The sequence below is a fragment of the Gossypium hirsutum genome, chromosome A12, assembly GCF_007990345.1.
Source record: "Gossypium hirsutum isolate 1008001.06 chromosome A12, Gossypium_hirsutum_v2.1, whole genome shotgun sequence".
Lineage (NCBI taxonomy): Eukaryota > Viridiplantae > Streptophyta > Magnoliopsida > Malvales > Malvaceae > Gossypium > Gossypium hirsutum.
The window spans coordinates 2,230,578-2,290,482 of record NC_053435.1 but is presented as its reverse complement, the minus strand read 5'-3'; the positions used below and the strand labels follow the sequence as shown (position 1 = coordinate 2,290,482).

Here is a 59,905-nt window from a genome sequence, read left to right as displayed (position 1 = left end):
CCAGTTAAATTAAGATTCAACCGACATACTAACATTTATTTTAATTATTCTTTTTTAATATTTTTCACCTGCATAATGACGTGTAATTAGTTGTTAAAAGTTTAAAAATATATCCAGATATCTAGTGATATTGGTGAAGATAATATTTAAGGACCCCATTGAATTGAGAAAAATAGTATGTCACACCCCAAATTTGGCGAGTCTGAGAAGAAGGCGAGTAGATATGAATGTTACCTGTTTTGGCGCACCATGGTAGTATAGTCCACCAATTTACAGAATTCTGGCGAACTAAAGTTCGGCACATAACGTATCTACCCGTGGAAGTATCTAAGGATTTTATCTCGAGGTATTTTCAATTGAAGAAAGAGCACAAAGAACGAAGAGTACGCCTTATGAGAGTTACCGCGAGAGGTGTAGTACGCCTGGTTTGCTCGAACACTGTGCAAGGTGAGTTTTGTAATGTGTTTGGTTGGGGTTCGACTAAATGAATTGATTGGTCAAACAATTTTGTTTTAGAGACAATTTTTATATTTTCTTTTATATTTTTCCCAATTTTTGTTGCCCATTTTAGAGACAATTTCTGTATGCATCTAACACTTGTCAGGATCCACTAAGAAGAACTGAGTATATATTTATATATATGGTAAGAAGGGAACATTTAAATGACTTTTCTTCCTTTTGTTCTACATTCAGGTTCTTCTTTTTGAACTCAAATATTCTTTTCTTTTTATTAAACTAGAAACTAAAAGACATAAAAACAATAGGGAGTGAATAGGAGGCCCTACATGGGTTTGTATGTAATTGATATTTTGTAAATTGTCTGTAAATAGGATGTTAATGGTGATTCCATGTTCTTTAAGCAGTTGTTGCTGTAACAACCCGAAAGTCAGTGGTTTCGAAAAGTATGATTTTGAAACCACGTTTTCATAAATCAGACTTGTAAATATTTTTATTAAATATTTACAAAGTTATATTAGAAGCAAATTAAATTTTAAATAGATAATTTCGTTGAATTAGTACTTAATTTAAGTATAAGGGCTAAATCACGTAAGTGTCAAAAGTAGAATTATAATTAAATTATAACGTAGGACATAGTTAAAGGACTTATAAGGAAATTTAACCAATATGATGATGGGAGTGGACGGAAATAAGGGTTATATATATATGGTTAAAAATTTTATAATTAAAGATTAAAAATTAATAAATAAAATGAAACATAACTTAATTAATAAAATAAAGTAAGTGGAATAAAATGAAAGATTTTTTCATCTTTCTTGCATGCAAACCGAATTGAAGGATTAGAAAAGGGGGAGAACGGCCTTAAGGTTTATAAATTTCTAAGCTCAATTTAGTCTTTTTTTTATAGTTTTTATATTTTTGGAATCTCAGTTCTTAGAGTTAGCTGACCCATATATTATTTTTCGGTATTTTTAAAATTGAAGATGTTACCATTATTGAATATTTGAAGTTTGAGGTGTTAATTTCGTAGATTTTAAGTTTAGAGTTGATAAAGGACTAAATTGTAAAGTCAATTGATGATTTGATGTAATAGGTAATAAAATGTATAAATTTCAAATTTAGTGGTAAAAATGGGAAATATAGAGTTAAATTAGGCCTAGAGTGTAAACAATATATAAATTGGAGATTAAATTTGAAAGTTATGTTAGTCTCGATTTTAGGGACTAAATTGAATAAAATGAAAAAGTTTTATAAATTAGAAATTGATTGTGAAATTAGAAATATATTGATAAATTATTATGTTTGTTTTAATTCGTAGCTAAAGTTGACCCGGATTCCTCGAAAAAGAAAGGAAAAGACAAAGTAGTTGATGAATAGCTAAGAGTCCACAATTTGTGTTTCTATAATTCGAACTCTTTGTAATTGATGCATCTTGAATTATTTATGTATGGTAAAAGTATGAGGTGAGTCATTTGTGGAAATATAATGAATTGAATTGAGTTGGAATAATTAATACATTTGAGGATTAAAATGAATATGTATAAAAAGTGAGTAAATTTATATATATATGAAATAAAGTATGTTTGTGATGATCTATTATTACTTTACATTGATTAAATGTATTTTATGATGATAATAAGTGTGAACTGAGATGAATGATGATAATGAGACATAAAATGTAAACCCTATTAACTGTTCGAGCAAAGTCAAGTATAGTTGGCATGCCATAGGATAGAAAGAGTTTAGAGTTGCTTAGACCACAAGTCGATGAGGCATTGGGTGCCAATTTGCTTCGGTTTAACCGATGAGACACTAGGTGTCAAATTAATTTAGAGCTGGATGCAACTGTTTACTTTAGATTTATCCAATGAGCCATTGGGTTCCAAACTAGTGTGTTGGTTGCATTTGTGTATCCGTCAGAGTCCGAGTCGTGTTAATAGGGGAATAAATATTAAGAATGAAATGAAATATGTGAAATGGAATAGAATGAAATTATAGATTGATTATGCTCAATAGAAATATGAACTTGTAAAGTGAAATGGATTGTGCCATTACATTATTTAAATACCGAATGAATCATGTAATGTAATTGCCAAGTTTTGTTAATGAGAAAATATGTTGATATGAATAAAAATATATATATGGTAAAACATAATTGAAATTGTTGTGATTAGAGGGTATGTAAATTGATATGAATGAATATATGAACTTGTGTATTGAAATTACATATTGCATGTTATATTTATTAGATTTATGAATAATTGTGACCTATATTATTATTTGATTGTTTGGATTATAGAAATACCATTTAGTTATACTCAGTGTACGATTTTATTTTTCCCGCGCGCAAGTTAGGTATTTAGCGGTTCAATTGTCAACTCAGCATCCAGTAGCAATCCCGAACTCAAATGTTGGTGATGTTTCTATTTTGGTCTTGGCATGTACCTAGGAGATCTTTGGTTTATGGTATTTTGAATACTATGTGAAAATGTATAAGTGTGAAGGCAATGGCCAACTTGAGATTAGCATGATAATTGTTTCGTTATTTGCTTAATGTTTTCATGAATTGGATGGTATATGCTAGGCATTATGCTTGTTTGATGTTTGAGCTTGGTTTGTGTTTTATGATGCACTTAGATAGTCTCTTATAGTAAAGGACATATTTATGTCTATAATCTATTTGAAAGTTTAGGTAGCCTTTGTATCTAGGTTATTAAGTTAAAATGAAAATTAATTATGGAATGTTGAATGTGTTCATGATTAACTTGATTAATTAAGGTGCCATTTGAGCCATATTAGTTAGACATTTAAGTGTTTGAATAGATGATATTATTGTTTCTTGTTTGGTAGATGAATTTGGCATGAAATGATTTTTTTAAAGATAAGATTTTACCATTTTTAAATTTAGGTATCGATATTTTGGCATCTGGTATCGATACTTGGCCATATAAACCGTTTTAAAATAAACAAAATGCCAAAATGGTATCAATTTTTATTTGAGTATCAATACTTTTTTCATAAAATATCAATACCATAAAATAATTATTGATACCCTTGTTTTGCAAAGAAAACAAAACTGTATTTTGGTATTGATTTTCAGTAAGGTATCGATTCGGTATCAATACCAACTATTGATTTTCAATATTGACATTAAAACTTTAAAATTTTACAATTTAATTCTATTACATGCCTGTATTTCATAATTAAGTCCTTGTAGAGTTCAAATTTTAAATATGTTTGATTATATGTGATCTAACGATAAATAACTGAATTTTTGTTTAGTAAAGTATTTATAGATTGTTGAATTTTGTCCTAGCATCTTATTACTCGGGTCCGGAAATCGGGCCAGGTAAGAGGTGTTACAGTTGCAGCTGGTTCAGGAAGGATGATTGGTTTTGGAACTCTGAACTACAGTAAAGGTAAGTTTTATGTGAGTCTTTAACTTGACTCATGTATGTTAATTTACAATGGAAATTCATATGGTGATGTCATCTCGGATAACTGGTAAGAGCAAGTGTGCATGAAGTATCGTAAAGTTGCTGTATGTTTTCAAATGAGATATATGAGTGAATGTATGAATAAAATGATGTCTGCTATGTATGCATGTGAAATCAAGTATGAGAGAGTATGAATTAGTCTGGTATGTGAACGAATTTAGGTAACTATATTTTGTGTTAAATGAGTAACATACCCATTTGTGATACCTTTAGTAAGGCAGGTACATTGCTAATCGGACAGACAGATCACGATGATAATGAGAATACTCATGGTGTAGCCTTCGATAAGATGTAAACTGGACTAGCAGAACACGACATGAAGATGTGTAAGACCATGTGCTAGAGACCCATGGCATAGTATGACAATGAAAATACTCATGGTGTAGCCTCCGATGAGATGTAGACTGAATTGGCGGATCACGACATGAAGATATGAATAAGACCATGTGGGAGAAACCCCATGGCACCCTTAGAGATAGTTTACCGAGACAGTAAACACGAAATTCTTTGGAAAACCTTTGTGGTGTATTCTATGATGCCTTTATGGTATATTCTGTGAAGCATTTGTAGTGTATTCTATGATGCTTTTGTGGCATATTCTGTAAAGCTAATAACTCTTGAAAAGAGTTATATTTCATGCCCTTAGACTTAGTTAATTGCATGTACTTAAGTATTTTGAATTGCATTCTAGGATATTGCATTGACACTTTTAAAGCATTGCATTGAAGAGCTTGGATTGTGCTTGATTGTAATTACATGTTGCTTTTAACCGCTTGTAGAAGAGATTTGTTTGGTAGGTGCAAAGTGTAGAAAAAGAGAAAGTAAAGATTGAAGGTTTATCGTGGCAAAGTATGGACAGTTTGCCAAAGCAAATGCTGTGATAATGTCAATAATATGCTTAGTTAACACTTAACGCATACTGCTCTTGGCCCCATATGTACATATACCGGATATATCTACTTGACAAATAGAGGAAGGATCATGGGTTGATGGACTTACCATAGAAGGTGAAACCTATAAAAGCCAAGCAGGGAGCTCTAATTAAAAGGGTAGCCTAGAGTAGTCTGGGACAACAACCTTGGCAGCCACAAGACATTGCGCTGCCTGTGTTGAAAGTTGGATAGGCAAAAGCTATAATCTCAAATTTTCTCCTTTGTTTCTTATCATGCTTCATTTAAAGCTTAGTTGTTATTGATGATGTTGGTTATCGTATTAAACTCAAACTTGATTTGCCCAACCATGAGCTAAATATTTTAAGCTCGGGATTACTTTGATGAAACCTTTACTTTTATTAATGTTTAAAGTTTAAGTTTGGTCTGTTCTACTGTTTCATTCAATGGTATTTCACGTTATATGTAGACTGTACATTGACGAATGTGCAACAGGTTTATAAAGATAACTTAATTTCGATAAAGTTAGGTTAATTGGATAGAAGTTGGATAATATGAGTGAATGATTAATCACTTATTTGTAGCAAGTTCTAGACATAGAACCTTGCCTCATACGAAAGAAGCTAGAAAATATTAGTGGTAGCCGAATTCAAGCCTATAGATATATAGTGCCCTAAGGGAGGTAACCCAAGGTCTTGCTTTCAAGAGAAGTAGACTATTGTAGAAACCTATAGAGTAGTAGAATATTCACGAATTTGTTGTGGCAATAATAGTTAGTGAAGGTAGATTCATTAGTAATCCCAGCTGTCCTAATCAACATTGTAGCTCCTCAACCTTTTTTTTGTAGTGATTTTGTCGTGGCATTCTTGTTCTGTTACTTGTTTTGTTTTGCATATTTTATCCATTATCCTTCTCTCATTTTGCCACTGCATTCTTATTATTATTTTGCTTTAGCAGTAATCAAACTTAACTATAATAACTCGACCAAATTATACCTATTTAATCCCTATGAAGATGATTCCACTCATTACTTTATTACTTGTTCGATGTGTATACTTGCACAACTTGCACATTCGCTGTGAAAAAGCCTTTGTAGCATATTCTGTAATGCCTTTATGGCGTATTCTGTAACGCCCTTGTGGTGAAATCTAGTTAATCACCTATGTGGCATGATCTGGGTAAGCTTTGAGACTTTTCCGCTAGTTGATGTTATGACAAGAGATCTTGGTAATATATATGATATTCCTGTTTGGTTAGCCTTGTGACGAAAATTGAATATGCCCTAGGTGTAATTCCTGAAGGAGTTCTCAACACAGTTTCTAAAGAGTGAATTAGCTATAGTAGCCTGTCAGTACAGAAAATTTGGCGTATTCATATCTATGGGTGGTCTAAGTGTTCGCCAGACCTGAGTTTATCTGCGCTACATAAGCAAGATATCTAAATTCTAGGTTATCTGCCAAGTCTGAGTAGTGTTTATGCCAGTATAGAGGTTATCCGGAGTTTAAGCTATCTGCCAAATTGGGAGTTCTTATGATATGTAATATGGTTGTCTGGGATTCCCTAAAATAATTTAGAATGTATCATCCATTAGAATAAGTTGTGGTCTAGGATGGTTTATGATCTAATTGGTATTTTAATAGTTGGCAGATTCAGTATGAGAATCCGCCAAGAGCAGGATCCGTAGAAAGTTCGTCTTCAAAAATTAGTTAGTATATCTATTCGCCAAGAATAATATTTATGAGTACACCATCTTGGGTGAAGTGTTCAACATCCATCTGAGTGAGAATCTATCTAAGATAGGTTTTGTATGGATATATTATGAGGAATACAACTATGTTCCGAAAAGGAAATGAGATCCACATCAAGTGAGAAATCGAAAATCTGCCTAATGAGTGAATTGTGTGTTTTGGTGGTAATGTGTGAAAGTTGTGTATATGTATGCGCCAGTATTAGAAGGTAACCGCCAGAGACTAGAAAGAGATCCGAAATTTTTGAGTTGAGAAATTCTAAAAGAGACGCTCAAAGGTAACCTATGTTAAATTCACTAAGTTAATTTGAACTTACAAGCGACTGTTTGATGTGAAGGTTCTGATTAAAGAATTGGTAGGCTAGAAGGGACAAGCCAAGATTGTGACATGGTAGTAGTTCAAATTGCGATATTATGCACATAGAGAACACCGTAGGAGTTTGGCGCTTAGTATATTACATCATGAAGAATCTGTCTTTACAAACTTTGAAGTTATAACGTCTTATGCAGTTTTTGAAACTTTGATGTAATTATTAACCATCCTCTTTTATTTTAAGAACAAAATGCAAAGAAAGAAGAAGTATGTTTTAGAATGATTTTACTTTGATTATAAAATTTTACTAAGTGTTTATGTGTTGTAATGTCCGATATCTGGATCTGATAATTCAAGTTGATTATAAAGTGTTACATAGTACAAAATTTTATTTTAATCTTATAAATATCAATTAAGCAGAATTAATGCTTGGTGAGCCATGCAACTATTCAAGTGGATTTGTCCACTGTCTATGCAAAGTATCAAAAAGCTTTTGTGATTGCCCATAGTCCATGCTTTAGCAAAATTTATGCTAGTTAGACCTAGTCTCAAGGTAGACCGTAAGAGGAATAGAAGGGCTTAAGTCGTTCAAAAATTTAGAAAATTATTATAAACTCTTTGGAAATTTTAATTGGGCGTTTTGAAATTTTTAATTAAATTGTTTAAAATTTTCAAAAAGTCTCATTGATTTTTAATTTTTTTTAAAAAAATACCTCTAAACCTTTTAAAAATTTTCATTAAACCTCAAAGTTTTGAAAAAAATTTCAACTTGACTCATAACTTTTTTTTATACTCCTCATGTCTATTTTATGATTCATATTTAGTTCGTGGTTATCTCTCCCAATGATATTGACTCCAAAATTCGAAGAGTTTTAATTAGTATTTTAAAGATAAATTGTTCGGCTTCTCTTAAAAATTCACACAAAAATTTAGTTCCAAATTTCTAAACTAACACTTTACCTAAAACCCCCTCAAATATCAAATCTAACTTTCAATTTTCAGGTGGTCGACAAATCTAAATGCAAGTGGGCTGTAATTTAAGTTGAAGCTTTAATTTATACTCCAATTTCCCATAATAAGAGTATATATATATATAGGTGAGGGATGTTGTTGAATTCAGGTATGCAAGTTGGTCAGCAAGTGGCAGATTGATCATTGCATGGAAGTCCAAAAATGTAACAAAGTCATGTTTTTATTTTCTTCTACTCCTTTTCGACTCCCATAAGGTTTCCAAAAGAGGCAAACACATGACATGTGAGCCAAAATCTTCCAAATAAAGCCTCAAATCTTGCTCTTTCTTGCAATCCGCTTCGTTTGGTTGGGAGTTGCAACTATCAATCATCAAATCTCCCGCCTGATTTCCCAATGAGAGAAAATCAAACAATTTTATTTTTATATGTATTTATTTATTTCACAGTTCAGTTTGGTATATAAATAAACTACTACCTTTAACATTATTGCTTGTGATTCTCTTTTTCTCTTTTTTCCTTTTTTCAATTCCCACTCGTATTTGTTTTTTAATTGCAAAGATATGTATATATTAGTTTACATTTTTTAATGGAGAATGATGAAAACGGAACATATTCTGCTTACGCATATGCATGTGTACTTTTACTTTCTTGTTTTGTATATTTATTTTCATGGATATATAAATCTATATATTATCACTACATAATAAAGTTATTAGTATTTATTTCAAAATTTTTAATAGGCTTAATACTTTTTTTTAGTGAGGTTTAATACCAAATTTGATCTTAAGTAAAGTGTCAAATTGGTACCTTGAGGTTTGCTTTTTCAGTTTGATATATATACTTTACTCTATCTATTGTGTTACTCACTTCAATTTTCGTTTACAAAGAAATTTATGTGGCCAGAAATTATTCTGTGGACTCTTTTCATCACATCATTCATGGTTCTGTCCAATTAAAAAAGGACACATTATCATTGATTTGGAAGTTTAGTGAAAATGTACATATGATGTGGAAAAAAAAGATGATATATCCTCTTTTAATTGGACGAAACCATAAATAATGTAGTGGAAAGGGTCCATAAAATAATTTCTCTTATATGACTTAAAGTGGAAAAATTTCACACACACACACACATATATTACATTTTGATTTCCACCCAAACCAATTTTCCATAAGAAAAAATTAGTCCTTTTTCCAAACAAAATCAAAATTTGCAAAGTTTATATCAATTTGTTTTAATTTGATGTTTAATTACTATACCTTTTTACTTTTTTTAATATTATATCATTTAAAAAGTAATTATTTATATTAATACAAATTAATACAAAAAATCCAAACTGTGTACCTCAATATTTTGGTGCAGGGTTCACAGGAGTCAGTGACACGGGCGTGTGTCAGGCCATGTAAACCATCATTGGGGCCACACAGGCAGGTGCTAGGCCATGTGGACCACACAGGCCAGACACACAGGCCATGTGAATCCACACGGGCGTGTGGGCTATGTCACTGAGATTTTTCCTAGGGTCGTAGGTGTCGTTTGAAGCGAACGTAGACCTTTTGTAGGGTCCGCATGATCTGACTTGAACTGTATAAACTTTTATTTCGTGATCTGAGACTGGTTAGTTTATTATAAGTGCGTTCATTGAACGCGATAACTGATAATGTTATTAACCTATACTGTCTGACTTCAAACTATGTCTGTATAATTGTATATGCATGCTTGATATCTATCATTTGTAATTTGCAATTGCATTCGGGTGATTATTGTTTAAGGAGGAAGTGATTTGTACTAATTCAGTGGCTAAACCATAAACTATATTTGTATCCGACATATCTCGTAATCTGATTTGGCAGTAAGACTGCAATTAGTCTTTTTTTTTCTATCAAAGAATCATATGAACGATTAATTCCCGCATGATACACTTTTGATCGAAAGAGTTTTACCAATTCCAACAACTTTTCTTTTTGATTTGAAAATAGTTTGAATCGGATCCTTTCGATTTCTATATCACAAATAGACTTACGAAGTTGTTCCAACTTATTGATTTCCATTAACTAACCCTAGATCCTTGCCCCTGAAAAATGGATGTTTCTCTTCGAGCTCCATCCTGTACTATTTCGATTCTTCATTTTAATCTAGTTGTTGAGAAAATGGAAAAGGGTATTTCCTTGTTTTAGGATCTTTTATCTTTGCCTTGAATCATTGGGTTTAAACATTACTTCGGTGATATTAAATCATTTTGAAACGTGCCATACTGACACTATGTGGTCTGTTGGGCTAAATGGATATTAAATACCCTTTATGGTGTGTAGGGTTGGTTGGAGATGGTGTGTAGTGAATAAGGGGTAGGGAAATTGCATCTATTTTTTATTTGTTCTGCACCTAAAATTATAATGATCTGTTTTCTGTTTGATCTGTTAAAATTGTACGAAATGTCCATTGAATCTGGTTTTGAAACTGAATCCAAGAATTTGTTGATATATTCATAGTTATGTTTGAATTTATAATTTTTGCGTACATTGAATTATTAACTCATTTTGTTTATTGACTGAATTACAGGTAATCCACTAAATTAATCGGGTCGGCGTTTCGAAAGTTCGGTCGTTCTTCTTATTGGCTTTTATGTTTTCAGTAATTTTGTATAAATGAATTTCCTAAGACTTCTGTTATCTAGACTAAGTTTCTGGAGTTTTTATGAATGTTTTTATATGGTTTCGAACTACTATTTAATTGTGTTTGAAAGATTGGATTTTTGAAAATATTTAAAGTAGCTTTTAGACTTGGATTGTCTCCTAGGCCGGTATAGGGTGTTACATTTAGTGGTATCAGAGCCAGGTATACAACACTCGGACTGTATAGACTGGGCCTCGATTTCGATAAAATGTGCTTTGAATTAAATAATTTTTTAAATAACTCTGATAACTGGTTTATAAAGGACCGAGTCTCTAGCGTCGAACCTGTAAATATTCGTATTCAATTATTGTGATTAGTTGAGACACTGTAGTGATTGGAACTGTGGCTAAGCATTCTTATATGAACCAGCATGAGAAATGTGATAAAGAATCTGAACTGATCTACGTATTTTTGACATTGTAGATAATTTGTTGAAATGAGTTTACGTGGTAATCGTAGATGTGGGTTCCGTGGGCATCGTGGGCACAAGGGAAGGGCTCAGGTTAGGTCTTCCTCAATGGGCAGCTTGCTCAATATTGACATTAGTGAGTCGATAGGTACTCCTACTATTGAAACGAGATCTCATACTCCTACCAATTGGGACGACGCACTGTCCCAAGCAATGTTGCGTGCACTTGGAAGGGTCGCGGGGACCCATTCTGGATCTGGAGGCCAAGGGTCAGTTACGAAATGACTCCGGTTGAATAGTACTAAGTTGTTTAGGGGTATCACTGAGTCGAACCTACCGTGGTCGAGTAGTGGTTAGAGGCCATCGAGCGCACCATGACTGACATCGATTGCACTCTCGCTCAGAAATTGAGGGGTGTAGTATCTTTGCTTCGAAACAAAGCCTATTAATGGTGGCTGGCGGTTGATCAAGGTGCTCAGCCTGAACAGATCATCTGGGATTTCTTTAAGAACGCCTTTCAAAGAAAGTATGTGGAAGCTCGCAGGTGCGAGTTCATGAGTCTGGTTTAGGGTGAGAGGTTTGTGGTCGACTATGAGACCGAATTTCTGAGACTAAGTAGGTATACTCAAGCTTTAGTTGCTTTTGATTATGATAAGTGTATAAGGTTTGAAGAAATTGTGCGTTATGATTTACGATTCTGATAGCTTCTTAGAGGGAGGGAGTTTTTATAGCCTTGGTTGACAAGGCAAAGATAGCGAAAGAGGAGAAGCGCACTGAGCGCGAGAGGAGAGATCAAGAGAGGTCATGTCAAGGTGAAGAGGGATTTGAGTCCCTCTAGTTCTACTTAACGCTCTAAGAAACATGCTAGATTTGATAGGCTTTCGAGGACTGAGGCACCAGTTGTGCTGACTGAGATTCAACTCTATAGTGATTGTGAGAGGCACCATTCAGACGAGTGCTGGAGGAAATCAGAAGCTTGTCTCCATTGTGGGCCGATGGAGTATCGTGTTCGAGATTACCCTTGTCGATCAGATCAGGTGCTCGCTGTTGTATAGACTCCAACTCTGGGTTTCGTTTAGCCTTCGAGAGTAGCTCAACAGCCACCTCGGGGCCATGGTATGGTTAGAGGTGATAATGGTTCTGGCAGAGAAAGAGAGCACTAGATAGAGGTGCAGTTCAGACTGAGGCATGTTAGTCTGCGCTTGTGTATGCGACGAGGCACTGCGATGATAGAGATGATGCCAACGTTATAGTGAGTACGTTCTTTATTTATAATGTTTTTCTTATTTTGCCTTGATTGACATTGGGTCTGTACACTCATATGTATATAATACTATTTTTGTAAATTTGGGTATTTCTGTTGAATGTACTGCTAGAGAAGTTTCTGTAATTAGTCATTTGGGTCAGTCAGTTTGGGTTGACAAAGTATATAGACGAGTTTCGTTAGAAATTTGGGGTATGGTATTTTCAACTAATTTAATGGATTTTTTTGGTGAATTTGATCTGATTTTGGGAATGGATTGGCTCATGGAACATCGGGTCAGTCTAGACTATGCTTCTAAGAGGGTTACTCTGAGAACTGAAGAAAGCAGTGAGATTTTTATGATTGGTGAGTGTCTAAATTATCTCTCTAATGTAATCTCTGCCCTTACAGCTCAAAGATTAGTTTGGAAAGGTTGTGAGGCATACCTTACTCTTATGTCTAATTTTGCTATTGTAAAGCTTTCTGCTAAGGATATCTGTACTGTAAGAAACGTCTTGGATGTCTTTCTTGAGGAGTTTCCAAGTATATATTTGGACAGGAAAGTTGAGTTCTGTATTAATCTATTACCGGGTACTGAATGTCCATTGTGCCCTATCGCATGTCACCAAACAAGATTGTAGAGTTAAAAACTCAACTTTAGGAACTTCTCGATCGAGGGTTCATTAGACCGAGTGTGTGTAACAGCTCGATTTAGACCCTAATCAGAATGATGGTTTCAGGACCACGAATCCAAGTCAAAAAAATATTTAAAACTTATTTTTTGTGTTTATTTTGTGTGAATTTATATATGTGAAATTTTTGTGATTTAATTTTATCGTTTGAGTGTCCGATTAAATAAAAAGACTTAATCGCATAAGTTGAAAATTTGGTAGTTCAATTTGTAAAGGGATGATTTGTTAATGGCTTTTTAAATTGTAGTATTATTGTTGTAAATAATCCATTAGTACATTTTTTGGACGGTAAAAGACATATATTATATGATTTCATTATTATTTCATTAAGGTTATTCAAGTAATTTAGTTAATAAATATATAATAGTTAAAATAAAGCCATTATATTCATTATATTCCTTTGTTCATCCACCTAGTATGAAAACAAAAGAAAAGAAATAAAAGAAAGCTAGGTTCGGCCAACTTCCAAGTTTGATTCAAGGTTCTTTTTACTCTATTTTTGATAATTTTTACGTTTTTGAGATCGTTGCTTCGAGTACTGCAAAACCCATGCTTGAATTTTTTATTTTGATGAATATTTTGAGTTATGCCATTGATGAAAGCTTGTGATTTTTGTTGTTTGATAATGAAATATGAAAGATATGTTTTAGATTAACATGTTTTATATTGGAGTTTTTGATGATTTTGAGTAATTAGGACTAAATTGCAAAAATAAAAAATTGAGGGACTAAAATGTGAAATAAATGAAATATATGGACTTGTACGAACACTAGGAATATTCGGCCAAACATGGGTATCTTGAGATTTTGCATATTTTATGTTTTGTGCAATAGGGACTAAATTGTAAAAAGTGTAAATGTTAGGGGTAAAATGGTAATTTGTCAATTTATGTGTTTTTGGACTAAATTGAATGAAAATATGTTTGAATAAGCTTAATTTGGATATGTTTAGATCAAGAACCAAGGAAATTGGATATGGATCGGGGGAAAACGAAAGTTGTTGACTAGCTGATCCGTACCGATTTTTCGTTGTCCGAGGTAAGTTTATAAGCAAATAGACGTACTTAATTTTAATTAAATGCTAAATATATATATGCTGAAATGAAATATGTGAATTTAGTTCTGCTATAGCCGAATGTAAATAAGCTTGGCTACTATGTTTCTGAATTCGTTTCGACCGAGTTACGACGTCCGAAAGCCCCGTATGAACCTTAGGAATAGTTAGGATACATATGTCATGACATAGGATTCCGATATGTGATGTGCAAGTAAGACCCTGTCTGGGACAGTGGCATCGATATGTGATTACATGTAAGACCACGTGTGGGACGTTGGCATTGTACGATATGTGTAATTATCCAAGTGTCCTATCCAATTCCGAGTGGTTCATCGGGCAACGACAAATTGTGAACGAAAATGTAAAACAAGCTGAATGACCAGGTATGAATTAGCTTATTATCTACTTGAAATAAGGTAAGTAAGTTATTTGATATGTGTTACAAATTGTGTGTGATGTAAATGAAGATTGTATATGAACAAAAGATGTGTATTCGGCTTTGTGAACAAGAAATATAATGGTTGTTAAAATGATTCTTGAATATGTGTATTTATAATCTTGTATATTCGGCCATATAGTTAGAGTACATATATGAAGTTATATATTGGATTATGATCTTGTGTTTATGAGTGGAGATATACTTGGCTATATAATAACATTTTGGCTTTGAAAAATTTAATGATAATTTGTTAATTTAACTATATGAGTATTCGGCCAAGGTAATCCATATGTATCAAAAAAGATATTTTGTATATATATAGGTGTGTATTCGGCATATAACTTAATTTATGAATTTATGTATATATGAGTGCATGTGTACTAGATTTGGTAAAGATATTTTTGACTTGGAAGTTGAATGTTAGTCTGTTAAAATGTGTAAATGTTCATTTGGCCATAAGTAATCTATATGTGAATGTACATATAAAATACATGAAATAGTAAACTTAAGATTTAAAGTAACTATGATAGTATAACTTGGTTTAAAGTAAACGGTTCGAATATGTTATTCAGTCATTTATTTGCTTATGACTTACTAAGCTATGAAAGCTTACTATGTGTGTGTATGTTTGTTTTTGTTTTATAGATTTTGGATTCAAGTTATGAGCTCGGAAATCGTTAGAGAAGCCTATCACACTATCGACTGTCCTCAGTATCTTTGAAGTGAACTTTCGAATCTATGGCATGTATAGGCTAGATTTTTCTTTTGAAATGTTTGATTTTGGTTAATGTAACCATGAGCCATGCGAAAATAGCTTAATAATTTATTATGCTCAGATTTAATGCTTTGTTTTGATAATGGTTATGTTCGGTGGTGATTTTGTTGGTTCGGCCTTATATATTTTCATGTGAACCATGGTCGGATATAATAATCGTAAAATGAATTAAGGTATTTCATATATTAGTTAGGTAAAAATCAAGATATGTACATGATGAATATACGGTGTTCTTTCATGGTTAATATTAGTGATATGTATAATTAATGATTGGTTGTTATGGTTTAAGTTTATTTGGATATAATGTTATGTGTCAAGAATGGAAGGTATTTGTGATATGTGTTTCATAAATTGAATGTGGTTGATGACCTTGGATATGATTAGATTGAACTGGTCATGGTATACCTACAAATATGTTTTAGGCTTGGTATGATATTTTTGGTTGTTAAATGTGTTCAGTCATATGCTGAAATTTAGACGAGATAAATACTTTTCTTGCAATTAAGTTCTTGCTCATATTAATATGTTTTGGTGCATAATATGGTAATGTTATATGTAAGTACATGATCTTTAGGTATGTTTTTATAATAGTGTTTGATTATGTGTTTCGGTTATTGGGTAATAGATGGAGGAGTATTGTGTTATAACATGTAATGCTTTAGTAAATTGATACATGTCCTTTATATAAGGTGTATTTGGTGTATGCTTATTATGTAAAGAAAATATGTTTGGCTATGTGGCTTAATAGCTAATCGAAAATCTACAAATGTGTATAGGTAGATTTTGGTTAACCGAATGAATAAAATATTAATATGGTTTTTGTTTCGATTTCTAAGGGTATATTATTTGTAAATTGAGGCTTGTCATATGAGTAGTTTGATTGGCTGAGTTGATGATATATAATTATTTATTCAAGTTATGTAAATGTAGTAATAAGGCAAACGAATGTTATTATGGAATGTTTCATTATATGAAAGGAAATAATGTATGTCTGATTGTATAAAGTATGTGCATAACATTTGTTTGATAATTAAAATATTTTATATTTGAATTATTCAAATGTCATCGAAGTTAAAGTATACATATTTGATAAGTATGTGAAATGAAATGCATTTGAGTTAAGAGTTTAACGTTTAATTTTTTTATGCTTCCCTGTTGGCATTGTTTGATTATAAATTCTAAAATTCATATGAAATATTAAATCGAAGAGTGATAATTTGTTATAAGATTTATTTGGTAATTATTATTGGAAGTCTGATTTGAGATACATTTTGATCGGTAATGTCTCGTAACTCTAATCCGACGACGGATACAGGTTGGGGGTGTTACATTTGATTGGTATCAGAGCTATGGTTTAGTCGATTCTAGGACTATCATAGTGTATGTGAGTCTAGCTATACATGCCATATTTAACATGTAATAGTGTGATATCTCCTGACTCTAACGAAAATTATTTTGATGAGACAGATAAGTTTTCAACTGAGCTAATTTTGATAGTACGGAATGTGTACTCGAATGTTTGAATGGAAATGTGTTGATGATGAGTTGAAACTCATAAAAGTATGGATTGAAGAGTATGATATATTGATGTTGACGAATGTTATAATTATATGAGCATATAGATTATGATATGTGAGTTGTGATTGCTATTTGAAATGTTTTGATTGTGAATTAATGATTTGAGTTGGTATATGAATTAAGTGCTAAGAACAATGGTGATTAAAAGCAAATGTTTTGACAATGTTTTGACAATGTAAAATTATTAATGAATTGACTATTAGTGAAAGTATGTGTTATGTGTATTTATGTGTAAGTTAAATTTGAGGCTTTATTACCCTCATCCCCCTTATTAGTGAAATGTTACTGTGAAATTTAAAAGATCTGGGTTGAATAAGCTCAAGAGTGTGGAGTTACAGAAGTCCATGTTCGGAAGATTAATAATGTGGCCAGAAAGAGATTGAATCAGTAAATGAAAACAGTATTAAAAGATACATTGGATAGTTTTGCAGATTATTCAAATTATGTGACCTCACTGTTAAAGAAGTAGTTATCTCCGATCAAATGGCCTATTTAGGTATGTTAACTAAGGAAAATATTAGCTAAAAGCTTTTCTGAATTGATTTCTGTTAGTGAAGGGATAATGTGAAAATTTCTGATGGCAGAATTAGACAGTTGAAATAATGTTTGAATTGTATTGAGGGCTGAGTGTAGTGGTTATAGTTGGGCAGTTATTATGATTCCTTTTGGGCATTCTATGTGTATATTTATTCTCAGAAGTATAGGTGACTGTTTAATTTCAGAAGGGAATTCTTATCATAAGAGAACATTGGCTAAACATATTAATAGACAAAAGTATCGTTGGTTTGTCTGAGGTTGTATTCGACATTGTTATGTCTTTCTTTGGTATTTATTCCTTTGTATGGATATGAAAGACGATGGTGAAATCTGTATAATGCTAATACTCTATTTATGCTGGCTATTGTTCTGTTGAAAATATGTGAAGATTATATTGCTTCTGTTACTGTGGATTTCAGTATTTACGAGTAATATTGTTCTTTCTAGACATTTTGTAACGCCCCAATTTTCGGGAATTTTGTGAATGTTGGCATAGGTTTAATTATGTTAGTGGGCCTCTAGAAGGCCCAAACTTAAGATAGAACCCGGCAATTTTAGTTAATTTTTTTGTTCCATAAGAAAAAGGGGGTGAAATTATGAAATAGGACCTATGTGAAAATGTTTGAAAATGCTATAGGCTAAATTGAAGTGGTCAAATAAATAGGAGTGCAAAATAGGAGTGCAAAATAGGAGGATTTGCATGACAAACCTCCCATTTTACATGAAGTGGCCAGCCATCATGTTGTTGTAGACAAAATGTGCACTTGATATCCATAATTTATGGTACAAATTGATACAAACTGATAATAGGTTAGGTAAATGTTCCATGATAATGGGTTAGGTAAATGTTTCATGATAATGGGTTAGGTAAATGTTCCATGATAATGTGTTAGGTAGATGTTTTATGATGGGAATTTCATGTCTTTTGTATTAAAGAATTAAATAGATGAAATATGAAATTTTATTAAAAAAAAGGGGTGAAAGGAACAAAGTTTTGTCCATCTTTGTTCATCATAGCCTAAAGTTAGAGAAGATAATGGAGAGGAGAAAGCTCTTGAATGTTCGGTCACTTAGGGAAGAAAATTGAAGGTAAGTTCATGATAGTTTGCTTTTATTTTGAGGTTCATGAGTTCTTCTTGATTCTACCTTAACTCTTGAAGCATATTTTGGTTTTTAGTTGTGTTGTGAGCATTTAGTCATGAATTAAAATGAAGGAAATGGTTGTTGTTTCATGTTCTTTTGATGAAAAATGGAAGATAGGTGAAGTTGAGCCAAACAAATGAGCATGCATGTGCCTTAGATGTTAAAGGGAAAAATCGGCTAACATGTTGTGCTTTAAAATGATGAAATGGAGATTATACTTAAGTAAAATCATAGATATGTGATGATTGATTGGTGATATACATGTTTAAATAACATGCATGCAAGTTATGTGTGAAAGAGTGATTTGGTAATAAATCTGCTTGGGACAGCAACAGTAACGTGACTTTCGAAAATCACAATAAATTGTGAGAGATGAATTAGAAGCTAAATAAATTATGTAATTAAAGCTTATTGAGTCTAGTTTCAAATGAAATAAACAAGAACATATTTTGAATTCTGTACAATGAGAAATTTGATTCGTAACGAAGAGTGGTCAGATTAGTCAAACAGTGAAACATGCGAAACTTTGAGAAAAATCTGGTATTGATTGGCTAAACCAAAAATTCTTAAAATTTTATGGATAGAATATATATGAGTCTATTTTCAGGGAAAATTAACGGAACTTGATTTGGAGTTTTGTAGCTCCATTTGTAAATGATTTAGTGACTGTTGCTCAGGAAGACAACTTGCAGTGAAATTTTGATTATGTGGTAAACATTGACAAAAATTTGTTAATGAGTTGCTTATTGATTTCTTATAAGCTTACTATGATCTGTAGGTGTGGTTGGCCGAATATGGTATGGGGTTAATATGTAGTTCGTGTTTGAATAGTTAGATTAACGTGTTAGTAATCCAATTGTAGGCAGTTTGTGTGTGGATCTCGTCAGCATATCGTCGCAAACAGGTGTGTAACTGACACCCTGTCATAGACTAGATTGGCAAAAGCCGAAAAGCCAAAATACCGAAAAGCAGGTATTTTGAGATCTTGCGAGTGTGTGAATGCTCATGAGATTAATAGTTTGATGTATATGGTAAATTAAAGTGATAAGACTGTAGAGTGCGCGATTCTATGCATTTCGATATTTTTGGGCTTAATGGGCCAAAAATGGGATAATGGGCCAACGGGCCCAAATTGGTAAGAAAACGCGGTAAGTGTTTCTGATCGTACATAAATGGCTATGTTATGTATGAAAACCTTAAGAATAGTTAAATTACTTGAATACCCCTATGGATACAAAATTACCATTATACCCCTAGGGTTACTTTTGACTGAAAAGCATGACGATCTGATTCTGTATGATGTATGCCATGATTATATATCTGTTGCATGGGGACTTGAGTTATACTATGGAGGAAGCGTCCTGGTGGCTATGCCACAATTATCTGATCTGGTGGCTCTGCCACATATATCTGTTCTGGTGGCTCTGCCACAATATCTGTATCTGGTGACTTCGTCACAATATCTGGCAGCCTTGCTGCGATTTCTGTGGTGTGTAGCGGTTGGGTGGGTCGAGTAGTCTCCCCACATGGTGTAAGGCTGGTACGGGGGTGTTATGGATGAATCTGGGTTGGGTTTCTGCATAAACATGTAATATCTGTTCTGTTCTGTTATGGGCCTATTGGCTTTATTCTGAATTCTGTTCTGGGATAAGGCCAACTTATTCTATTTCTGTGGTTTGAGCTGATATAGGCTATGGTTGGGTTAATTTACACACTGAGTTTCCCCAAACTCACCCCTTTTATTTTCATCCACGCAGGTAATCCCCAACCATAGTGGGTTTGGAGCTGTGAGGGAATTCGGAGTGGCCACCCGTTCTGAAAGTTTGATTTTCTTCTGGTGAACTGGACATCCTTTTAATTACGTTTGAGGTTTTGGGCTTTTAAATGTAATAAGGCCGCTTATTTATTTTTGATGGTTTTTATATGTTTTATTAAGATAGGTAATATTTATATTTAACTGTTGAAATTGGATAGCTTTAGGGCGCGTTTTCAAAAACAGTAATTGATTTCAAAATAACACGAAAACAAGCAAAGCTTTCGCAATGAAGATATTTTCCAAAATTAATCACTTTTCCTAAAAAGGACTTAATCAAATCGGTTTCCTAGAAATATACATGACGTTAAGGTATGGCAATGGCGGTTTGCATGTCTAGGATTGGATCCGAAGGGAGTTTGGTACTTAAGCAGTCCGATGGACTCACCTCCTCTTTTCCGGTTTCCTACCTGGTGCACAGCTTCCATTCACTTTAACCTATAATGAAATCATCTTTTAAAACACTCAGTAAGTTTTCTTTCTGGATCGGAAATGTTTTGAATGCTTCGATGTAGCATGTCGGATCCGGCCATAACGTCTGGGCCGGGTAAGGGGTGTTACACATTTTCTGGAATATCATCGGGATTGATATCATTCTATATGGGTTGTAATTTTCTGATATTCAGTGTAACTTTAGATGTTGAAAATTTAGTTATTCTGGTTTTCTCATGATTCTATGTGATTACCTATAAGAGATGTCCATTTGAAGGAAATAGTTATAAAAGTTGTGTTTCTGCACTGGTTGTTGTTCAAATCATATTTGATTTTCTTCTAGGTTTAGATGCTTCGTTAACAGTCAGGATATTATCTATTGTCACGGGTAAGACGACAGTCCTATTATGACAATATGATTTCTATTTGATGATTGTAGTATATATATATAAAGATATGTCTAGATTATTCTTTCTAACGAGAAGAAAAGATTTCTTCGAAAAGATTGATTCTATGGTTTAATCTGATCTGAAATTATTTGATTGAAAATGTAACTGGGTTATATGAGTTTGAATTTATCCACTAGATCAGAAATAAACTTTAAATGTACATGTGCGATCTGAAGGATAGTATGGAAGTAGAACTTGTATTTTTGAGGATTTGATACAGAATTATGTCTATCGGAACAATTCTATCTAAGAAATGTTGTGGTAAATTAAAGTTAGTTCAATTGTTGAAGCTTTCTTTTGCACGAAGACATTATCCACTAAAAATATTAGTTCTGATTTAGCTTGAATAAAGAGTTTACGAACTTCAGTCATGTGTCAGTGAACGGGTTGAAGTATATTCTAATAATGGAGTACACAGAGATATCCTGTGATTCTTTATGGTTAGAATTGTTAAAAGACTATGAGCTTGTGATTGACTGCTATCCAGGAAAGGCTAATTTTGTTACTGATGTTTTAAGCCAAAAATCACTGTTTGCTTTGTGTGCAATGAATGCACATATGGCTATGTCTGATGATGGTTCAATAATAGTTGAATTAAAAGCAAACCGTTATTTATTCAGTAAAATTTGTGATACTCAAAAAGTTGATAATGATTTGTTAGCAGAGTAGGTCTAAGATGAATTGAAGGTTGATTCAGAGTTTCGAGTTGATGCTGAAGGTTGTCTGAGGTTCAGAAACCGAATATGTGTTCCGAGGAATTCAAATGATTTTGATTGAAGCTCACAGTAGTCGGTTATCTGTTCACCCAGGTAGTATGAAAATGTATAATGATCTGACTTTGTTTCGAAATGTTTAATCTGTCAACAAGTAAAAGTCGAGCATCAGGTACCTTCTGGATTGCTTCAGCCAATCATGATACCTGAGTGGAAATGGGACAGAGTTACTATGGATTTTGTATCTGGTTTATCGTTGACACCGACCAAGAAAGATGCAATCTGGGTTATTATGGATAGATTGACTAAAATGACTCATTTTGTTCTGATACGTACAGACTACTCACTTGATAAGCTGGCTGAATTGTATGTTTCTCAAATTGTGAGATTACATGGTGTACCTATATCTATTGTTTTGGATAAAGATCCGAGGTTTACATAGTGGTTTTGAAAGAAACTACAAGATGCACTAGGTGCGAAATTACATTTCAATACTGCTTTCCATCCGTAAACAAATGGTCAGTCTGAGCGAATCATTCAGATACTTGAGGATATGTTGAGATGTTACATTTTCGAGTTCGAAGGTATGTGGGAACAATACCTACCTCTTCTTGAATTTGCATATAATACCAGCTTTCAATCGAGTATCAAAATGGCACCTTATGAGGTTTTGTACGGTCGTAAATGTTGTACATCAATATACTGGACCGAGCTCTGTGAAAATAAGATACATGAGGTTGACTTGATCAGAGAAACTAAGCAGAAAGTGAAAGTGATCTGTGAAAGTCTAAAAACGGCATCAGATCGTCAGAAATCATATGCAAACTTGAAACGTAAAGATATAGAGTTTCAGACCAGAGATAAAGTTTTCTTGAAAGTCTCGCTGTGGAAGAAAATACTCAGATTTGGTCGTAAAGGCAAATTGAATCCTAGATTTATTGGGCCGTATGAGATTATAGAGCGTATCAGGCCAGTTGCTTACAGACTATTGTTGCCACCTGAGTTAGAAAAGATCCACAATGTATTCCATGTTTTGATGCTTCGTAGATATCGATCTGACCCTTCACATGTGATTAGTCCGTCTGAGATTGAGATTAAGCCGGATATGACGTACGAGGAAGAACCGATTCGTATTCTAGCTCACGAGATTAAAGAGTTGTGAAATAAGAAGCTTACGTTAGTTAAAGTACTGTGGTGTAAACATGGTGTTAAGGAAGCAACGTGGGAGCCAAAAGATACAATAAGAGAACGCTATTCGAACCTATTCACCGGTAAGATTTTCGGGGACGAAAATCCTTAAGGGAGGAGAGTTGTAACAGCCCGATTTAGACCCTAATCGAAATGGTGGTTTCGAGATTACGAATACGAGTCATAAAAATATTTAAAAATTATTTTCTGTGTTTATTTTGTGTGAATTTATATCTGTGAAATTTTTGTGATTTAATTTTGTAGTTTGAGTGTCCGATTAAATAAAAAGACTTAATCGCGTAAATTAAAAATTTGGTAGTTCAATTTGTAAAGGGCTTATTTGTTAATGGATTTTTAAATTGGAGTATTATTGTTGTAAATAATCCATTAGCACATTTTTTGGACGGTAAAAGACATATATTATATGATTTCATTATTATTTCATTAAGGTTATTTAAGTAATTTAGTTAATAAATATATAATAGTTAAAATAAAGCCATTATATTCATTATATTCCTTTGTTCATCCACCTAGTATGAAAAAAAAAGAAAAGAAATAAAAGAAAGCTAGGTTCGGCCAACTTCCAAGCTTGATTCAAGGTTTGTTTTTACTTGGTTTTTGTTAATTTTTACGTTTTTGAGATCGTTACTTCAAGTACTACAAAACCCATGCTTGAATTTTTTATTTTGATGAATATTTTGAGTTATGCCATTGATGAGAGCTTGTGATTTTTGTTGTTTGATAATGAAATATGAAAGACATGTCTTACATTAACATGTTTTATATTGGAGTTTTTGATGATTTTGAGTAATTAGGACTAAATTGCAAAAATAAAAATTTGAGGGACTAAAATGTGAAATAAATGAAATATATGGACTTGTACGAACACTAGGAATATTCGGCCAAACATGGGTATCTTGAGATTTTGCAAATTTTGTGTTTTGTGCAATAGGGACTAAATTGTAAAAAGTGCAAATGTCAGGGGGAAAATGGTAATTTGTCCATTTATATGTTTTTGGACTAAATTGAATGAAAATATGTTTTAATGAGCTTAATTTGGATATATTTAGACCAAAAACCAAGGAAATCAGATTTGGATCAGGAGAAAACGAAAGTTGTCGACTAGCTGATCCGTACCGATTTTTCATTGTTCGAGGTAAGTTTATAAGCAAATAGACGTACTTAATTTTAATTAAATGCTAAATATATATATGCTGAAGTGAAATATGTGAATTTAGTTATGCTATAGCCGAATGTAAATAAGCTTGGCTACTATGTTTCTGAATTCGTTTCGACCGAGTTACGACGTCCGAAAGCCCTGTATGAACCTTATGAATAGTTAGGATACATATTTCATGACATAGGATTCCGATATGTGATGTGCGAGTAAGACCCTGTCTGGGACAGTGGCATCGATATGTGATTACATGTAAGACCACATCTGGGATGTTGGCATTGTACAATATGTGTAATTATTCGAGTGTCCTATCTAATTCTGAGTGGTTCATCGGGCAACGACAAATTGTGAACGAAAATGTAAAACAAGCTGAATGACCAGGTATGAATTAGCTTATAATCTACTTGAAATAAGGTAAATAAGCTATTTGATATGTGTTACAAATTGTGTGTGATGTAAATGATGATTGTATATGAACAAAAGATGTGTATTTGACTTTGTGAACAAGAAATATAATGGTTGTTAAAATGATTCTTGAATATGTGTATTTATAATCTTGTATATTCGGCCATATAGTTAGAGTACATATATGAAGTTATATATTGGATTATGAGCTTGTGTTTATGAGTGGTGATATACTTGGCTATATAATAACATTTTGGCTTTGAAAAATTTAATGATAATTTGTTAATTTAACTATATGAGTATCCGGCCAAGGTAATCCATATGTATCAAAAAAGATATTTTGTATATATATAGGTGTGTATTCGGCATATAACTTAATTATGTATGTGGTTATTATCATTTGATTTATGAATTTATGTATATAAGAGTGTATGTGTACCAGATATGGTAAAGATATTTTTGACTTGGAAGTTGAATGTTAGTCTGTTAAGATGTGTAAATGTTCATTTGGCCATAAGTAATCTATATGTGAATGTACATATAAAATACATGAAATAGTAAGCTTAAGATTTAAATTAACTACGATAGTATAACTTGGTTTAAAGTAAATGGTTCGAATATGTTATTCAGTCATTTATTTGCTTATGACTTACTAAGCTATGAAAGCTTACTCTGTGTCTGTATGTTTGTTTTTGTTTTATAGATTTTGGATTCAAGTTATGAGCTCGGGAATCGTTAGAGAAGCCTATCACACTATCGACTGTCCTCAGTATCTTTGAAGTGAACTTTCGAATCTATGGCACGTATAGGCTAGATTTTTCTTTTGAAATGTTTGATTTTGGTTAATGTAACCATGAGCCATGCGAAAATGGCTTAATAATTTATTATGCTAGGATTTAATGCTTCGTTTTGATAATGGTTGTGTTTGGTGGTGATTTTTTTGGTTCGGCCTTATATATTTTCATGTGAACCATGGTCGGATATAATAGTCGTAAAATGAATTAAGGTATTTCATATATTAGTTAGGTAAAAATCAAGATATGTATATGAGGAATATACGGTGTTCTTTCATGGTTAATATTATTGATATGTATAATTAATGATTGGTTGTTATGGTTTAAGTTTATTTGAATATAATGTTATGTGTCAAGAATGGAAGGTAGTTGTGATATGTGTTTCATAAATTGAATGTCGTTGATGAACTTGGATATGATTAGATTGAACTAGTCATGGTATACCTACAAATATGTTTTAGGCTTGGTATGATATTTATGGTTGTTAAATGTGTTCGGTCATATGCTGAAATTTAGACGAGATAAATACTTGCCTTGCAATTAGGTTCTTGCTCTTATTAATATGTTTTGGTGCATAATATGGTAATGTTATATGTAAGTACATGATCTTGAGGTATTTTTATATAATAGTGTTTGATTATGTGTTTCGGTTATTGGGTAATAGATGGAGGAGTATTGTGTTATAACATGTAATGCTTTAGTAAATTGATACATGTCCTTTATATAAGGTGTATTTGGTGTATGCTTATTATGTAAAGAAAATATGTTTGGCTATGTGGCTTAATAGCTAATCAAAAATCTACAAATATGTATAGGTAGATTTTGGTTAACCGAATGAATAAAAGATTAATATGGATTTTGTTTCGATTTCTAAGGGTACATTATTTGTAAATTTAGGCTAGTCATATGAGTAGTTTGATTGGCTAAGTTGATGATATATAATTATTTATTGAAGTTATGCAAATGTAGTAATAAGGCAAGCAAATGTTATTATGGAATGTTTCATTATATGAAAGGAAATAATGTATGTCTGATTGTATAAAGTATGTGCATAACATTTGTTTGATAATTAAAATATTTTATATTTGAATTATTCAAATGTCATCAAAGTTAAAGTATACATATTTGATAAGTATGTGAAATGAAATGCAATTGGGTTAAGAGTTTAACGTTTAATTTTTTTTATGCTTTCCTGTTGGCATTGTTTGATTATAAATTCTCGAATTCATATGAAATATTAAATCGAAGAGTGATAAATTCTAGCAACAAATACGGGTTAGTGGTGTTACAGTGTGTCTCTGTGGGGAGCACCGATTCTGTTTGTTTAGAAGAAAAACTGTAGAATGAGAATGTGTATAGATTACCATCAGTTGAACAAGTTGACAGTAAAGAATAAGTATCTATTTTTGAGGATTGACGATTTATTCGATCAGTTCTGTGGGGCATCGGTATTCTCCAAAATTGATTTTTGTTCTGGTTACTATCAGCTCAAGGTTAAGGGGACTAATATTTACAAGACTGCTTTCAAGGCTCGTTATAGGCATTACAAGTTCCTATTTATGCCTTACAGTTTGATGAATGCTCCAACTGCATTTATGGACTTGATAAACCGGGCGTTTCAGCCATATCTGGACTAGTTTGTTATAGTTTATTAACAACATTCTGATTTATTCAAAGATTGAGAATGAGTACAACGAACATCTTTAATAGTTCTGTAAGTACTCCGTGAAAAGCAACTATACGCTAAGTCAAACAAGTGTGATTTCTGGTTGTCAGAGGTTACTTTTTTGGGTATGTTGTGATTGCCGAGGAGATCTGGTTTGATCCCAAGAAGATCGAGGCTGTGATCTAGTGGAAATAGCCGAAGAATGTGATTGAGCTTCGAAGTTTCTTAGGTTTGGCAGGTTACTATTGGAGGTTTGTCGAGGGGTTTTCTCTAATTGCGTCTCCCCTGAGTATACTATTGTGTAAGAAAACCTCATTTGTGTAGTCTGATGTGCAGTAGTCGAGCTTCGACAAGCTCAAGTTCGTTTTGACACAAGCTCCTGTTTTGGTTCAGTTTGAATCTAGTAAAGAGTTTGTGGTTTTCAACGATGCTTCACATGTCGATTTGGAGTGTGTTCTGATGTAAGATGGTAAGGTCGTGGCTTATACGTCTCGACAACTTAAGTTGTACGAGAGCAACTATGTATATGGTGAAAGGTGTATCATTTACATCAATCACAAGAGACTCAAGTATTTGTTATCTCAGAAGGAGTTAAACATAGGTAGCATAGATAGATTAAATTGCTTGAGGATTACGACTGTACAATAAAGTATCATCTCGACAAAGCCAATGTGGTGGCCGATGCTCTTAATCGTAGAGCAATGACTGATTTGAGAATGTTGTTTACCTGTATGAGTTTGTTCAATGATGAGAGCCTGCTAGCTAAGCTACAGGTTAAACTAACTTGGGTTGATTAGATTCGAGCTAAACAACTAGGTGATGAGTCTCTGGTTCAACGTTTGCTTCTGTAACACCCCTAACCTTAACTGTCGCCGGAATAGGTTAAGAGGCATTACTGGACTCATAACACAATTCAGAACAATCAAATATCAATTATCATCTCATTTCCATAAATACCAATCATTCATATTCAATACGAACTTAAACCGAACATACAAGGTCTAATCTATGCATCTAGAACTAAATCAATAACATTTAAAAGTTTCAAAACTTATAAAAATTTTCTACTTTTCAAAGGTCACACGCCCGTGCTAATAGGCCGTGTGCCTCACACGGTCTAGACATGCCAGTGGGTTTAAGCCGTGGCAAAACAGAGCATAGCTACTGACTTGTCCACACTGCCAGACCACACGCCCGTGCGTCCTGCCCGTGTGCTATGCACACACCAGTGTCCAGGCTGTGTGCTAGGCCGTGCCAAAAATAGGGGATATTCTGTTTGTGACGTCAGCATACCAATAAGGGTCACATGGCTAGACCAACACCCGTGCGTCTAGCCCGTGTGCGAACCTGACTTACAACTATAAGGTACCCTAGGGGATACACGACCGTGCAACATAGCCGTGTGTCACACACGTCTAAGACACACGCTCGTGTCTCTGCCCGTGTGAACAAAAACAGGCCATTTTAATAGCCAATTTCCCACCCCAATATGGTCATCCTATAAGCAAAGAAACAAGCATAAATATATCACCCTTTTCAGCCAATTTCAATACCAAAACATGACCCTTTCATATCATATAATAGTCACCAAAATTCATATTCCTAAACTTTACCAATTCATTCCAATCATAAGATAATATTATACTAAAACTTCATTCAATTTCATGCCATGAACTTACCAATTTCACCATTTCCTTTCCACAACTAAAACATACCACAAATGCAAATTAGCATCACATATCATAAGCCATTATCAAATATGAGTTCAAGCATAAATTAGCCAAATCATATGGCTAAGCATATTCATACAAAACATATTTCCCAAACTACTAGCCTATACAAGCCATACTTCAAAATTATGCATTTTCAAAAGTACCGATTTAAGGTTTGATAGTGTGGTGATGATAGCTTTGATATCTATAAAACAATGCAACACACACAAAGTAAGCTTTCAAAAGCTTAGTAAGCTTGTACTATAATCATCAATAATATATAAAACATAAACATCAGCACATAAATATTTACGAATTCTCAAATCATCTATACCAACCCAATCCATATGTTTATAACAATTCAATGAACTTCACCTAGATAATATCATCTACCACAAAGGTATCATACATACCTGGATCTTCCCATATTTATTCACTTTCATTCTCACCTCTTTCTTGAGTATTTCAATTAGTGCACACTTAGTGCTGTAAAGGTTAGCCGAAGCTAAAATAACTCCGCACACTTAGTGCCGTTTCAATTAATCGAAATTAAGTCAGTATCGCACACTTAGTGCCTTATATAGCCAGAGCTATTCCAACTCACACACTTAGTGCCATTTGTAGCCGAAGCTATATTAAACCGCACACTTAGTGCCAAGCATAGTTGAATATCATTATGCTCAAATCATAATCAATTATCTATACAATTTATGCATTACCATCGCATTAAAAACATACCTTTAACATCATTTATCACATACGAACTTACCTCGTACTCGGAATTGTCGATTTGAATTGTCTACTCGATAACCTTCGACTTCCCTCGATCTAAATCTGAATTCCTCCTTTCTTGGTCTATATGTATTCAAAATTAACCCTTTTACTCACCAATTAATTCAATTCAATCCAAAGACACATATTTAGGGTATTTTGCAAACTAGCTGTCACATTTTTGCATTTCGACAATTTGGTCCCTATTTCAAAAAATCACAAAATACACATAATTTGCACATACACAAGCTTAGCCGAATTCTCCTAGTACTCATACTAGTCCACACATTTCATTTATTTCAAATTTTAGCCCCTCAAAATAGCATTTTTACAATTTAACCCAAATTACTCAATTTCATCAAAAATTTAAAGACAAAACATTTTAACCCAACATCAAGCTTCCATATTTCATCTACTAACATTACAAAACTCATAGTTTCATCAATGGCACATTTCAAAATCATCACAAAAATTACAAATTAAGGCATGGGTTTTATAAAACACAAAGCAACGATCTCAAAAACGTAGAAATTATCAAAAACCGAAGCAAAAACATACCTAAATCAAAGCTTGCAAGTGTCGAACCCTAGCCAAAGCTTTTCTCTTTTCTTTTTCTCTTATTTTCGGCTATATGAACATATTATGGCCTAATTTTATGTTTTGTTTTTATTATAAAGACTTTAATAAACATTTTCCCATTTTGCCCTTTTGTAAACAATTATAAAACCATTTAATGGATGGTTGTTTTAGTCCATTAACATTCCCAATGGACAAATAACAACATAAGGACCTTTACTTTGGAACGCCAACTCAAATAGGCACTTTAACATCTAGCACATAGCTTTTACATTTTACGCGATTTGGTCCTTTTTGCAAATTAAGCACACAAACAGTTAAATTTTAATACGAAACTTTCACACATGCTAATTCACATATCATAAACAAGGAAAATAATATTTAAATATTTTTTTGACTCAAATTTGTGGTCCTGAAACCACTATTCCGACTAGGGTCAAAATCGGACTATTACAGCTTCAAATTGAATCGAGTGAAACTTTTGATTTCGATTTGAACAATGATGGGGTTTTATGTTTCAGGGGTCAGATTTGTGTGCCTAACGACGTTGAGTTGAGGCAATAAATCCCAGAGGAGGCACATAGTAGTCCGTATGATATGCATCTTGGTGGGAATAAAATATACCTGGATCTCCAAGAACTCTACTGGTGGCTTGGTCTGAAACGGGATGTGACTACCTTTGTCTCTTACTATTTGATGTGTCAGAAGGTTAAGCTCGAGCATCAGTTGCTTTCTAGTTTTCTTCAACCGGTTAAGATTCCATTGTAGAAGTGGGAACGTGTAACGGTGGACTTTATTAGTGGGTTGTCTTTGACACACACTAAGTAGATTCAATTTGTGTCATTATTGATTGATAGACCAAGTCTGCTCATTTCTTGCCTCTCAGGATAGATTACCCACTGATTACTCACTATAGATGTAACACCCCTAATCCACATCCGTCACCAGAATAGGGTTATAATGCATTACTGACCAACCATAACATAAATCATACATTTGTGCAATCATAATTAAAATCCAATCATTTCAATTAATTTGTCCCTTATAAGGTCCTACAAGACCTTAGACCATACTTAGAAGTGGTTCGGGATTAAACTGATAACATTTAGAAACTTTAGGAAACTTATAAAATTTTCTAACATTTAAGGGTCACATGCCCGTGTGAATAGGCCATGTGCCTCACGCAACTATCAGACACACTCGTGTCACAGGCCGTGTGAAAACAGGGCATACATACTGACTTGCACCACACGACTGGAGACATGCCCGTATGCCATGGCTGTGGGAAAATTAGGGAGGTTATTGACTTGGGTCATACGACCGACCACATGCCCATGTGCCAACTCGTGTGCCACACACGGCCAATAGACATGCCCATGTGTCTAGGCTGTGTCAAAACTGTAGGGTATGCTAACTTTAATTCAAAGGGTACCCCAGGGGACACATAGCCGTGTAACATAGCCGTGTGTCGTACATGGCTGAGACACACGCCCGTGTCTCTGCTCGTGTGGACAAAAATAGGCCATTTGCAAAGCCAATTTGCCACCCTTTTCTCATGCTCACCTAGCCATCAAAAATGGTATCATTTCATCACATATATGGGCAACCAAAACATGCCAATTCACACACATATCATGCCATCTATTCTCAACCATTTCAATTACTCAATTCCATAATTAAAACATACCATTTAGCTATAACTACAACTAATCAAATATATCCAAAACAAGCCAATATCTAAGGCATTATATACATCACATAAATCACCTTTCAAATATATCACTTAGGCCAACTTAAATGACCAAATACATACCAACATTTTCAACCAAAAGAAGCCAAATCTCATGGCTTAAATCATGATTCAAAACATAACATCAACTCACTAGCTTATACATGACATATACCATATTTACAAGCATCCAAAAATACCAACAAGTAGTCGATAGTGTGATGATGGTTCCCGATGATCCCCGATCACTGAGCTAGCTTTGATACTCTATAAAACTAAGAAAAAAACACATGGTAAGTTTTATAGCTGAGTAAGTTCGTACCAAAAATACTCAACAGTTCATAATATACAAACCATCAATTAATAAACACTTAGTAATTCTCATATCATCATTCAATTCAAATCCATGACCATTTATCATGTATATACAATTTCATCAAGCTTCATACACATAGTATCAATTACTATATAGGCATCGTACATACCTGTACTTTCCCGTATTTATTTATTTCATTCTCACATCTTTGTTCAATTCGTTAAATCGTTTGGAAATCTTTCAATGCTTTAAGAACTCGCACACTTAGTGCATAAATGTTTAGCCAAAGCTATAACGATATTGCACACTTAATGCCATGACATTAAACCGAAGCTATCTCGGTATCGTACACTTAGTGCTACATAAAGCCGAAGTTATTCTAATTTGCACATTAAGTGCTGTATATAGCCGAAGATATCTCGAAACGCACACTAAGTGCCAAACATAGTCGATTTGTCGTCGTACGCAATCGTAGTTGTATATATATAATTTATGCATTATTAAAGCATTAAAAAATAATTGTATAAATGTTTATCACGTACAAACTTACCTCCTACTCGGAATTGATGAATCGGATCAATTACTCAATAACCTTCAATTTTCCCCGATCTAAATCCGAGTTCTTTCCTTCTTGATCTATACGTATTAAAAATTAACCAATTTAATCATCAATTCATTCAATTTAATCCACAAACACATATTTGAGCATTTTCACTTTATCCCCTAAAGTTCTACATTTATTCAATTTAGTCCCTATTTCACAAAAACACAAATTACATAAAATTTAATTACACTTAAGCTAGTCGAATTCCCTAGGGACCCCTAGCAGCCTAAAAATTTCATTTATTTCACAATTTAACCCCTCAATTTACACTTTTCTCAATTTAATCCCTAATATGCCATTTTACTCAAAATCACTTTACAAAACATGTATATCAAGCACCAAGATTTCATAATTCATCATCAAACATCATAAAACACATGAATTCATCAATGAAAACTTTCAAAATCATCAACACTTTCAAAAATTGAGACATGGGCTAGCTAGAACACAAAGCAACAATCACAAAAAGATAAAAAATCATCAAAAACCAAATAAATTTCATACCTCAATCAAAGTTTGTAATTGCCGAATGTAACAAACCCTAAATGGTTTTCTTTTTCCTCTATTTTTGGTTCAAAGAAAGATGAATGCCCAATTTTTATGATTTGTTTTGTTATAAATTACCTTATTAATCAAATACCAAAAGTAACCTTAATAAAATCATTATAAATTTACCTAATACATGCCCATTTATGACCATTTCCACTATCAATGGTATAATTTCAACATAAAGACTTCTCATTTAATAAGGCATAGCAATTAGGCACTTTTAACTTATAGCATGCAACTTTTGCATTTGATACGATTTAGTCATTTTTCTCAAATTGAGCTATTAAACGATAAAATTAGCTCACAAAATTTTCACACATATATATTCACATGCTGTAAATACCAAAAATAATATTAAAATAATTTTATGACCTCGAATTTGTGGTTCCAAAATCACTGTTCCGATTTAGCTAAAATTGGGCTGTTACAATAGAAGCTAGCTAAGTTGTATTTTTCTGAAATTGTAAGATTACACGGAGTTCCCATATTGATCATATCAGATATGTATCTGCGTTTTACTTCTCAGTTCTAGAAGAAGCTCCACGAGGCATTGGGCACCCGATTGGATTTTAACGTTACGTATCATCCTCAGATCGATGGCCAGTCTGAGCTACTTATACAGATTCTGGAGGATATGTTATGGACCCGCGTGATCAATTTCTAAGGAAGATGAGAGGATTATCTGTCATTGGCTGAGTTTGTGTATAACAACAGCTTCCAGTTTAGTATTTAGATGGCATCTTATGAGGCTCTGTATGGTCATAAGTGTCGTACTCCTTTGTGTTGGACCGAGTTAGGCAAGCGTCGAATTTTGGGTCCCGAGCTAGATTTTGAGACCGAGAATATAGTTAAATTGATCTGAGGTTTCCTTAAGCTTACTTCTGACCGACAAAAATTGTATGCTGATTTAAAGAAAAAAGATATCAAGTATTTTGTAGGTGATCAAATGTTTCTGAAAGTTTCCCCATGGAAAAAGGTCCTCTGGTTCAAATGGAAGGGCAAGTTAAGCCTGAGGTTTATCGGACCTTATCGTATTCTGAAACGTGTCGGACCTATTACTTATCAGCTGGAGTTACCTCCTAAGCTGAATCAGATTCATGATATGTTCCACGTTTCGATTTTGAGACGATATCGATCTAACCCTTATCATATTGTTCCTATAATACCCTTAACCCGTATCTATCACTGGAACAGGGTTACAGAGCGTTACGAGAGTTTATAAGACATTTACAAACATTTCAAGTCAATTACTATTCATTTTCAAAATTGTTCATAACATCCCTTAATGGACCTTCGAGGCCCAATATGAACATTAGAATCAAGTCGACACTTAATCAGAAACTCTAAGAATTTTTCGCGAAATTTCAAAAAATTTTCCAATATGCAGGGCTCACATGCCCGTGTGGTCCAAGGGACACGCCCGTGCTGTAGGCCATGTTTAACCCAGTATAACTCTCTGACTTGTGCCACATGGCTGGCCACACGCCCATGTGTTAGGTCGTGTGGTTAATTAATTTTCTTCGAATTTAGGTGCAGGTTTCACATGGCCAAGACACACGCCCGTGTTCTAGGCCGTGTAGCATACACGGTTGAGACACATGTCTTTACCCGTGTGCTCAATTCTGAGCATTCTATTTCTCAAATTTAAGGTGCAGGGGACACACGGCCTAACCACACGCCTCGTATATCAGGTCGTGTATCACACACGGTCAAGACACACGCCCGTGTGTCTACCCCGTGCGGACAAAAATAAAGCCATTCCTAGCTTCATTTCTCACCCAAAATCACACCAATAGCATACACTAAAACTTACATCCAAATACCAACCAATTCAAGCCTTTAAACTAAACTAATTCCATCATCCAACATGGCATATCATTACATACACATATGGTTATAACCTTACCTTGGTTTAACTTGGGTATTAATATCATTTGATCACATATACTTAACATAATACATGTGTTAATATCATAATAACTTACTTCATAATACCAAAATAAACCATTACTAGCCATTCCAATGGCTAGGTTACAAAACATCATTTTCAGGCCACTTATGGCCAAGTTATCCTATACATGCCATTATGTCAAAATGATTTACTAAATATATCCAAAGTAAGCTAGTTGATAGTGTGATAATGCTCCAACTGATCTTCAACCTTCGCGAGCTTCTGAGCACTATAAAATAGGGAAAATAAAATCTAGTAAGCATTATATGCTTAGTAAGTTCGTATAACAGGAATTAAACTTCCCATTTACTTTCATATTTGACAATTATACAACCATATGAATTCCTTAACATTGTCAATTTGCTTAAACACAATCACTCAATCAAACAAGTTAGTCATATATTTTTCATGTGCATCAAATAAACATAAATAAGCTCATTATACCATATTCTTTTAAGACATTATTTATTTCATCTCATAATTCTCATATCCTGACAAGTATTTTACCTGTTGAATCATTGTAATTCCGATGGATATTCAGATAGTACACTCCAGGTGTACAATACATAACCCGTCAATTCATATTCCAGTGTGCCCATTAGGTACTATTTCGTAGAGTACACTCTCGAGCCACATACATATATGCAACAAGATTACCAGTCCAGGATAAATCCTTTTTATGACGTATACTCTAAAGAGCCTGATCTGGATTACCCGTCTAAGCTAATCCATTCCATAACATATGCTCGAGAGGACTTATATCGGGATTACTAGTCCAGGCTACATCCCACTTGCAACAAATACAGGACCTCATTTGTTAAGGAAAATCACATTTATCCATCGAAATTCAATATTCAGACAGAACTAATCTCTTTTCAACATTTTCGAGCATGTGTCCATTCACATATTACAACATCCATACAATTTACATATATCATACATTATAATATAACATTGAATTTAACATATTTATATACTAAATTTAGTTACACGAACTTACCTCGACACTTGTTCGCGTTTAAAAATCTACTAATTCGAAGCTTTTTCTTTTCCTCAGTCTAACTTTGAATTTGTGTTGTTCAGATCTATATAGATGGATTTATAAATCAATTTATCACATTTCACATTCAAGTGGACTCAATTTACGTCCTAGGCAAAATCACCATTTTGCCCTTAACTTTTCCATAAATTCTAATTTCGTCTCTAGGCTCGGAAAATGAAATTTATGCAATTTACTCCCTATTCCAAGCCTAACCAAAATTTCACTAAAAAATTTACAGCACATACATTCTATAAAATTCAAAATTTTTCATCAAATTACACAACTTTACACTTTAGTCCCTAAATTATGTTTTCATAAAAAATCACTTTGTAAAAGTTATTTATCTATCAACAACCTTTCATTTTCTACCATAAATTTTAAATTTTCAGCATATTCATCCATGACAAAATTTCCATACTTTGATAACTTTTCAAATTGATCGCCCAAATAGATAGATTAAGCTATCTCGGTTTTAAAAATATCAAAATTACTAAAAATGGGACAAGAAATCTTACCTAATTAAGCCAAGAAAGTTTCTTCTCTCTCTCTCCTAGGGTTTCCATGTATTATTTGGGGAAGATGATGAGAAAATAAGATGATATTTCTTTTGTCATCTTTTTAATTAATTAAATTAATTCAATTTCCAATTTAGTCTTTGCCTTTTTTCTAAATTTCCATGGATGAGTCACCAAAATATCTACATACTTTTCTTTAATGGTCTAATTACCATATAAGGACCTCTAGTTTTGAACTCCATAGCTATTTAATCCTTATAGCTACTAGAATTAAACTTTTGCATTTAATGTGATTTAGTCCTTTCCCTAATTAAACTCATAACCGATAAAATTTTCTTATCAATATTTTCACATGACATCACTATCATAATACAAACCATGAAATAAAATAAAAATAAAATTTATTTTCGGCTCGAATTTGTGGTCCCAAAACCACTGTTCCGATTTCACTGAAATTGAGCTATTACAGTTCCTGTTGAGGAGATTGAAGTGAGACCTGATTTGACCTTTGAGGAGGAGTCTATTCAGATTCTGGAGCGAGACATTAAAGTCTTGTGAAGGAAAACTATACCTCTAGTTAAGGTCTTGTGGCAGAATAATGAATTGAGGAAGCCACTTGGGAACCTGAGGATTCGATTCGTCAACAATACCCGTACCTGTTTGAGTCAGGTAAATTTCGATGTTGAAATTTCTTTTAGGGGGAGAGAGTTGTAACGCCCCAAAAAATTAAACTTTTGCTTGTCAAGTTATGCCAATAAATAGGTGTCTACTTCAGTGGTTTAGTGTTGTGTTGAGTATGCGAGGTTCTACGTTCGAATCTTTTTTTTTTGAATTTTTTGTTATTCTTTTGTTTGAACTCTAGCTTGTAAGCTCTCAACTTAAGTTTTTTTTTTGATCTATGTCAAGAATGAGCCTGTTGGTTCAATTGTTAAACATCTATCTACTCTTTAGGCTTGTGTTCGAGTCTCTACATATGCAATAAGGAAATATATATTTTTACACCATTCCATAAAATTGTTTTAAAATTAGTTAAACGATTCTTTTCCCTCTTCTTTCCTTTCTTCATTTTTTTCTTTTCCTTTATTTTTATTTATTTATTTTTTCTTTTTCTCATTTCTTTTATAATTGCTCATTGATTTATTTTTGTGCTCGTTAATTTCCATTATTGTTATCGGTAAGGGTGCGTATTTCGTTATCTTAAATTCATGAGATTTGTTGTTGAACTTTTGTTATGTTTATTGTTGTTGAACTTGTCTATTTTGCGCAAAGGTACTGTTGTTTCGAGTTTGGGTTTTGTACCAAAACTTTTCGACGGAACTCAATTTTGTGTTTGACTTAGAGATTATTAAAAGTAATTGTGTATTTGGATTAGAGACACACGAGCTAGGGACACAAGCGTGTCTCCCGACCGTGTAACTCGCTATTTATAAATTAGAGTCATACGAGCTAGGGGCACGGATGTGTGACCAAACCATGTAGCTCACTATTTTGGTGTAGGGGTCATACGGGCCGGTGACACGGACGTGTGTCAGGCAATGTAAACCATCATTTGGGGCCATATGGGTGTGTGCTAGGCTGTGTAGACCACACAAGCCAAACACCCAAGCTATCTGAATCCACAAGGGTGTGTGGCCGATGTCACTGAGATTTTCCCTAGGATCATAGGTGTCGTTCAAAGCGAACGTGGGCCTTCCGTAGGGTCCGCATGATTTGCCTTGAACTGTATAAACTATTATTCCATGATCTGAGACTGTTTAGTTGATTATAAGTGCGTTCATTGAACGCGATGACTGATAATATTATTAATCTGTACTATCTGACTTCAAACTATGTATGTATAACTGTATATGCATGCTTGATATCTGTCATTTGTAATATGCAATTGCATTGGGTGATTATTGTTTAAGGAGGAAGTGATCTGTACTGATTCAGTGGCTAAACCACAAACTCTAATTGAATTTAGCGTATATCGCAATTAGATTTGGCAGTAAGACTGCAATTAACGAAACGTGTCATACTGACACTATGTAGTGTGTAGGGTTGGATGGGTATTAAATACCCTTTATGGTGTGTAAGGTTGGTTGGAGATGGTGTGTTACGGATTGGGGTAGGAAAACTGCATCTGTTTCTGATTTGTTCTACACTTGAAATTATAATTATTTGTTTTCTATCTGATCTGTTAAAACTGTACAAAATGTTCATTGAATTTGGTTCTGAAATTGAATCCGAGAATTTACTGATATATTCATAATTATGTTTGAATTTATAATTTTTACGTACATTAATTATCAACTCACTTTGTTTATTGACTGAATTACAGGTAATCGACCAACTTGATTGGGTCAGCATGTCGAGAGTTCAATCGTTTCTTCTTATTGGCTTTTATGTTTTCGGTAATTTCGTATAAATGAATTTCCTAAGATTTTTGTTATCTGGACTAAGTTTCTGGAGTTTTTTATGAATGTTTTTTTATATGGTTTCGAATTGCTATTAAATTGTGTTTGAAAGATTGGATTTCTGGGAATATTTATTGTAGCTTTCCAGACTTGGCTTGTCGCCTAGGCCAGGCATAGGGTGTTACAAACTTAAACTTAAGAATTTTATTAGTATACTAAAAATAAATTATGTTAATAGATAAAATATAATAAATATTGAATTACATTTTATATTCATCTTGAAATACATTAACATTGTAATTTAAAATACGGTAAATATACTTTTTTGATAACTATATATATTTTTAATTTAAATTGTGACCTATGTTTATCTTCCATTTTATCATATCAGAACGAGACATGAGTATCAAAAAAGTATATTTACCCGTCACACCCACAATGCGGGTGAAAGAAAATATTTTATGCTAAAAATATTTTAAAATAAAAATAGGTGAAATGGTAAAAAATTTATATTTCAATATTATTGAACATTGGACACGTGTTTTATTCTTGGATTTATAATTTACAATGGTTTTATTTAAAGATGATATAAAAGCACAGAAAGAAAAAAGTGACATTATAATGATATTAATTATAATTTAAAAAAAGAGATATATCTGTAACTTCATAACTGAGTTGGTGACCTAGATAAGAGTGACACCAACTCAATAAAGTGCTTAACTGCTTATATAGTACTAGATTAATTTTGTCACACCTGTGATGCGGGTGCAAGAAAATATTTTATGCTTAAAGCATTTTCTTTTAAAATTTGTTCAATAATGAATATTGGTGGAGTGGTAACAAACTTGTTTGATCCTTAAGTTTTCAATTTGTAATTGTTTTACTTAAATGTTATATAAAAGTATTAAAAAAAAGTTACAATGTAATAATATTAATTATAATTTTAAATTTCATAATTGAGTTGGTGACCTGATTAAGGGTGACACCAACTCAACAAAGTGCTTAAATATAAGAATTATGTTAGATAAGTATAGATAAACAATCGATAGAGGTAATAAAGTATACATAAAAAATGTTTGGGTTGAGTGGTTAAGTTAAAGTAATTTTATTGATGTAAATGGCATAAGTTCTCTCATTAGAGGTGTAATCGAGCCAAGCCAAACCCGAAGACTACCAAGCTAGAGCTCGACCGAACATCTATTTTTAAGCTCGAGCTCGATTAAGTTCGTTTACCAATTTTTGTACTCAAGCTCGAACTCGACTCAATAATTAAGCTCATGGTTAATAATATATATTAAGGGCAATGACATAATTTAATAATATAAAAAGATGAAAAGCTCGATAAGACTCGGAAACCATTCGAGTCAAGTTTTACTAAGCTCAAATTCGACTCAATCAATAGCTTGAGCTCGATTCGATTATTACCAAATTGAATTCGAATTTTTTCGAGTTGATCTCGAGTAGCTTGCGACCACACTTTATATTCATCTTGAAATGCATTTTCATTATAATTTAAACTATTAAAATTTATAAACAAGCAATATCTTATTATACTAATAGTTTAAATATTGAATTACACCTTGCATTAAATCTTATAATTTAAAATTTTATTATAATTTAAAAGATTTAAATTTATAAATAAATATCTTATTATTTTAAATTATTTCTTACTTGAACATAAGGAAGTATTATTATATTAAAACTAAATAAAAAAATTTTAAATAGAGAAAGTACGATAAAATATGGAATTATACTTTATAATTATCCTCCATTTTAATTTAAACCATTGCTTTTATTATTATATTACAACTAAATATAAAACAAAAATAGGTGAAGTTGAATAAATATTGAAGTGTATTTTGAATTGTAAGTTATACTATTATATTAAAATTAAAAAAATTGTAGATTAAGTTCAATAAATGTTGAATTACACTTTTATTATTATTATCTATAATTAAAATTTAAAAATAAAAAATATCTTATTAAAACACATATTTTTTATACAATCCTTAAAATTATCTTTAATCTCCCCTCAATCATTAAATAGGAGGATAAACACACTTCAGTGTGCTTGAACCTATATCTTCCAATACTAACAACAATGCCAATGCAAAGCGAGTTAACTTATTAAAAAAATTTTTAATTATTTTATATTACATGAAATAAAAATATATTATTAAAAATAAAAATAAATGATCATGCATCATTAATTAAATACTGAGGTAAGAAATTAATAACAGTAAGATACATACAAATATAATAATACATACACAAAGGGCAGAGGATGCATGTGGAAGACACAATCATCGCCCACAAGTTTCTGCCGTTGCACGCCTCTTTCGAGCTTAGTCAAATGGGAAACGTACTGAAAAAACAGTCGTACTAATCAGCCACAAGCTTACAATTTTTACATTTAATTAAATTAAGCACTGGTTGGTTATCAGCTTTTTATATATATGCACCCACAATTCTATAAAAACATCAAATTTTATATAATAATAACTTAATCCCTAGACTAGTATTACGTTTACATCTCTCCAAGTTTTTTATTATATAGGATGAAGTGTAAATTGTTTGTTTGGAAGGTTTGATTGGGCAGACGCATGTGATGAGGATTCTCATGTCCAATAGGGAGATACGATGACATGTTTCCTCGTAGAAGCCAAAAACGTCGGAATTTAAGTACAACGCAAAGTACTAAGTTTTCATGCATGCCTTCAAGTATGGGATTTGCCAAAATCTCGATCATATCTATTAATTTCAGCTTTGACTATGCGTAATCCCAACAGTGCAACACAGTTGATGAGATCAAGTTTCCATCTTTCCTAGTCTTGATGCAGTATATATATTTGAATTGAATTATTTTATTCTTTTAATTGCGATTTCCTTTTCTATGATATATGCTTTATTAGTCAATGTTAGATTTTGGTAATTTAATACTAACATTGTTTTAAATAATAATTTGGGCTATCATGGGCAGAGTAGTCAAGAAAAAGAAACATAGTTTATAGGCTTTCCATGGTAAGGAGGATGTGAAATAATAATAATACGGAAAGCAACGAAATGAATCCTTAATCCCTAGATATAGGTTTGTATATAAAATTATATATTGCATCCATCATGTGGAGTTGGAATAGTTTAAAGGGTGTTCACATTCATCTCACAAAAGAAGAAAATTTTTCCCATTTAAATAATGGGAAAGGATAAACGTCGGGCAGCTAACTTGGATTAATTATTGATTTCATAAATATACGAGCATCTTTTATTTTAATCACTTTTGCTAGCTGTAAATGCAAAAAACAAAAAGAAAAAAGAAATGCTGATTTTGCTCTAAACTTGGTCTTTATTTTATTTTATTGCTAATATCCATCCACCTGAGTTAAACTTCATTTATTGTAAATTTAGCATTAATTTAGATGGGATCATTATTTTTGTAATAGGAGAATATAAATTTGAGCAAACTCCTTGGATTTAATCTCAAATATTTCAACAAGGAGAACCTCTTGCTTCAAGCTATCATTGACAAGAAGGGGAATAAATTGTAATGACTACTGCCCCTTGGAGGCAAGCTAACACTCATCAAGTCCACTTTAACGAGCTTTCATATATAACACCTGTCATGTTTCAAAGCCACTTAAGGGCTTTGCTCAACTGTTAACCGAATTATAAGGAACTTCTGGTGGAACCAGACTGAAAATAATAATAGCTTGCACTTCGTTAATTGAAATCAAACCTGTCAACCATTTCCAAAAGGTGGTCTAAGGATCAAATACCTGCAAGCTATTCTACCAAGCCCTACTTGCAAAGCAAGCTTGGAGGATCTTGAAAGGTGACAGTTCCCTTCTAAAGAATACACTGGGACCTAAATATGCAAGAATGAATCCTTTCTTAGAGCAAAGCAAAAGCCTTCAGACAACTGGGCATGGAAAAGTATTTTGCAATGAAGAGAGTTGTTAAAAGGCTTACACTGGCGAATTCGAGATGGTAATAATCTTTTCTTGTCAGATGGTGATAATCTTCATAAGAGTTACCGCAATAAATTACTCAAGTTTGAATAAACATATTTTTCTTCGTTTGTTTATTTTTAAGTTTATTCTTGTTCAGTTTGTGTTCGTTAATAATTTTAAATTTTTTATCATATTCGTTTGTTTAAAATTGTGTGTGTTCATATTCGTTCGTTTAAGATAAACAAACATATCTGTGAACATTATTTTTTTTAGATATGAAAAAGCATACAAACCATAATAATTTTATTAATATATACTAATGAAACAATAAACGGGATTTAAACGAACATAAACGAGTTTGTTCATGAACATAAATGAACTGAATAAGCTTTGTTTGTGTTTGGTTCGTTTAACAAACGAGCCTTAAAATCTTGTTTATTTAGCTTGATAAACGAGTATAAACGAACAAAAAATTGTTCATCGAACCCTTCGTTCATTTATAGCCCTAATAAGAGCTTCTCTCAAAGCACCTATCAAATTTAGCTAAAGCCTTAGATGGTGATATTCTTCACAACGCGACGAATTGTCTTCACTGAGTTCTAGTGGCTAGAAGCTTTAGTAAAACATATCGGGCAATATAAGATGCGAAATATGATTCGTTTACTCCATTAAGGCAAGTTGGAGAATGTTAGGATCTCCCTCAGTATAGTAATTTCATTATATTAGATAAATTACTTAAATGATCAAATTGATTATTCATAGAAATAAACAAATGTTATTCATTATCTCTATACTATACTACCCTCAATGGTTCCTACAAGTAATGTAACATCCTAAACTCAACTTAGACGTTATAGTCAAAATTTGAAGGTTACATTAACCACCAAAATGGCTAAGTACAAATGTCTGGTTGTAAAATCACTATTTTGTTAAATTTTCAGAAAACTTAGTGTGGTTGCATGAAGTTAAAAACAGAGCACCAAAAGCGCCGCTAAAAGTCGGGGCAATAGCGGCGCTTTTGGTAAAACGCCGCTAAAAGTTGGAGCATTACCGGCACTTTTGGTAAAACGCCGCTAAAAGTCATATAACCCCTAAAACCCTAAACCCCCAAAAAATCATGAACACTAATCTATAACTCCTAAAATACTAAACCCATAAACACTAAACCATAACTTCTAAAACCCTAAACCCCAAAAAACGTCACATGGATGTTGATGTGTATATACATATATATATTAATGTAAAAGCTTAGGTTCATAATAAATTATGGAAGCAATACTTAATATTGATTAAATTTATTTTTTGGTTTACGGTTTAAGATTTAAGGTTTAAGGTCTATGGTTTAGGGTTTTATGGTTTAAGGTTTAATGGCCATGGGTATATAGTATGTTAATCTCAAGTGAATCATATTCAATAATTAAATCCTAAACCCTATAATTAATTATTGTTATCGATAATAGATATCATGATTTTGATAAAAAAATATTTTTTATATATTAATAAGGTGTTATATTGTTTAATGGATTGAAGGGATATTTTGTGAAAAATGTTTTAAATGATAAGCTTACGTTTAAATTTTATTAATAATTTTTGTTTATACTATTTTAATATTTATCTATACTGATTAATCAAAATATATATTTATTTATACGAACGAAAATTCTCTGCACTCATTTGTATCTCCATGTTTTTTAATTGTAACTCATTTTCTTTTTAAAATATATATTGTCTCCACGTTTTTTCATTTTCTTTTACACAATTATTGATATAACATCATTTTATATTTATATATTGCATGGATACATAAATATTTATATTTATTCAATATAAAAATATATTGATGTATTTTTTTTTAAATTTGTATGATTAAATCAAAATTAAAGTTTCAACTATACATTTAAACCACAATTAGAATTTCACGTCTACAATTACACATTAAACCGAAATAAAAAATAAACTCAAAATTTAAAAATTTAAAATTTAAAAATTTAAAATAAAAAATAAAAAAATAAAAAACTTAAAAATTTAATATTTAATATTTTAGTTCATATTTCAATTAAAAAGTTCAATATTCAAAATTTAAAAAAATTCCAAAAGAAAAAATAAAAAAATATGTTAAAAATAAAAAAAAATTTAAAATTAATCTTATAATGGCGTTTTTAGTGAAAACGCCGCAAAAAAAAATTAAAATCCCCAATTTTTGATTACCCGCTCGTTAGTCCCTACTCATTTTCTCTCGATCTTGTTAGGGTTTCTTTTAATTCTAGGCTTTCAAGAAAGCACTGAGCCTGCTCCAAAAATGCTGTGAGAAAAAGGAATTTGCTGGTTTAGGATATAACTTTTGGTTCATGAAGAAGCGATCCCTCCGCATCAAGATAGTCAATCGCTGCTCCTAGAACCGGGGGAAGACTAAATGGGCGAAAAGAAGACATTTCGGGGGCAGCAATCTAAGAGATTTCAGAATCCCTGCCCCAGCAGCAGCAGCAACGAAACCCTAGAAATCTCCCGTTTGACCTCTCCCTTGTCAATGTAAGCCTCTCCATTTTTCAATCTCTTGTTGCTCAATTCCGTTGTTACCAATGATTGCTCTGCCTACAGTTCCGTTTGCTTTCAGTATGAACCAGTGCATGAAAATGCAAGTGCTAAATTTCCTCCTTTTCTTCTTTTGAATTTGAATTGTTAAGTGGATTTTCGCTTTGTTATCTTTTTAATTAGTGTGTTGGTTTCGATGTGGAATAACTGAATCGATTGAGAGTGCGCTGTGAGGTGAAAGAAAAAGGAAGAACAAAAAATGAGTATGCTATCGTTTAGGCCACGCCCATTGGACATATACAAAAAGCTACCGGTTGTTAAGTCAGTCAAAGACTTTGAAGACGATGACACTCCAACTTCCGCTACTCGCAATTCTCAAATGCTCCGTCTTGCTGCTGTCAAAGTTGAAACCGAGGTACCCTTTTCACTCCCTTGCTTTTCATAGCTCAAAAACTTCACTGTGACTTGGCATTATCCTTTAAGGCTATTTTTGTTGAATCATTTGATTTCATACTTCAAATTCACTTGCAATTTGTAATCTTAAAGTGAAGCAAAATCAGGGGGTTTTAAATTATTACTTATGCGAATGGAATTTGGTTTTAAATTATGACATTTGCATTTGCATATAAACATAGTTTGCTAATAGAAATTAGGGTTTTGCAACAGTTGAGGATATTTTTGTTAATATCCATTTAGCAATGGATAAGAATGTGGGAATTCTTGCTATGGAAATCTACTTCCCTCCTACCTGTGTTCAACAGGTGATTTCATCTCTTCCTTTTTTTTTTCCTGTTAATTTCTTCGAGTTTTTGAGTTCTGGGTTTTGGTTGGGTAGCTGATTCAAGGGAGAAAAATAGGTCAAAGGTGGAATTTTTTTTGGTTATTTATGGTGAATAAACTGATTACCTCCAAATTTAATTTTCTTGGGGTTTTTTTCTTGTTTCAAAATTTTTAATTGTATATCTGAAAAGTTCATCTCATTTGAACTCTATAATTTGGTGAAGTCTAACTACTGTTAAAGTGTTATGTTTGATTCCTTACTGGATCAATGGGTGTTAATTACAATTTTCCCTAGAAAAAAAAAATTCTAGTTTTGCATGATCATATGGTTATGAATACTTGTTTTAGTTTATAGTAGAATGATGGCTTTTTATTTGATATGTTATTTATTCATAGATTAATGTAATATGAGATTAATTTTATGATATTCATTTCTTTTTCCTACAAAACAGGAAGCATTGGAGGCTCATGATGGTGCTAGTAAGGGGAAATACACCATTGGACTTGGACAAGATTGCATGGCCTTTTGTACAGAAGTGGAAGATGTTATCTCTATGAGGTTACAAATTCTACATTTTATATCTACTCTTCTTATATGTTATTAGCATCACGTAATACTGTTTTACAGTATGTATAATAATGACTAAGATTTGCATTGTATGGATGGTTGAAATGAACACTTTCTTCGATTTTACTAATGTGGTTATGTTTGATCTGCAGTTTAACAGCTGTTACTTCACTCCTTGCAAAATATAAGATTGACCCCAAACAAATCGGCCGTCTTGAAGTTGGTAGTGAGACTGTGATCGACAAGAGCAAGTCCATTAAGACCTTGATGCAAATCTTTGAGGTACTCTTCCCCAATCATCACGATTTCTTATCTAGGATAGTTGTCCCTTCTAGCTGCTAGCCATTATACGGGGTCATTTTGTCAAAGGCTATTTTTTTTTTGTTATGCTACAAAAATATTGCTAATATTAGAGGAATTCATATTAAAAAAAATAGTATTGAGCTATGCTTAATGGATTAATATTAAATAAGAAAAAAAAATTTTAAACTCCAAATTAAAAGAAATTCATCATTTTCAAATAATAAAATAAATAAATAAATAAATAAAACTATAAAATAAAAAAAAATATCATATCATCTATCATATTTCGGTCACACATTGATTATTTTTGCTACTATAATATAATTAATGAGACTAAACATTTGGTTTAGTTATTTTAGTTGTCCTCAAATCGGTTTAGAAAATGCTGTCCTTTCACGCTTCCACCTGTCTTACTGGGGTATTTGGTTTCCTGTAACTAGGAGAAATATACAAAAGGTGAAACAAGGAAAGCTCTTTACTGGCATAACTAGATAATGCCGTTGTGCAACTCGTAGAACTACAGTCTTTATATGTGACATGTATATATTTTTTGGTTAAATCTTTTCAATTTATAACTTCATATGATCTTCCAGTGATGTAAATTAAATATAATTTGTAATTGATATTTTTATTTTCATATTTTTATGTTACCTTTAAATTTAAAAATTAAAAAAACACAACCTGAATAAATTTAGAAAAAGAAACTATATACTTAAATCTAAAATATTAAAATCTTGAAGTTTTTTATTTTAGCTAAAATTTTATTAGCTTTTTATATAATTTTTACAGTTTCTTTTTTGTATAAATTTTGGTCTTCTAAAAATCTTTCCTGTCTCAAACTCAACAGGTAGTCAATAAGCACTAAACCTGATTTTTCACAGTTTTCTTCTTCTATTTCAGGTATGTTAAGCTTCTCTTTTACCCTTTTTTTATTTTCTGTAATCTTTTGCTACTTTGGGTCTCCTGTAATATAAATTTCTTCTATCTTTATTCATTTTCTTAAACAAAAAACTATTAATTTAAGCATTGAAGAGTGATTGAAATGCAAACTTTGCTTGTTGTCCCTAGTTGCATCGGCAAACCATAGGTGCCCTAATTGAGTATGCTATCAACAGTAGTTTATATCCCCACTGGTAGAGTCTTTCCAAATCAAGTAATTTGGATTAGAATTGAGACTGCAAAGTATGCATGAATTCTGTCCATTGGTTCAACTCCCATTAAAATAAATGGATGCCCATGTTCCAACTCCACTGCTTTCCCATCTTAAAGCCAAGCAGAGTAAAAGACTCGAAATTAAATCTAGACATCTCCATCTTGTATGTGCTTCAGAGAATTGGTAAAGGTCGATAGAAACTTCAAATCAACAGAAAGATATCGGGTTAATTCTATTATTAGTTCCTATACTTTGCGAAAGTTATGCATTTAGTTCTTATATTTTAATTTGACCAATACTTTTCAAATTAGTTAATTTTAGGCCCTGTACTATTTTAAATTTTAAAATTTTAGTTATTTTCTTCTTATCGCCTGCATAGTTTGACTTTGCTACTTGTTTTTAGCTTTGCTGCCATTTATCATCTTTTTTTTTTTTTTTAAATTCTTGTATTTGCTCTAGTTTTGCTGCGTGATTGTTTGTCTATTTTGTGTTTTTTTGTTGTTAGTTTCACTAAGTTATATATGCAGGCATTGCAATACTTTGGCTTCATCTAAAGCTTGAACCAGCCCTCTGTTGTATATTGTTTCTTCTTCTTTTCTGATCTTTTTCCTTTGATTAATGAGATGTGATGATGATTTGGCATTATTTTCTCACCAGGATGAATTATGTTTTAGAAATTCTATTACTTTGTGTGTTTGTGTGTGTGTGCTTTTTTTTGTATTAAATTACATATTGAATCAATGTTTATGTATTAAATTTAAATTCATTAATTTTTATATTTAGTTTTGAAGTTTAAATTTTAATGGAAAATTTAATTAATATTTTTTATTTATCCTTAAATGTATATAGTTTAAAGATCAAAAATTAAACATAATATAATATTTAACATAGAAATAAATATTATTTAATTAAAATAAAATAATTTTTTTAATATCATTATTTTTAGCGGCGTTTGTGAGAAAAGTGCCGGTAAAGGTTATGATCTTTAGCGGCGTTTGTGAAAAAAGTGCCGCTAAAGGTCATGGTCTTTAGCGGCGTTTGCTTAAAAAGCGCCACTAAAGGTCATGGTCTTTAGCGGTGTTTTTTAAAAGCGCCGCTAAAGTTCCTGGTCTTTAGCGGCGTTTGTGAAAAAAGTGTCGCTAAAGATCATGTCTTTAGCGGCGTTTTTCTAAAAAATGCCACTAATTTTTGCAGTGTTGCATATAGTGACGTTTTTTGCAGTACTTGGGAAAGCGTCGCTAAAGGTATTAGCGGTGCTTAAAACGCCGCTAAAGGTTAAAAAATCGCCGCTAAAAGTCTATTTTCCTGTAGTGCCTAAACTCTAAAACCATGGATCTTATGATTTCTTGCTTAGCTTTATAAAAACACAAATTGAAACCACACATTAAATGTTTAATTCATAGGAAATCAGAATGTTTACCTTTAATTTGAAGATCTTCATGAAATTTGATCAATTGAGCAAAAATGAGCTAAGTGTTAATAGAAAATTGAAGGAGAAAGAATGAATCTCATTTGAAATTGGAAAAGAAAAAGGTGTTTGGATGCTAAGAAAATCAAAAGGATGAAGGGAATTTTGAGAGAAAACTCTTGATTTTAGATCTAACAAAATTTTGAAATGGTTAGAAGTGTGGAGGGAAAGGACTGCAGGTGGTCTTATATAGCCAACCAATTTTTAAAAATTGGGCTTTTAACCCTTTGACCACATATAGTTTCCTCTCTTTTCCAAATTGGTCCTTAGTTTCCAATTGAAGCCAATCTCAAATTTATCTTCAAATTTTTAGACCTAACAAAGTTTTGAAATGGTTGAAAGTGTGGAGGGAATGGATTGTAGGTGATTTTATATAACCAACTAATTTTTAAAAATTGGGCTTTTGACCCTTTGACCACCTATAGCTTCCTCCTTTTTCCAAATTGGTCCTTAGTTTCTAATTGAAGCCAATCTCAAAATTATTTTCAAATCTGATCTCATTTTTAAAATTCATTTTAACTAATTAATTCCCAATCACCTAATTTCAATTTCTTAACCTAAAATTTTCAATTATAATTATTTTAATATTTTATTTAATTAATTCCTAATTATTTAATTATCTCGCCTAATTACGGTTTCTGGTTCGCTAACCTGATCCTACTTATCCGATTCTAGTAACCCAATTTTTAGAGTGTTACAGCTATTTGTTAATTGACTTTTTCATGAAGAATGATGTAATAGTTACCATGAGATAAAATAGGATCCTATTGGGTGAATAACTTTGACTTAAAAAGACTAAGGATATTCTATGAGTATAACACACTTATGAGAAAGTCATTGGACAAGTACTTATTAAATTGCTTTCATAATTGTATATAATAAAAGAGATTTCAATCATGATACTTTAGTGGAATGAATCTATGATTAAATAATGTGTAATTAATAGATAAAATGCAACACCCTATACCCAGCCAGATCGCCCGGCACGAGTAATAAGACGCTACATCAAACATCAAACTCACACATATTCACACAATCTCAAAAACATGCAACCATCATCATTCTTAAATATTTAAAGGAGCATTAAGTCTTAAACACCTTAGACAACATTTAAAATGACTTATCAAACGTTTATTGACATTAATAACAAGTTAATCATGCATGGGGACCATCTAACAAAAACTCTCAAAGAAAACATGTAGGTATCGATACTCAATCTTAAGTATTGATATTTTTAAAGATAGGTATCGATACCATTAGAAAAATCGATACTTTTTTAGCATTCTTTTTGTTTGCAAAATAATGGAACCAAACAAACTATCGGTACAAAGGAAATAGTATATATATTTTTACCCCGAGTATCGATACTCGAATAAGGGTATCGATACGAATTTAAGCTATTGACTTCCTGCACATTCGTTTCAACATGGAGGTATCAATACATATTCCCCAAATATCGATACCTCTGTACAAATCAACAAAAATTACAACAAAATAGGGCATTTAACATATTCAATCACATACCACCTCAACATGCAACCAAAACTTCAGTATTCAACATCAAAATGTCTATATTTGCAGTTCATAGTAATGTCAATAATTCAAGCCAAGACAACCCAATAACATAATATCAAACATCCATCAATTCCTAAGAGTCTAAAATCGTATCAACCATTTAAGACATAATAATAATCAACCAAAATGTCTACCACATTGCCTTATTCCACAATTCAAAGAATAATATGAGTTTCACCTCCTTTAAGCCTAACTTGGATCACTTCCTTGGATTTTCGCACCGCTCACACCGCAATGCTAGCTATCTGCAATGTGTAGAAAGAGTGGATGAGCTAAAACAAGCTCAGTGAATGATCGAAAAAACTACCAAATAAACATGATTTCATACATTAAATGAGAACATCTAAAGAACAACTTCATTCATATTTAACCAAAGTGACATACTAGAATATTCATGCATCAACTATCAACTCATCTTAATTTGAAATCATATAATTAGACAGACATCACATTTCATAATATTTCATTTAATGATAAATTGGCACTTGAGTCTATGAAATATAAAAGTGGGCTCTATCACCACACACTGGATACATGGATCTCCAACACACCAATGACTCAATGAGTCAAACATATCCTAAAAACGTAGCATTTAGCTAACACTCTTCAACACACCAACATATCCCGGTGAATGGAGCTAAGCTCACATTCCCTTATCGCTCCAAAACTGTCTTGAGCCTTAAAGCCTCAAAAACATAACACAATGGTAAGTACTCACATTATCCTATGACATACCAACTATATTTAACGGTCTCAAAAGGCCACAAGGCCAAAATATCTACAATAAAACACATATATACTTACCATTTTCTACACACTTTCACTACACATTTACATATTTAACACAACATCATCACTGTCATTTGGCATGTTTAGCATGCCTGCAATTAACATATTCACAATAGTTATCACAAACATATATCTCATATCACACTAACATATCAAAATACACAATCCACATCTCATAATCACATATCTCGCAAAATTAACGAAGGGAATAGGAAAGCTTACACTCGGAACTTAGAGTAGTGGTTTAAGCTACTCCTAAGCTCTCATTTAACACTATGAATCGTGTCTACAAGCAAAGATTCCAAACATTCACTGTTTGCGCTTTCCCTTAGTCACCGAAAGCCTAAACTAACTTTTCCTTTTCTTTTGCTTTGCTTTTCGAAGGCTCCAACGGTTCCAAATCTTTACCAAAATTAACCAGACCTAAACAACCAAAATGCAAATCGAAGGTTTCTTCCTCTTGGAACTAAAATTTCTGACTTGCAAATTTGAAACCCAAATATCTTAATCTTGACTCAATTCATTTGCCTAAAATTGATTCCAATCATCTAATTACTTATCTAAGGATAATTCACAATCTTCAAATGACTCTAAACTACTCAGAATCACGGTTCCAAATTTGACATACAATGACCATCTTTCATAAAAACTCAATAAAAATTTATAATCTTTTAACGAAACTTTAAGAAGAGTTTAGAAGCCTTCCAATCACATCAAAACGAGTTGAAAAACACTTTGAAACATCGATTTCATTCAAAATCTAAAATTTCACCATTAACAACCCAGATTTCAACATTTATTCAAAACTTTTGATTCAATGGATAAAAACTCAATTTAAAAGCCTAGATATAATAAAAAAAACTAATAGAAAAACGAAACATTACCTTCATTGGGAGAAAATTGAATGTTTGGTGTAAATCCAAGAAAACCCACAAGTTGCACAATGGTAAAATCAATGATGTTTTTTTTTATGCCTTTCTTGAAATTCTAGGGAGGTTTAGTGCTTGGAAGTTAATGGAAACCAAAAGAATTGAAATAGGTGAATGGTGCTTGGGGATTTTAGGAGATGGAAAAAATAATTGGGGAGAAGAGGTTTTCCTGAGTCTCTGATAGGTGGGGAGAAAAATAGGGCAATTTTTAAAAATTTAGGATATTTAGCTTTGTGGTACTCCTAACTTCAACTTAATTTTTTAAACAGTCAACTTTTTAAATCAAAGGTCTTTTCTACTTTATTTTCAAAAATTGATTTAATTTTCTAAAATCCATAATCAAATATATTTTTGGGTTATCATACTTCTAAATTTCCGAACTCACTCCGGCCAAAATCCCCTAATTGCCCTTAAAACTTCTAGGCCCAATTTTGGTGTGTGATGTAATACCCTAAAATTTTTTACAGTAAGATATTATCCTTGATATAGTAAAATAAGGAAATAAAGTGACAAAAAGGGAAATTTTGAGTTATGTCAATATTGAGATGTATATTATGATATATTAATTCAAGAAAGGACTAAATTGTAAAAATGAGAAAAGTTTTGTTGCATAAGAGTAAATATTCAAAATTTAAGGGGTTAAAGTGTAAATATGAAAAAGTTGAAGAACCAATAGTGTAAATAATTTAAGAGTGGAATGATCTAGAAACTAAGGAAAATGGATAAATTAGGACCAAATTTAATAGATGAACTATGAGGGACTAAATTGCAATTTTACCAAATTAAATGATGACTAAATGATAGAATTTTAAAAGATAATGAAGGGCAAAATGAAAAATTGGAAGAGAGAAATCTAGAAAGTAATAATGATGCTAGAGATATTTTGATATTTTATAATTATTTAATTAGATAAATATTATTTTATTAATATTTTAATAAGATATTTTATTATTATTTTATTAGTATATAAAGAAAGAAAGATGAGAAATTCTCATCCATATTTTCCCATGCACTAACGTGAGAGAAAGAGAGGAAGAAAGAAAGTTTTGCTTTCTTTACAATTTGGTCCTTTTACTAAAAATTCACCATTTTCACCCAAAAATCAAATGAATTTTCATAGCTATCAAGAGACAAAAATGTTAAGGAGAGCATGAGGAGTTAGAATATCAAGTTGGATTCAAGAAATAGAAGTTGGAGGAGAGAGAAAATCAAGTTAAAGATTAGTATCAATAGAACAAGGTAAGTATATCAAGATTTCAATATGTTTTTAAGTTTGTTATTATTGACAAAGTATGGAAATAATGTTATAGTAGAGTTTTCTTACATAAGGTCCTATGTTTTTTATATGTTAGTGAAGAGAAAATAAGAGAAAGTGATGAGAAATGGTGTAGAAAAAGAAAATAAGGGTGTTATAACATGGTAATTAATAGCTTGCACAAAAACAGTTTGGACAGCAGCAGTAGACTAACTTTGAAAAATCACCATAAATTGTAGAAATCGAATTAGAAGATGAAAAAAATATGAAATTAAATCTTATGAAATGGATTTGTAAATTTTGAGATATAATGAATTTTGTGAGACAAGGTCAGAATGAATTCGGGTTCTCCTGTTTTAACTTTGAAAAATCATAAAAAATTGAAGAAAAATAATTAGGGGCTTAAATTTATATGTCTAAAATTCTGAATGAGTCTATTTTTAAGAGAAACAAACAAGAACATCATTTGAATCCTGTATGAGGAGATAATTAATTTTTGGTGAAGGGTCAGAACTGCCAGACAGCAGAACTGGGGTAACTTTAAAGAATAAAATTTACTTATTGACTAAACCAAAAATTCTGAAATTTTTATGGTAAGAATATATATGAGTCTAGATTCAGGGAAAATTATCGGATATTAATTTGGAGTTCTATAGATCCAGATATAAATAATTTAGTGACTATGATGCAGATAGACAGCTTGAATATTCATAAAAGTAAATAATAAAAATTATGGATAATGTTACTTACAAGTGTGTTATCTAAATTAAGGATGTGGAATGGAGAGGAGGGGGAGGAAAAATATGTATTAATATTCATCTAGCATGGCTAATTTGCATATTTTAAGCTCAGGGACTGAATTGAATAAAAGTAAAACTTTATGGGAAATTTTGTAAACATGTCAGAAATGACCAAATTGCATGAAATGGATTATTGTATTATTTAAATTACAAACTTGAATGAAATTATTAATTTAGTTCAAGATCGGGGGAAAACATGTTTTAGGGATTAAATTGAAAAGTGTTGAAATTATGAAAAATTCTGATATTTTATAGAATTCATGGATTTTTATCAATATATATGAGAATAATAGCTGGAAATAAGGATTAAATTGGAAGAATTTTATTTTCCTAATCCTAAGGATGAAATCGTCATTAATTAAAAGTTTAAGGGAAAATGGTAATTTTGCCTAAAGCATTAATTAAATGCATTATAATATGAAATGAATGAAAATGACGATCAAATTTATTTATAAAGATCCGGATGACTCAAATATGAGACTTGATCGTGGAAAAGAAAAGATATCAGATTAATGAAATTATAAACACAAACAAGCAATGAGGTAAGTTCGTGTAACTTGAATTATATTCTTAAATGCTTAAGATTGTATGTTATTGATGTGAATATGATTTAAATGTTCATTGTATGAAAATTAATGAAATATTGATATATTTGATAAAATGGAAAAAATCCTAGTTGAATGAAAGGAAAATTCGACGGATCTTTAAAAAGGAATTGGCGGTAAAAAAGATCTAGCCCGGACGAGTGATCCAATCCTGATATAGTCCTCCCGAAGAATATGTGGAAAATGGATTTAGCCCGGACGGGTAATCCGAATTAGGGTCTGAATTTAGCCTGGACTGGTAATTCAGATCAAAGCTCATTAGAGTAATTGTTGTTACAGGGGATTTAGCCTAGACTGGTAATCCCGACAATACTTTATGAGTTTATATTACAGGGGATTTAGCCTGGACTGGTAATCCCACTGTAAGGATGAGGTTCGCGGGAGTGTGCTCTCTGATATGAAATGTGTAAGATCATGGTTGAAAGATACCATGGCAACCTATGTGTAAGACCATGGCTGAAAGATACCATGGCAAACTGATATGAAATGTGTAAGTGTAATGGCGTAAATTCAATGTTATCGGAACAGTGGTTTCGTAACCACAAATCCGATTTAAAGAGAAATTTATTTCAATATTTTTGCTTGAAAATTTATATGATAGGAAAATCGTATGAAAATATTAATAGGAAAATTTTATCAATTTAGTGATTAGTTAGAAAAAGAAATTATTGAAGAAATTGGGTAAAATAAGGTATCGGGACCTCTATCTCGTAAAACCGAGTCAAAAATAATTTTATAAATAGAAATGTTATTAATGTGGTATTAAAATTTCGTTAGGAAATTTTAATCTTTGGGTAGTCAATTAAATGAAAAGGACTGAATTGTAATAGGTACAAAAGTTACTAGAGTGATTAAATAGCTTATTAGTCTAATGAGAAAGGATATAAAAGGCAATTAGACCCAAAAGTTATTTGGGCTGGACGGCAAGGGTATGAAATCAGCAGAAAAATTGATAAATTAAGGGTAAAATTGGAATATTACAAAATTAACTAAATAAAACTAGGACTAAATAGGAAATATCTAGATTTTTCTTCATTTCTCTTCAATTCCAACAGCTAAAAACGCCATAGGAGGGTTCTCTAAGCTGGTATTTCATAATTTTTGCACCAAGTGAGTTAATCCTTGCCTTTTTCTTGTAATTTTTGTGTTTCTAAGACTTTTACAACTAGATCCTACTATTAAATTCATTAGTTTTTGATTTCATGGATGAAATTTAAAGTCACCATGGTTGAGTTCTGTAAGTTTATGATGAAATAGAATGAAATTAAAGCTTTAATTTGTTTATGAGATGATTTTATTAGGCAATTTCAATGGAAATTGATTTTTGAGACCTAATTGTGAAAATGTTTGGAATTAAAGTCTATTGCTGAAATTCTGATTCCTAAAGGTTGTAAACTAGTTTAAGGTGATAGAATAAAATGTTAATTGAGAAAAATAAGCTCAATTGAGAGGCTAATTGAGTAGGGACGAAATTATCATTTATTAAAAGTTTAGGAGAAAAATGGTAATAAACAGCTTGCACTAAAACAGTTTGGACAGCAGCAGTAGACTAACTTTGAAAAATCACCAAAAATTGTAGGAATCGAATTAGAAGATGAAAAAAATATGGAATTAAATCTTATTGAGTCTAGTTTCTCATAGAAGAAATATTGTAAGCAATGTATTTTTAAATTTTCAGATATAATGAATTTTGTGACACAAGGTCAGAATGAATTCGGGTTCCCCTGTTCTGACTTTGAAAAATTATAAAAAATTGAATAAAAATAATTAGGGACTTAAATTTATATGTATAGAATTCTGAATGAGTCTATTTTTAATAGAAACAAACAAAAACATCATTTGAATTCCGTATAAAGAGATAATTTATTTTTAGCGAAGAAGGGTCAGAACTGTTAGACAACAGAACAGGGGTGACTTTGAAGAATAAACTGTACTGATTGGCTAAACTAAAAATTCTGAAAATTTTATGGTAAAAATATATATGAGTCTAGTTTCAGGGAAAATTAACGGATCTTAATTTGGAGTTCCGTAGCTCAATTTATAAATAATTTAGTGACTATGACTCAAGTAGACAGCTTTGAATGAACTATAAATAATAGTTGAATTATAGAGAATGTTGCATATGAACATGAAATGTATTAAATTGATAATTAAATTTATTTATTTAGATCCAGAAGATTCAAATACGAAGCTAGATCGAGGAAAGGAAAAAGTTCGAGATTAATAGATTTTTACTGTTTACAAACAAGTATCAATGTAAGTTCGTGTAACTTGAATTATATTCTTAAATGCTTGAGATTGTTTGTTATTGATGTGAATATGATTTGAGTGTTCATTGTATGAAAATTAATGAAACATTGATATATTTGATAAAATGGGAAGAAATCCCGGTTGAATGAAAGGAAAATTCGATGGATCTCTGAAAAGGAATTGACGGTAAAAAGGATCTAGCCCGGACGAGTGATCCTATCCTGATATAGCCCTTCCGAAGAATATGTGTAAAATGGATTTAACCCGGACGGGTAATCCGAATTAGGGTCTGAATTTAGCTTGGACTGGTAATTCAGATCCAAGCTCATTAGAGTAATTGTCGTTGCAGGGGATTTAGCCTGGACTGGTAATCCCGACAATACTCTATGAGTTTATATTGCAGGGGATTTAGCCTGGACTGGTAATCCCGCTGCAAGGTTGAGGTTCGCGGGAGTGTGCTCTCTGAAATGGAAATGTGCGCACATGAATATGAATTGACGGACCCGGAATTGTACACTAAAAGTGTACATCTGAAAATCCATCGAAATTTCGATAAATTCAACGGGATAAATATGAAAAATAATAAGGGAATGAAAATCATGATATTGATGAGTACATCAATCATGGTATATATATATTATTGATACATGGAAATTATTGTACTAACTTGAATGTTGAGTTTGTGCATGTTAGGGTAATAATGCATTGAATGGATATATGAATGTTTATTATATTGTATTGAAAATATTAGGTAAGTATAATTCTTGTTACATGAGCTTACTAAGCACAAAGTGCTTACCCCGTTTCCTTTTTCCCTGTTTTGTAGTGTTAAGAGCTCGGAGGTCAGATTTGGTCGGAGACACATCACGCTGTCAACCTTAGGATTTCGGTATATAAAGAAACTTTATTTTGGAAATCAATGGCATGTATAAGCTAACAAAGTAAATGTTAACGTGAAATGAATGTAAAGTTAGCCATTAGTATGGTTAACAAACCTGGTTATAGATATGTGATGACGTTATCTTATATAAATGCATGAATCTATCATGAAAATATGTTGAATTGAAAAAAAAAATTAATTCGTAAACTCCGGTAATGCCTCGTACCCTATTCCGGCAATGAATACGGGTAGGGGTATTACAGTAAGACCATGGTTGAAAGATACCATGGCAACCTGATATGAAATGTGAAAGACCATGGTTGAAAGATACCATGGCAACCTGATATGAGATGTGTAAGTCCATGGTTGAAAGATACCATGGCAACGTGACATGAAAAGAATAAGATCATGGTTGAAAGATACCATGGCAACATGACAGAAAATGAGTAAGACCATAGTTGAAAGACACTATGGCATCACGTCAAAGATAAATAAGACCGTGGATGGGAGACGCTATAACGTCTGTTGAACAATTGATATTCAAGTAAAATGTATCAGATGACGAATGGTTATATGAAATGGTTGTGTGAAATGTTTACAAGAACTGGTTATATGGAAATATATGTACAAAAGCGTTGTATGAAATAATTATGAAAATGGATAAACGAAATAAGTATAAGTACATGGAATATAATTTATGTTAAGTTTGATATAAGCTATTACCAGAATAAATATACATAAAATATATGGAAATGATGGAGCATAAACTATTGATATAATGAAATGAATGATATATGCTTGTGAAGAAACGGTAAGAGTATGATATGTTTCATGACATGTACATATATGA

The 59,905-nt window shown here is 32.2% G+C and overlaps 1 protein-coding gene across 5 annotated transcripts; it reads left to right on the top strand.

The window, feature by feature from the left end:
• The first annotated feature begins 45,315 nt into the window (after positions 1-45,315).
• Positions 45,316-59,669, top strand: LOC107928915 (hydroxymethylglutaryl-CoA synthase). Of its 5 annotated transcripts, none has more exons than XM_016860218.2 (7): positions 45,339-45,697; positions 45,884-46,115; positions 46,367-46,461; positions 46,933-47,039; positions 47,201-47,330; positions 48,199-48,251; positions 49,032-49,186. In XM_016860218.2, exons 3-6 carry the CDS (start codon positions 46,399-46,401, stop codon positions 48,214-48,216), a joined length of 318 nt encoding a protein of 105 aa, XP_016715707.1. In that variant the 5' UTR covers positions 45,339-45,697; positions 45,884-46,115; positions 46,367-46,398; the 3' UTR covers positions 48,217-48,251; positions 49,032-49,186. The 5 variants fall into 5 exon arrangements, with proteins under 5 accessions (XP_016715698.1, XP_016715707.1, XP_040938379.1 ...); XM_041082445.1 differs by lacking the exon at positions 49,032-49,186 and adding an exon at positions 59,002-59,669 and having other exon boundaries at positions 45,388-45,697; XM_016860209.2 differs by lacking the exon at positions 46,367-46,461 and having other exon boundaries at positions 45,316-45,697.
• The last annotated feature ends 236 nt before the right edge of the window (positions 59,670-59,905 follow it).

What these genes read in the sequence shown, in the direction of transcription:
- LOC107928915 (XM_041082443.1), top strand. Translation starts at nt 45,960, where the DNA reads ATGAGTATGCTATCGTTTAGGCCACGCCCATTGGACATATACAAAAAG. An exon ending in CTGTCAAAGTTGAAACCGAG is followed by an intron (nt 46,116 to 46,932) that starts GTACCCTTTTCA and finishes CCTACAAAACAG; the next exon opens with GAAGCATTGGAGGCTCATGA. An exon ending in GAAGATGTTATCTCTATGAG is followed by an intron (nt 47,040 to 47,200) that starts GTTACAAATTCT and finishes TTTGATCTGCAG; the next exon opens with TTTAACAGCTGTTACTTCAC.